This window comes from Coffea arabica, chromosome 11e (genome assembly GCF_036785885.1).
Source record: "Coffea arabica cultivar ET-39 chromosome 11e, Coffea Arabica ET-39 HiFi, whole genome shotgun sequence".
Taxonomy (NCBI): Eukaryota; Viridiplantae; Streptophyta; class Magnoliopsida; order Gentianales; family Rubiaceae; genus Coffea; species Coffea arabica.
In genome coordinates, this window is record NC_092331.1 from 53650315 (window position 1) to 53720893 (window position 70579).

Here is a 70579-nt window from a genome sequence, read left to right on the forward strand (position 1 = left end):
AGAGAAAATGGGGGTCGTCGAGCGCCTGCCCAATGGTTTCCACCAATTTACCCCTCCAGGCCCAGTTCGAGCTCCGGGTGCACGGCCTTCAACGCAGGCGGGGCACTCTTCATTCCCTGGGTCGGCCGAGGACACCGCTGGGCCGTCATCTTCTGCGCCACCTCCACCGTATGGGTCAACTGAATGGCAACAACTCCGGGAGCGGGTTCAGAATTTGGAGGCTCGAATGCTCAACGTCGACCTTAATGTAGCGGGCATAGCACAGAATTTGGCGCAATTTCTGCATCATACGGGCTTTCCTCCTCCAGCTCCACCTCGCCCACCTCTTTGACCGGATTTCAGGGAAGTGTTGCTGTCCTCTCACCCACTTTTGTTGGTTATTTGTCACATTGAGGACAATGTGTCCTATAGGTGTGGGAGGGGTCTATGGGGTGCTAGTGTTTTTAGTTTTCTTTAGTTTTTAGTTTTATTTCTAGTTGCTCATTTTCTTTCTTTCTTCTTGGTGCTTATCTCTCCTGAAAAAAAAAAAAAACAGAAAAAGAAAAGAGGAAAAAATTGATTGGATGTTGGCTCATTGACTCTAATTCTACTTTTGCCAAGTTTTTAAAATAAGTATGTATCGGGTTGATGTGGTTGGGTCCTGAATATCTCCTTGGTGAATATTGAACTGCTTGACTCTTTCGATTTCTTCGTTAACTTTTCTAGGCATAGGGAATGACTATGGCCTTTTAATGTGAACTGGTCCAATATTGACTCCAGTTCTCCATGTTTGGCAATAATGAGGCGAGCTGCTCCTATGTTTGATTGTTAGTGCTGTTATTTTGCGCTTGTGCATTGTTTGGCTGTGAATAAGCTTGACTGTACTCCGCTATGAAGTTACTACTGAGTAACCGGGGATCGGCACCTAAAAGTGTCGATTCTCGCGTCAAAAGGTGGTATTTTATATGAGTACGTGGTCGGATAGCGGTAGGAGCTGAGTAACCGGGCTCCTCCATCTAAAAATGTTGGAGTTCGCGTCAAAAAGCCCCGACGGCTAACGACTAAGTCTTTTTGTGTTAATTATTACTGCTTTTAAAAAGAAAAAAAAGAAGGAAAAAAAAAAACGAAAAAAAAAGAGAGACTAAATAATAGGGAAGCTTGCCGGTTTATGCACTAGATATGGAGACTTGTGTGAATATTCGGACCATTAGCTGATAAATGTTGTGTGCCATTCCTCTTTCTTAGAGTAGTTAATTTGGAAATTGAAGGAATCTGTGGTTTAGAGGCTAACTGGGGGAATGTTTCTTGGGTTTTAATCACCAATGCTCGATATATGTCTTCCTCTTGAATATCTTGGCAATTTGGTAGATAGAGCAATGGCCATTATCACATTTTGGTATCTGTTTTACTATTCTTATGCTTGAGGACAAGCATGGTTTAGGTGTGGGGGGGATTGATAGGCTGCAATTTATTCATTTATTTTATTATTAATTCCTCCTATTACCTGACTTGATGTGGATTAATTGCAGGATTCTACTCATTTTTAGTATTTTGCATTTATTTCAGGGAGTAGAACGAAAATACGATAACAAGTGCCAAGTTTGACAGAAAAGATGTCCAAGCCACAGAGCTTATTCCAGGGATATTTTTGGCAAAGAGGAGATGATGCCCATTTTGGTAATTTCCGCAAGAAACGACGGACGGAGGGCTTCTCCCTCCTGGTGAGCCGCCGCAATAAGAAGGGAGAAAAAGGGATCACAAAGTGAGCTGGCTTTTGCTGGGGTCTTGATCTGTAGCTTAGCCGTTTTTGTTGACTTCTCTTTTGGATTGATTTTCTTTGGGGAAGAAACTTACGAATGTCTTGTAGCTTAGCCATCCTTGGCTTTGACTTTTTCTTCTTCTTTAGTTACTCTTAGTAGTTCTCTTCTTTTCCTTCGTGCGTGGAACGGAATGGAAGCCATGAATGGCCTTCTGTAGCTTTTCTATTTATTCAGTATTCGGACGAATTGGATTGTCAAAATTTAGACGGACGATGACCGCGATTTTCTTTGCAATTTTGTCTGAGGTTTACGCATCAAATATGAGCTAAATTCCTCCTTTCTAGCCAAGGAGCAACGAAGGCTCTGGTTCGCCTAAAAAATTTGTGAGATCGATTTAATTTAATCTTTTCCTTTTATCTATTGGTATTCGCATCTTCCCTGATTTCTATGCTTATGGTTATTTAATTAATTGGTTGTCTTGGATCCGAATAATTAATTGATTGGGTAGTCTATTGTCAATTGGGGTATTAAATCTGTAATTGTCTAATTACCTCAAAATAGTGACAACTGGCACGATTAGATTCGTGTCAGGGGGGTACGCGGGCTAATCTAAAATAACCCTGGTAGTGCGTTATTTGGTTAGAATAGGGCTCCTCTAATACGTAAGGCAGTTGGGGAATTAAATTCTACGGGCGTACCTAGGATTATTTCTCAATTAGAGCAGTGATTAACGGGCGTACCTTGATCACCGACACAGTAAGGAGGGGTTGACTGCCATCGCTTGTTTGGTAGTTATAACCTATTTATTGGTAAATAATTGGGATTGCCTTTGCATCAGTGATCAATTAGGTGAACCATTGCTGAAGTTACTTCTTGGCTAGATCTTTAATTAACATTATCTTGGTTTTAGTGAAGTGCCATTTGACTTTTACTTGCCTACTTTATTTTATTTTTGAATGTTTCCTTGTTTTAATTGATTTAGCCCTTTAATTATTGTTATCCTGAGTTCAGTAAATTGTGGTTTAGTTTCTAGTTAGTTGTTTATTTTTATTTTCTCATTTGAATTTATTTAATCATCGTCGTTCCTACAAAATCACCCCCTGTGTTACTTTGGATTTCTTAAGAAACAAATATACCCAGTCTCTGTGGATACGACCCTACTTGCCCTGTCTACAAATTCCTAATCATTTGTGAAAAGGATTAGCTATTCCATTCGGGTATATCGGATCAAGCAAACTCTTCGGGAACAGGGTGAATCAAGTAACCCATTGCACACCTAGAGTCCCTGCTCCAGTACTTGGAATTGGATTTTGGTCATTTTAACTGGCAAATAGGTTTAACTTTATTATTGCACAGGTTCGGCCCCTGTCAGGAAAGTAGAACAAGAAGAAAACAAAATGAGAATAACTAACCTGCTTGTATAAAGAGGTCCAGTATCGCAGAAATGAATAACAGCAGAAGCTATCAAAGAAACCACGAGCAAGCAAGAGGCAATAAGAAAAGGTGGAAAAAAACACGAGCGACAAAAAAAAAGAAGCTGATTTGGTGATAAAAATATAGCAGGGACAGGGGAAAAGTAAAAATGGTCGAACCAGTGCACAAGAAAGTAGAGAATCAATGAAGAAATAGAAAACAAAGCAGCGTAACAGCAATTCAAAAATATTCGAACAATTAGAGAAAAAACTAAAGAAACCAAACTATAAAATCAAGATGCTCACCAGGAAGCAGTGACAACAACACCAGTGCAAATTAAAACCAAGGCAAAAAAATCGGGAAAAGAAAGGTCCAAAATAGCTAAAGAAAATGAAGGACAACGCTTATGAGGTAGCTCTTTCTCTCTAGCAAAGAAACAGAGCAATAGAATATGGAAAAGAAAGCAGTAGATGCACAATTACCACTGTTCATGATGTCGAGCAGTAAAAATTCTGCCATGGAAAATCGGAGGAACTCTATAACCACCGTGCAAATGCAAATTAGAAGCCAGCGTCAATCAACGGGAGCAAAAGAGCTGATGGGCGACAACGGGAAGAGGTGACGGTAGCTTGCAGATTTACAGACATGACCCTAAGCAAAGGACAAAAAGAATACAAGAACTCTTATGAGGAAGCGTAAATGGAGCGACAAAGGATGGGCAATATAATAAAATAAGACAGGTAGTGTTCAGCTGAGGTACAATCAGCTGTCAAGAAAAGGAGGCTGGAGGCTTATGACAAGTAATGTGACTATGTGAGCGGTGGATGAAGAAATCGAGAAACAAATAAAATCCGTCTATAATTAATGGCAAAGAATTGGTAATTAAGTATGTTAATTTATAAAATTTGTTAATTACGAAGCAATTAATTATTAGGACCGCCAAAGGCAAAGAAGAAAAGAGTAACGAGAAGCGCTTTTCTCAAGTCAGAGCAACGTAGACATATTAATTACTAACAATTAATAGCAACAATCAGGTAATTAGTTAAAACCGTGGGAAGCACTTTTCTCAAGGAAGAGCAACGTAGACATATTAATTAACTAACAATTAATAGCAACAATCTGGTACTTAATTGCAAATCGTCGGGCAACAAAAAGGTAACAATATTAATTAATTAGTTAGCAATCAATTGTTAAAAAGGGCAACCAAATATGATTCAATCCGCAACCAAAAAAAGAGGCTAAATTTTGGCTAATAGCTACCTAGAACGGGTAATTAAATGCGATTTGTTGGGTAACAAATTTTAATAATTATAAAATCCGGTAATTAAATGCGACTTGTCTGGCAATAAAACAGCAAAATTAGAACTTAATTAACAAAAAACAATTGGAAAAAAGTTGATAATTAAACTTGATTTGTTGGGTAACCCAAGATAAAGGAAGGCATTTCCTTAATAAAATCTGGAAAACAAAGGTAACCAAACGCGATTTTGCGAACGGTCAAGGGTTTTTTTTGTTTTTTGGTTAAGAATTGCAAAAAAGTCATGAACTAAATATGATTTGTTGGGTAACCAAAAAAATGACATCATTAATTAGTTATTAACAATTAAGAATAAAAAATTGGTAATTAAAAGTGATTTATTGGGTAAAAAAATGGAATCCAAATAAAAAAGATAAATAAATAGTTATAACAATTAATAGTGGAGAATCGATAATCAAACGCGGTGCGTGGCGTGCATAAATGATAAATGACACCAGCGGAAGCGCATCACATTGTTGATTGTTTACGTAGAATCGATACCAAATAAAATTGTAATGAAAATTTGATAATAATAGTCGAATGCCTTCCCCTCTCATTCCAAAAAAAAAAACACGTGTTAATAATTAATATAAGTCAATTACAAGAAATTGATAAGTAATGGTGATTTATTTGGAAACTACAAATATGTTAATAATTGTAAGAAGTTGACAGTTAAATGTGATTTGTTAGGTAATAAAAATTGAAATTATTAATCAGCTAACGAACAATTAATTGGAAAAAATTTGATAATTAAATGTGATTTTTTGAACAACCACAAAAAAGCGGTTTTTTTGCTAATAATTGGAAAAAATGCTAATTAAACATGCTCGGTTGAATGATTAAAAACACGGCATTATTAATCGATTATTAACAACAAATTGCAAATAATTTGTAATTAGAGGTAATTCCAATCCAATAAGGGAATCAGAGGGGCTGTAGCATCCAAAAAAAGGTTATTAACAAGCACTTCCAATCCAATTAAAAAAAAAAGGACGTGGGACCACAATTTAGCGGCAGGCTTCCAATGTAGACGTCCAAGCAAACAAAGAAAAGAAACAATCGGCTGGACGACCAATTCACGCGAGCGAATTCACACGAAACAGACGACCACCAATCGGCCAATAGAAGCCCGCCACATCAGCAATCAGAACTCAATTGAAAAGCTCCCCATTCCCGCATAGACTAGATATGTTAATAAGTTAACTAATAACTTTCCCTGTCTCCTTTCTGTTTTTTAAATTTTATACATTTTCGTTGTTTCAAGGAGGGAAAACTAACGAGGTCGTCTCCAATTAGCGATGCTTCATGTTCTCGTTGTTCATGGTGGTATACAAGTTAACTAATATACTTTCCCTTCTCCTCTCCGTTTTTAAATTTTACACTTCTTCCTTGTTCCCTCAGGTCATCCCCAATTGTTGATACTTCATGGCCTTTGGGCACAAAGACAAATTTGAAGTTGCGAAATTTTGGGCTACTCCACATTTGGAGCCCCCATGAGGCCCTGCTCTTAAAAAATTTCCATTCAGAGTTTTTATGGACTAAAAATCTTAATTGGGCCTGAGTCCTAATTGTGTCTGCCCGACAATGGCCCCATTGTCCTTCCTGATGTGAATACCTCATATGTTATTTTTTATTTTTTTGGTACGAAATGCCTTACCTCTTGCAGCTGCAACAACATTTCCTGTTACCCAATTTGTGAGTTGAGAATTCCGAAGACATCTATTGTGGTAGTCGTGGTTCCAGGACAATGGATTTGAGGCCTTACAAGTTCTCATTCAAATTGGTTGAGTGAATCTAACCACATTGAGTGTAAATTAATATAATTTGGGTGTAATCGAGGTTTTTGTACAAATTTTGTTGTCTAAATTACATATTCAAGTCTTACATCAAATTTATACTAATTTACACCGGATGTGAGAATTTCACAATTAGTTTGAATTTGATAACAAATCAACTTGAGAGATCTCGAATCCTTGAATACTTTCCTTCATTGTTGCATTGTAGTGCTCATCAACTAATTTATTGAGTTTTTGAAAAACAAACTCCTCCGATGCCTTTGTGCTTTTCTTTTCCCTTGCAATACAAATAAAAACCCCCTGCAAACGCAATTTTTTTGTAAGGTTCCGCTGCAAAAATACAAAAGTTCATCCACCTCTATATTCTTCAATTTTTTTTTTTTTTTGTTAATCTGGATATAATCTAAATTATGTAGCAATTCTTCTAGCCATTCTTTTAGACACCAAGTCGGAAGGATTAAATTGACTGCCATTCCGATGCAAATTTGCAAAAAGCTCCTCAAGTTTTCAAACATCTCCTTGGGGGCGCAATTTGTTCGATGAAAGTGGGAGAGAGCTGCAATTTCTTATAGTAAGAAAAGAATCAAGTTTTTTATTTTATTTTATTAAGTTACCATTTGCTTATAAAACAACTAGTCCGCGGCTTTGGTCAAATCCTGATGCCATTGTATAAATGGTCCTACAAATGTGCCATAGTCAGCTTCGCTATGCTTAAATCTAGTTGTATAGGTGTATTTCCTGTACTGGCGTTTTGGCCAAAAAGTTACGAATATGTCAATGCCAAGCCAAGCAGCGAGGGCACACAGCACGATCATGACGGCCAAATTTTGTAGCACCGCGTACAAGCCAGTGAGAAATGCTATCATCATGAATGTCACAGCCTGAGAAATTCGGTCCCCAATTGTCAGGACAGCAGCCAACTTAAGCCCGTACTTTTTGGACTGCAAGAGCCTGACATGTCCAACCACTGCATATATGGAGGCAATCATTGCCAAGAAATCTGAAATAACAAATATAATAAAAGCTGCTTTCTTGCCTAGAACTGCCATGCCTTTGCGTGGACCGTCACTGTTGTATCCACCTGGAACTGTAAAACCAGCTGCAAAAGTGACTGTTATGATCAGTGTAGCCACAATCAAATGATTCCCAGCCAATTTTTCGACTCTTTTTATTTCATCAGGACTAGCTGCTCGTAATTTCTTCTTTACGGTTGCAACATTTCGATAACCTCGAGTGCCAGCTGCTTGCTTCAACTCATCCTTGATTAAAATCTGTCAAAAATGATATGAGAAACAAAATTGTAACAGCTAAAATATGAAGCGAGCCTTGGTGTACTCTTCCAACGCTATTTGCACATGTGATAGAAAAGGATATTAGATAGCATGCAAAACTATTATTGATCCTTCCAATTAGAAGTGTCATTTTTTTTTGTTTTTAGACAGACTAATTAATGTTCACCTTGAACAAGATTGGTTAGATAATACTGGTTATAAATCAAAGTAGAAAGCTTATATTTAAAGCAGATATAATGTGAGGAAAGGAAAAAAACAGTTCAGGAAGAAAACGGGAAACATGAGTTTAAGAAAACTGGTTTTGAAAAAAATATAAAACGAAAACAGGACCATCTTTTTCTTCTTCTTCTTCTTTTTGCGTTTTTCATAAACCACACCGTGTTCTTCTTGATTTATAAAGAGCCGTGCGGCAATTGTGTTTACACTTTGGTGAGGTTGTGTTTGGTTATTGTATTTCTTACAAAATTGTTTGGTACACTTACATAAAGTAAAATTAACGAACAAAATATCTACTGTATTTACGAACAAAATTAACACTATTTAAAAATAAACTAAAATTAAGACTTCTATGATATGATTAAGTGTACTTCAAATATATGACAAGCACAACACAATATTTTCTACATAAATGAAAAGAATTCTAGTAGCATTACAGACACAATGCCTGAGATTTTAAATACCTAAAATTGTCTTAAAACACAATGCCTGAGTGTCTTAAAAAATAGGGGTAGACTTGGGAGGATTAGTAGTTAAGAATATTCTATAACATACAATCTAACTTTCCTATTTTCTAAAAATAAAATTTTATAATAATTTAAAATTTTCAAGTTCATATAAGAAAATTTGAAAAAATTTTTAATAATCACTATGATCGTGCAAAGGGGAGGGGAAGAAAAAACATCTTATACCTGTCTTTCTGAAAAGTGATCATCCCCTACTATTCTGTCTAGAGGCGTGGAGTTGGAATTGTCGAAAGAATTGACATCCACAAAAGGATAATTCACAAGGCAATTCCCATCTAAGTTTTTGGTAGCAACATACAGGTGGAGAGGAGTGTTTCCTTTATTATCCTTTTGGTTAATGAGATCAGAAGCCCAGGAATTCTGTAAAACAAACTCCAAGACTTCTCCTTTTTCATGCTTTACAGCTAGGTGAAGCATATTCTGACTTTTACCCATAATCTGAACCCAACAATCTGGGCAGTGGAATAAAATCTCTTGCACCAAAACTACATGTCCATGAATTACCGCAATATGTAGAGCAGTCTTGGAGTCATCATTCTTGGCAGCAACATAGGCAGTAGACCTATCAGCAGACAGTAATAGTCTTGCAATTTCCTGATGATCGAATTTGGCAGCATAATGAAGGGCAGTCCACCCAAATTTATCGACATTCTTTATAAGATTAGGCAGCTTTTCCAAAATCAGCTTCATGGATTCTGTAAGTAGCTAATATTTTAGCACAACATATGAAGATATTGTTATTCACTGGACCATTAAGATCAATTACACTACAGCAACTTACATATACTGTGTAAATTAAACAAGAGTTTTGGTTAATGGATAAATATGTACAAACAATACAGAATACATTATTGAAGGGCAAATTATATATAACCTCCCTGTGATTTCATCTATTGCCACATAACTCCCTAACGTTTCAAAATGTCCACTTCACCCCCTATGGTTTTTATGTAATGTGAAAACTTGACAAAAAATAGCCTACATATCATTAGTTGAAATATCAATAGTATCTTTATTTAAATGTTAAATCAATTGATAGTTTAACCATTTTGAATAAAGTATAAGGAGATTACGTGGATAAATGCAAAAATCATATGAGGTAAAGTGGATATTTATAGAAACCATAAGGTGGTTACAGGGGTATTAAAATTTTATTAGACACGCTTTGAAAGCGTGTTTGGTATAAACGCTATAACTAATTATGCATTTTATTCATTTTTCACTTTACATAAAATCACAAGGGGATTATGTGACTATTTTAAAACCTTAGGAGATCATCTACATTATATAAAATTATAGAGAGGTGTAATAAGTAATTTACCCATTATTAAATGGTATTTTATCAGATTAATTATTTTTTCATAAATCCCTTTTGATGCATTAATCGCTTGTGCCATCAAAGCCCAAATTTAACACAAGGTAAAAAATTAATTCCCCTGTATCAAAATATGAAAATATATATAAAAAAAAAAGAAGGAACAGGAGCTCATGTTAATATAAAAAATGCTTATCCATGAAGTGACCTGGCGAATTCCAAATTGCGGCAGCATGCAAGGCAGTTTTGTGTCCGGGGCCAAGATAAGATGGTGTCTTGCAAGACTCCAAAATTAGAACCATAATATTATGGCGTCCCTTCTCAACTGCCAGATACAGAGGTGTCTCCACAGCATAATTGTGGGGATAACGAAACTCAGGATCTTCTTGAACTAACAATTTGGCGATGTCATAGAAGTTGTTCCTAACTGCCTCGTGTAAAGCTGTATTTCCAGCCACACTAGCCATCCTCAGCATCCTCTTGCGCCTGTCAAAACATGGGGGGAACCAGCGTCCTGCTTCCGATTTTGCATAGTCAATTAGTGCTCGAACGATGCCCAAATGCCCCTTTCTTGCTGCCAAATGAAGTGCAGTCTCGCCCTGTTTGTTCAATTTCATAAGCAAACGGCCATGTCCAGCAAGGATAAGTTGGACTAAATTTGCAGAGTCACATGACTGGGCTAATACGTGAAGGACTGTGTCTTTTACTGGAGTATGTTGAGAGTAGAAGTAGTCTGAAAATATTCTCATTACAACCCAATTACCTGACTGTGCAGCTGCATACAATTCGGCGTGCATCTTCTTGCAGCCGCTACGCACTAAAGTCTTGAGTGTTCAGGAGAAATAAAAAATGCCAACTTGATGATTAACGCTTTGAAAATGGATATTCTGCAATTTATATAGCCCATTGAGATGATGGAGCCATTGAGCATGCAGCCATAATCGAAGCAGTAATCAGGACTGAACTGATCAGCTGATGCTGAACTTAGATGTACAGTAAAGTATCAAATTTATGCAGAATGATGCTGAAGTAATCTGTAGAGAAACGTATCAAAGTGGGAATAATGCTCTGAAAATGTATATTCTGCTAATCGTGTGTCACATGACTATCTCATTGTGGATGAAGTCACGTCGAAGCAGGATTCAGGACTGAAATGAGATGATGCTGAACTAAGATGCAGAGGAAAGTATCAAATTTTTGCAGATTGATGCTGAACTAATATGTAGAGAAAGGTATCCAAATTGGAATGCCGACACCAAATTGATCTTGTAATACATCTCCCATGCGAATTTTGTCTGCCCCATTCCTTGTTATTTCCTTGTCCATCAATTGTTCTAATCCTCTTTCCTTTCCTTGTGCAAGCTTGCTTTTCTTTCAGTCATTTAACAAGGTTAACCTTTGAATCCGAGAACCAAATTAAAGAAGAATCAAATATGAATTTTCAAATGACTCCATGACCATTTTTATGAATTGTGCCCGTGGATCCTGTTGGATCTGTCCACGGATCCGTACAAACTAGGCCTGATCCATGACCAGATTATGCATCCGGCCCGCAGATCTAACATGATCCGCTGGCTGATCTTTAAAGGAGAAAACTCCTCTGTTGCAAAAATCCAACCTGTGGAGCGGATTTAAAGCGGATCAATTATATAACAGCAATTGAAAATCCAACATGGATTCACATAATTGAACATTCAAGATATCTTCCATAATTGAAAATGAAAACACCAACAACTTTGTTACCTGTAAACTTCCTTTCATGGATCTATCACCAATTTGACCCCTTAAAATTCTTTCACACAAGTAACACACATGTAAAACGACAAGACATACCTTTAAAGATGTCATGAACAAACCATTATACGTTTTCTTTAGGTGATTGTCATGCACTTGTCCGTTTACTCCGAGCTCAAGTATAGCATCGTTTCTGGACATGATACGGTTTTGAAAAGGGCTAATTCTTTCTATAGAGGACAAATACGACTTATCTACTATCTAGGTCTGCTGCTTGTTACCATCTATTGCATATTATAAGAATTTTATTAGTTAATTTACCTGAAAAAATTAATAGTAAATTCTTCCTATTAGTTTTTGAATCTAATTCTCCAAATAAAGTGGCTACGTAGCTATTGCTATATATATATTTGCCTTTATTTATAAAGCACACGTATTATTACAATATATTAATCTTCTAGTGAATCCGAAATAACAAACCTAATAAATACTACTTTCTTCTCTAGAACTGCCATGCCCCTCCATTGATGCAACCAGTGTAGCCAGTCTTTTATTCCTTTTTTTTTATGTTTCTTCAGTTTTCTCTTCTGTACGGTGGCAACATTCTGATATCCTGCAGTGGCACCCTCTTGCTCCAACTCTTTAGTTAGAGTTTGACACAATTGCTTTAGTTAGTTTGACACAGAATGGTAACAAGGAACTCTCAAATTTGTTGCAATTTGTTGATTAGATTAGTTTCTTAAGTTAAAATAATGTCCAGATCCAATGTAACCTACATTACTGGAAGGGTATAACTATAGTTGTTGCGTCATTGTAAATCCTTGAGAAATACAAAAATAGTTTTCCAAATCTTCCCCCCCCCCCCCCTCTCTTACATGGTACCAGAGTAGGGATGCTCAAAATACTATTCTGATTTAGACCTACACTTGAAACTATGACAGAATCATCTGAGGCGGAAGAACGTAGTAGAACTCATTTTATCCTAGAAAATTTGACCGCACAAATGATAGAATCTCATAAGCTACGTTTTATACTCGTAAAAATAATCAAACAAAATTGAATATTATGATGTTCAACTTCTTTAAATTTATGTACACCCCTAATTCTTTTGTAATAGTGTACGGCATACAATTCAAGATCCATTTTCTTGCAGCTGCAACGTACTGAAGTCTTGACTGTTCAGGAGCAATAAAATATGCCAACTTGATGATTAATGCTTTGAAAATGGATATTCTGGAATTGATATCACACTGACTAGCTAATTGAGGATGAAGTCATAATCGAAGAGTAATCAGGACTGCACTTATCATATGATACTGAACTGAGATGTGAAGAAAAGTATTAAATTTATGAAGATTGATGCGGAAGTAATCTGTAGACAAATGTATCAAATTTGGAATAAATTTTTTGAAAATGTATATTCTTTACGTATCACAGTGACTATCTAATTAGAGTGAAACCATGTCGAAGTAGTAATCAGGACTGAACTGAGACGACGCCGAAGTAAGGTATAAAGAAAAGTATCAAACTCTTGCACGTTGATGCTCAACTAATATGTAGAGAAAGGTATCAGAATTGGAATCTGGACTCCAAATTGAAGATCTTTCCAGTCCTCCTTGCATGCGATTCTTGTCTGCCCTTTTCTTTGTCATTTCTTAGTGTCAGCAATTGTTGTAACCTTTTTTCTTTCATTTGATGTGCTTTCCTTAGCTGATTGTCATCTACTTATGCTGTGTACTTTGATCTCAAGTTGACTATCGTTATTTGGCATGACATGGTTTTGAAAAAGGCAAATTGTTTATAAAGGATGATTACGATTATGCACAATCTCAGTTGCATGCTGCTACTCTGTGAACATCTCTTGCACATTAAGAAAATTTTATTGCCTCATTTACATGAAAAAAATAAATTAAAAAAAATACTTCATAGTAGTCTCTAAACCTAATTCTCCAAATAAAGTGGCTATTTATCTATTACTGTTCATGGCAACAATACTGTATAATGCATCACAATCAAGTAAAATATAATTGTTTCTCTTCTTATTTTTCTTGGTCTGTGTTAATGAAAGAGGTTCTTCTGTGGGCATTACTAATGTTTTTGTCGGCTTAGGTGTGTTGGCCCATAAGGTCGGCGTTGCCCATGCACTTCTAAGCCTATAAGCTAGCCCATTGACGATTAATAGTTACTTCCTATCATTGCCTTCTAGTACTGCTACCAATTAATGGAAAGGAAAATTTTCAATTGGGCATTATTGTTCCTTTTTTTTTGTTTTTTTGGTGGAAAATTTTTTCAAAACCTTGTACTTATAATTTTTTCTACCTTATTATTCAATCCAATCCTCCCCCTATTATTGTTCTTTTATTGTTTCACACATAAAATGATGCATTTAGTCCTCAACAAAATTTAACATGCAGTAATTTAATCCTAATCCCATTTCCTACCACTTTTATAATCTAAAAAAGTCCATGACCAATGCTGTATGGTGCATAAAACAATCAAGTAAAATATATTTCTGTTTCTCTTATTATTTTTCTTGGTCTTTGTTAATAAATTACATGTACTATTTCTATCTATTAATCTTTTTTTTACTGTCAAAAAATTTATAGCTCTATGCCCATGTATTTACATCTTATATTTCTTTAGTCAAACTTCAGTTACCATTTTTTGTTCAAGGCATTTTTTTTTTGTTTTCTATTCAATAGAGAACAAATGGAATTTAAAAAGTGACAAGCAAGATTTGAACCAAAATCTCAAAATCCTCGGTACTGACTTCAATCATTAGACAAAAGGTCTCTTCAATCAAAGTTCAACTACCATATTGTGTTTTTTTTTTGTTTGGGGGGGGGGGGGGGGGGGGGGGGGCGCTAGCTACCATACAAACCATTAAGGTTTAATAGCATTAACCTTATAGGAGAGATGAGTCATAGGCAAAAAAAAAAAAAAAAGAGAGATAGAGGAAGAAGTTTTGCACTACCTTTTATGTCATTTTTCAGTTGTTAGCACGCGATTGTTTTCATTTAATTTGGGTTTAAGTGTTTCTTGGATAACATGAAGAGATTTTCTTGTTAGTAGTTGGCTTTCAAAAGGCTAGATTGGATGTTGGTTAAACTACAGGGTCTTTTTTATAATTTGGACATCTCTAAGGAAGATAAAAGTACTTCAGTACAAATAGAAGGTCCATTTGCTTATCTAATCAAATCTGGGCAGAGGTCAATGCAATTAACCCTATCTTTAAACACTCTGGCAGCACTGAATTTTTAGTGTAGCATTTGGGTTCATTACTTGCTTAAATTAGCATCTATAGTACAACAAAAAGAAAGCCCAGCTATTTATTTTGTATCTATAGGTTTGCACTGATACAAATTTTGCTCTCTCAAGATGCGTGAGAAGCATCTGAAAATTCTATCATTCTTGAACTATAGCTAAATACCAAATCAATCAATTGACACCAAATCTCCCCAAACAAAAAAACTAAGAAAGATATTTGACAGAGGTAATAGAAAAGATATTGAAAATAGTAAAAGAATGCCATAATGGTTTACATAGCTCATAGCCTCCATTGTATGCGGAAAAGGAAAGATATTATTGCAGTTTTTTGGTGACAAAATGCTACCAAAACTCATCCTCTTCAGTCAAATCTTGAACCCAAACTCTGAATGGACCTATATACCAAGAATAATCAGCCTCGGTATGTCTAAACATAGTTACATATCTACTACTCCTAGTGTTCCTTAAAAACTGAACGAGGTCCAAAGGTATATGATAGCAATATATAGCAGCAAGGACGCACAACAGAATCTTGATATGCAGCATTGGTAACACAGAAGACAAGCCCGTCAGAAATGCTATCATCATCAGGATAATGGCCATGAAAATTGAAGCCCTACCTCCGTGGAGCATAGCTAACTTGAACTTGTGGTTGTTGCTTTGCAAGAGCAAAATTAGATGGAGGACTGCATGAACGGAGATCATTATTGCTAAGGAATCTGAAATAACAAATGTTATAAAAATTGCTTTGTTTCCTAGAACCGCCAGCCCTTTGTTTGGACTGTCACTATCATTGAATCCACCTGGGATGGTAAAACCTGCCGTGAAAGTGACTGTTGCAATCAGCGTAGCCACAATCAAATAAGTCCCAGCCAAACTTTCCAGTTTTTCTGGTTCTTCGGTTTTTGGTGCTCCTAAATTCTTCTTCACAGTAGCAACATTTCGATAACCTGGACTAGCACCTGCTCGCTCCAACTCTTCCTTGATCAAAACCTAGGCAAGCGAATCTATTAGACATAGAACCGTAGCGATGAACTTTCAAATTTGTCACATTTTCTTTCTTATTGTATACGGGAGATGAAAAGGTAATAGAAGGAAGTATTGTGACTTTTCCAAAAATGAACTTTCTTAAAAGGCAATTCAAAGGGATCATTCTTTTATTTTTGCTCTTGATTCCTTGGCTAAGCTTTAGTGTCCTACTTTAATTAATAAGCTCAACAGTGTGACCATGCAAAGGGGAAGGGAGTAAAACGGGTACCTGTCTTCCAGTAAGCTCATCAATGTGAAGTATGTTGTCAAGAACAGTGGAATTGGAATTGTCGAAAGCACTGATATCAACACAAGGGTGATTTACAAGGCTATTACCATCTAAGTTTTTGGTGGCAACATACAGGTGGAGAGGAGTGTTTCCTTTAGAATCCTTTTGGTTGATGAGTTCAGAAGCCCAAGAATACTGTAAGAAAAATTCCAACACTTCTCTTTGTTCATATTTTACAGCAAGATGAAGGATGTTCTGGCGTTTATATGTGATCCTCTTCCAACAATCTGGGCAATGCAATAAAAGCTCTTGTATGACAGCTACATGTCCTTGAGTCACCGCAATATGTAAAGCAGTCATTGAGTCGTCATTATTGGCAGTAACATAGGCCATGAACTTGTATTTAGACAATAATTGTCTTACTACTCCTTGATGATTAAATTTAGCAGCATAGTGAAGTGCATTCCATCCAAATTTGTCGACTTTCGTTGTAAGATTTGGCAGCTTCTGTAAAATCAGTTCCACTTCTGCACAGCAGCCAATGTTTTTTTTAAGATATTATAGTTCATTAAAAATAAACCGCAAGAACTCACAACTTAGATATTATCCCAGCTAAATTGCACTTTTTGCAAATTGGTTTAAAGGAATAAATTGATATCATAAACCAAATTGATTTGTTTATCAATAAAAAGCGATGATGTGCAAGTTGAATTTCGACGCTTCATAGATCAAATGCTCTATAAAGCATAAACGACGCTTAAGCAGACTAAGATGGAGTCAGAAATATTTAAAACTCAAGATATGTAATTGTTCAATGGATAATTTCAGGCCATGATCCTTAATCCAGGAGTAAAAATGGTTACCCTGCTTTCCCCCGCGTCTTCTGTTAATGTATCAGAATGGATAAACATCCAAAATTTGCTGCTTTTTCAGAGATGGTGAATGACATTTAAGGTTACCTGGCGAATTCCGTATAGCTGCAGCGTGCAGGGCAGTTCTGTTACCGGGGCCGAGATAAGATGAAGACTTGCAAGTCACCAAAATCAGATCAACGATATCATGATATCCCTTCTCTACTGCTAGATACAGAGGAGTCTCCATAGCATAATTGGGGCGATAATGAAACTCAGGATCTTCTTGAACCAACAATTTGGCAACCTCATAGAAGTTGTTCCTAACTGCCTCATGTAAAGCTGTGTTGCCATCCACATTAGCCATCCTCAGCATCCTCTTGCATCCGTCAAAACCCGGAAATCGAAATCTTGAATGAGGATATTGATGTCTTGCAGATGCAATAAGTGCTCGAACAATGCCCAGGTGCCCCTTTCTAGCTGCCAAATGAAGTGCTGTTTCGCCATGAACATTCTTTTTCATTAGCAGACAGAAATGTCCTGCAAGGATATGTCGCGCTACCTCTGCAGAGTCACAAAACTGGGCTAATACGTGGAGGACTGTGTTTCCAGTCGAAGTCTTCTGAGAATAGAAGTTCCCAGAAAACCTTTTCATTAGAACCCAATCACCTAAATGCGCTGCTGTATACAATTCAGGATCCATTTGTTTCTGTAACTCATTGTCTAAATACTACTGTGGGACATGCCAGACACATACTATAGTTAGAATTTTTCATCGAAGTTTCTGGTTTATGACTTGTAAATACTTAATTGACACCATGGTTTCTTTTCTGGTGTATATCCTGGAAAACCTTGTTCTAGGAATGGTTGAATAATTTGACTGGCAGCCCATAAAAAATATGAACATAACCATGAATTGACTTGTGACTACGCGGGTTCAGAAGAAAATGATTGTCCTTTACATTTGTTGTTTCTGTAGTTTTCAGTTTCTTGGAAAAATTTTGAGTTTACTTCCACTTTCGTGGGAAGACTTGACTCCACTTTCGTTTTCTTGCCGAGGAAGTGGGTGGAAGGTTGATCGTTTAGCTGTGTGGTTAGTGACCTGAGGCATGACGTGAGGAGAATGGCACCTAAAAAGTGTAAAATTTGTGTGACTACTAATGGATACTTCCATACTTTGCATGCCACAATCTATTTTATACAACTGCATTTATAGAAACTGGACTATCAATTTTATACTAAATTAAGTTCAGTACAAGGAGATTAAACCCTATCCATTCTACCACTTGGTTAATTTCTTTCACCAGGAGGACTTAACAAACCTGCATGTTGACCCCAAGAGAGCCATCGGAGCCATGCTTTTGCCAAATTTAGCAAATCCAAGGTCTTTAAGTACAACTTTTAATCTTTCTCTTGGTAGAGATATCAGAGGTTCAAGGGGTGATATTAGATGAAGAAACTAGAGCTGAAATTGCCTTAACAGATAATTTCTTTGGTTATTAAGGTCATCATTAACGATAGTAAAGATCAGTGTTCAAATAATCTATATTTCTTTCCTCTTAGTCGTGCACAGGAGTATAAATTAAATAAATGTCTAGATTTGGTCATTTGAGGGAACATTTCATCGGTATCATAATCTGAACTGAGATCGAGTTGCACAAATATAGCATGAAAAAAAAAAGGCGGCCACAAGGTTGAAAGGGAAGAAGAGAGCACATTCCATCGTTTTGTTCTTGTGCCATATATCAACATTGCCCGCCCAATCTGAACGGCCTATGGAGGAACTTTTGTGACGAGGCTAGGCAAAGATCAGTCAACAAGGGACACAATTAAACAGGTGAGAGAGAGAGAGAAACTATAGTAGTACAAAAATATACAACATGTTTAAGAAGCTCTATATGCATTTACAAAATCTACAGCATCATCTCGACAAACTGTAGCATTATCAACTCTAATCTTCCTTGGAAAATTGCATGAACATCTACTGCTTAAGTTGCACAACTAAGCTTTTACTCCAAACAAGATGAGAAGGGAAGCACTGTCAATAAGAAGCCGAAGCTTAACATACCAGATTTGGGCGTTCAAGCCCCCCTTGCTTTCCAGGCAAACATCAGAGCCGTGATGAGTTACTCTTGAAATGCTTGGGCATGTCTGATTTTTTCACAAGGCATAGATTCTCTCATCAGAATTATAGTCATCCAGATCAGAAATGTTTGCCGAATAGGACCAAGAAAATGATTTGCTTCCACTTGCCCTTCTGATCCGTCTCTGAGAATCATTACCAAAAACTCCAAAATGCTGTCGAAAAACAAAGTAGCTCATGCTAACCAGCGTCCCGCCCAGAATGGGTAAACCCACCACTGTGATTGTTATAGCCATCCAAGAGCTCTTCCTTCCCACTACCACAAAAGCTATAGCTAAATATGCTCCACAGGTGCTCATACAGGCAGCCCACATCAGCTTATTTACAATCGAGACGATTAGTTTCTGAGATCTAGTATCCCAGGCAACCAAAGTGATCTGAACAACAACTACTGCCAGAGAAATGAAGAGAGAGGTGGCATTCAGGAGGCAAAACACCCGGAAGCCAACAGTACCAGAGATCAATGCCTTTCCTGCTTCTGGTCCATCTGTCATATATTGGCCAGGCAAGTTGAATATAGCCAAGAAAGCAATGGAGGCGAAAAGAACAGCAGCCACAGTTACAGAATTGATGGTATTTTGAACAGCCTCTCTATGAATTTTCTTGAGTTCTTTGGCGATGCCTGAAACTCTCCTCTGAGTCTTCTCATTCTGTAGTAACTGAGAGTGCACCTCATGCTTAATATCACTCACAGCCCTTTTGAGTTCTATTGTTACATCAACTTGACCAACATGCCTTGCATGTTTGGCACCAGCCTCTAACAGAGCTTCTTTGATCTCCAATGCTGATTCTCCATATTGGAGTTTGTCAGCAATGTCCATCGCAGTTTCTTGTTGATTGTTGATCACATTGACTTCAATGGATGTGTATGTCAGCAAGAAGCCTACTACCTAAAATGAAGAAGCAGGGTAGGCAGAATCAGGAAACACACTTCATGAAGCGAACAATGGCCATAGCTTATGAAATTACAAAACCAGAACAAAGAACACTAAGAATTAGCTTTTGCCAAAAAGGTATACAATTTGGTCTAACATTGACTGGTTTCATGATTGACACTAAAGAAACCCTGACCACCCCAACGAGCAAATGTTGGCTTATTTTCTTCTCTATGCAAACCCCTCTACTTCCCACCCTCCTCCACATCCCAACCCCCCCCCCCCCCTCCCCAAAACAAACATTTAAACCAAGGATTCTTCTCACCTTTTTGCTCTCTTTTAAGCAAGTGAAACTCCTGTAATGACTATGGTTTAGAAAAAAAAAAAAAAGAGAGAGAGGTTTCAATGGCTGAAATTCCAGATAGCTAAATAGAAACGGTATGGAACCACAATTAATTCACCGTTTTAAATTAGACTAGTTCCTTGCACATTTTAACAATTAGCAAGAAAGAAGCAAGTAGAGGGCATGACCCAAATGCAAGTAAAAAGGCTGTCTACTCGGGAAATTATGCAAGACTACCCAGGAACTTGACAGGAGATATATAGAGTAAACTTTAGTTTTCATGTATTGACAGGTATAATGTATCCCAGAGTTCAGTCTCAAGTAGCTGAAACATCCTTCCTTACCCTAAAAGGCTCTTAGAATCTTCCCTCCACAAAAATCCATTGTGTTTAGCCTCCATTTCTATAACTTCTATAGGATCAATCAGCATCACCTTCTAATTACCCATAGCATATTCACACCAATAGAAGCCATAAAATCTTCCATCCATCACTCAGAGGCACCTCTTCAGACGCTAATGTCTATATTAAATTCCCAAGGATTATTATGTTACAACAGATGGTGTTGTGCAAAGTCACCTTTGAGGTTCTGATCACTTCCTCAACTAGTATATTGGGTAAAGTGGGATACCATCACTCATCCCTTTCCTTCCTGCCATAATAGCTAATTGCAAGTAGCAAAAATCCTCTCCTCACTGCATATATTCAGAACACCTTCAATGGGGCAAATGCATCCTAAACAAAAAGCTGAAACCTGCTCACTGCTTTAAACTTGATACCAACTATTTTTGGTTTCTTAAATTGGAAATGACCTCACTATAAGCCACTGTCAACACTTCAATTCTGATTTTCAGAACAAAGAAGAAAGACAATAACAAACATGCCAAGATCCAACTAGAAAATATTCCAACCAGAAAATGCTTTAAATCATTTTTGCATCCTTTAGAGGTTCAAATAAAAAAAAGAGAATTAACTGATCAAGAAACATGGAAGGAGACACAGGAATTTCAACAAGAAGAAACATTAACCAATTCCACACACACACACACACCCCCAACCCCCCCCCCCACCCAAAAAAAAAAAATCAAACAACCAAGAGTACCAGCTGAGGATACCTGAGAACGGACTTTCCGAGTAGCTATATGCACAGCTGTATTGCCCTTTTTATCACGTTCATTCAGTATAGAATGATCAGCATCCAATAGATCCTCCAAAACTGAAGTATCCTGACCTTTTGCAGCCATATGCAGTGCAGTTTGGCCCTTCTTGTCCTTTATGGACACAATCCCTGGATCTCTTTCTATTAGAACTTTCACAATAGGGAGAAGGCCATATCGTGCAACGGTGTGTAATGCTGTTTTGCCATTCTTCCGCACAATAAGCATGGAGCTCACATCTGCATCTAATATAGCATTAACTACATCTAGATGGCCATGGGTAGCAGCTGAGTAAAGAGGGCTTGTGTTTGAAGAATTACAAGCTCTACAAAGCTCAGGCCACAAGCTCAAAAATTTCTGGACAATTCCTGCATAAGAAACATACAACACCACATCAACTGCATATAATAGAAATATGAAAAAAAATATATGAAATCATGCAGCTCCAGATAGAATACTCCAGGAGACTTTTGATTTTATTTAAGTCAACTAGGTTCATAATCTATAAGGAGAACTTCTGCAAGAAATATTGAAGTAGAAAGGAAAACAGCAATCTCAATGGCAAAGCATACAAAATTAAAACCAAAGGCCTGTAAAATTGCTGAGACCCTAAGATTGCTAATGGGCAACATTGTAAATATTATTTTATTAAGTTTTGCATGCAGAACCTTATACTGCACAGTAACGTAACATGCTGAAGCGATCACAAGTATTCGACACAAAATGTGGTAAGAAATGATTTAACATCTAGATATCTTTCTCATCCTGTATACTAGCCACCACATTCATCCATCTTATGCTATTGTCACAACAGTAGCAATATTTTAAAATTTTCAGTCAAATTACTGGAAATTGAATAAAAGAGTGTGCATAACTTGTAATTTGGCAATCATCAGAACATAAAGAAATCACATGGGCTCTGGCAAGCTCCAATTTCTAATTATCAGATTGTGATCTTATACTTCCAATTTCATTTTTCTTTCTTTTATTCCCACTTCTCAACAAATAAATAAAATACAAAGCCACAAAAACTTGTTCTTGATTTAAAAAAAAAAAAACTACAAATATGATAATCCATTCAGTTTCTCTTATTTTGGAGGACCAATTCATGACAATTCTCTTGATAAGCAACAATTTTCAATTTTGGAATGCTTCGATTTATTATCTCATCTTCCAGTGTCAATAACAACAGCAGAAAACCAGAAGATTCAGAAGCACAAGAAATAATCGTATTGTAGGCCCTTATAACCGTTCTTACTAAATCCTTTACCTATCTCCCCTTCCTCACTATGATGAATCATTCGTAAAAACTTCACAAATCAAATCAAATTCTTCCAAGTACACACATAATAACACAAAATACAAACATATCTTGAACCATCAAACAAAATTACACAAAACAAAGGAAAGATTATGAATTTTGAACTAATCCCACTAAAATAGGCAACCAAGTTTAGATAAGTACCTGAGTGTCCACGAGCAGCAGCAACATGGAAAGCATTCATATCAGCTTTAGACTTGATCAGAACAGTCTGCAGATCACAAAAGCTGATCAAATAGTTAAAAACCTCCACAAAATTATTCTCCGCAGCTATGTATACAGCAGTCTCCCCTGCATCATTTTGCAAGGCAATTAAGGAAGATGGATCCGGCCCATCATCTGATATGATGTTCTTGAGGGCCTCAAGGTCCTCTTCCCTCACGGCAGTGAAAAATGATTGGTGGGTTATGAACCTAAAGGACTTCGAGTCCATCAAACTGAAAAAGTTTCAATCTTTTTTTCCCCTTGTTTCTGGTTGTACTCTGTTTCTTGTGTGTTTTTTCAGTTTCTTTAGAGTGAAGAAGAGAGCTAGAAAGTTTTCTCTTTCCGCAGTAGTATCTTTTTTCTCTATAGGATTGTGTGTGTGAGTGAAATTCAATGGATGGAAGACCTGATGGAAAAGATACCTCAGACATGGTTGCGAGTGCTATAGTTTTTACTGTATCAAAATTTTTCCTGTAAAAGTATTTTTCCATAAAACATACAATTTACGAATAAGTGAAATTTTAATTTTTCTACAATAATGAATATATCCCTTGACTTGAGTGCCCAAAGAGTAAAAAAATCCTTACTTCTTATGTTCCTCTTACTGTAGATAGTGGTGGTGGGCCATGAAAAATTGAATTTGGGATTGATTGGTGACATGTACACACAAATGCACCAGCTGTACACCTTGGTGAAAGGGGTGAAAGGGATTCATTTTTTTTTTCGGAGATAATAATAATTATATAATTATTTTATTCTAAATTACAAGAAAAGAGAACTCTAAAAAGACTTAAGTTAGTTAGGAGTTAGCATGAACATAAATCTTACTAAACTAAAAAAATCACACAGATTTTATTAAATTTAAAAAATATTTTAACACCATTGTTAAATTTTTTTCGCTATAAATAAAATTTAAAACTCCACCTACTCCCGTCCCTTGTTGGATTCCCTTCTTGATGGCCACTTAGCGACTTTATCTCTTGTGAAAAATTACAGATTATTTGGAGCTTGGAAAAGTTATAGATCGGGTTGACTTTTGAGTCTTCAAACCGTGCTGTATCCACTCTCTGTATTGACCATTTTATAAATGGTCTTTCACTCTCTTTGTTTTTTTCCCCTCAAAAAACTAGTTGCGTGAAGTTCATTTCTTGTTCTTGGTTCTGAATTTTTATTCCTAGAGAAATTAATTCACTACGTACGAAATCTTGATAAGACATTTGGGGTAACAAAGGAGACAGATTTTCTGCACTAAAATATAGAAGTACCTAGGAAGTAGAACAATACGTTGGACCAATTAGTTTTCCAGAACATTGGGTCCACACGGACCACAGTCAGGCCACACACAGTTATATGCAAGATGAAAAGGGAGTAGAACCAGGATGGACCCAAAATTAACCATAAGGACAAAAAATACAGCAAAAATAATTATAGAAGATTTTATAAGCCGGGAACCGACAGAAGACTGATTATTGATTATTAATATTCAGGTAACTTAGATAAAGCATTCTCCTGTTGATTAATAACAACGACTCTTCTTAAGAGAATAAAAGTGATTTGTAAAAATCAGGTCGGCCTTGAGCTTGGCTAGTTGACTTTCATTTGGAAACTACTAATACAAATCTTTCTACGCACTTGATTTAGGAAGACTAGTCTTTTTTTTTTTTTTTTTTTTTTTGCCAAAACTACTAGAATTTATTTTCCCTTTATTGATTTCCACATTCATGAGAAGTTAATCTTCAAGTTGCTCTAACGTAAGCGTTTAATTTATACAGCTTCAACTGGTAATCTATCTCCATTAATACATTGAACTGAAGCACGAATGACATAAACATAACCATTACAGATTAACATTCGGTCATCCACATCTTTTTGGTCTTCTTAACCCCCTCTGCTTATAATTACAAAAAGGTAAATCTTTGGTGAGATTTTATGGCACTAGAATAACCGAGAGAATATACATTCAGCGTAGATTTAACAAAACAGGAACTTGATCACGACTCAAAGCTCATCCTCAGATTCCGTAGAGAAGAACCGCGATAGGTAATCAGACGCCTCATTCAAGATTGGATCAGATTCACAAGGTGGAACAATGCGCTTCCTCATCAATGTTTCTATAACTGGATACTGCCTTTTTCTGCCACCCCTTGGTCTCGATCTAAATTGTTCATCAGACTCTTCAAAATCCCCCTGAAAACCAAAGGAACAATACAAAGATGATCAATAATCTCCTTAGCAGGTATGCTTTAATATTAACTTGATGGGATCTGATACAGGAACGCCCAGTTTCATCCAAAGAAACTTACTCGAGTGAAAACATGGCGCCCGGATTTCTCATGGTTATCTCTCACATGCTTAAATGAAAATGTCATGCCGCATGATGGAAATCTGCAGGAAAATGGCTGCAGCCCCAAGTGCACAGCTTTAACATGCTGATTAAGGTTCGACTTCTGCAGATTTATTGAATTTGATAATAGGTGCATCAGGAAAATGGGACAAGTATAGTAGCAAAACCAGAAAGCAAGACATGGTATCAGACTGCTATAAGTAAGAGGCAAAAGTTCAACCACGGGATCATAAATATGAGTTCATTCTGGAAATTCTCTGTTTATCAGAGACTTTGTTATGCAGTCAAGAGCAGAAATAACACTTCGAAAAGGTAGCAGCCACCTACATTTGAGAATGAGAGAAGACACCCCTCAAAGCTGCATTTTACTTTAGATTGAGAACATCCTGCTTCATGTGAGCAGAGGTGCCGCTTGAAGTTCTTCTTCAGCTGCCTTGTCCCGCATGTCTCACAGATAACATACTGATGACATGAGCGAACATGTTCCTTGAGGCATTCACCATTTGTAAAATACTTCATACATCCTGGTTCAGCACAAAATGCCTCCACTGTGTCCAACTTAACTGCATTTAGGAAAGAGTTTTAGGAGAAGTTAAAAAACAAGAACTATTCACTCCAATGCATGTATTGCTAATATTACCATTGATTTTTGTCCGAGTGAATTAAAAAAAAAAAGCAACATCATTTGCAACTGAATGCTTTATGCCTGACTAAACTTTTCCTCTAAAATGAAACAGCTTACCATGAGACTCCTCATGCCTTCGCAATTTGGAGGCAAATTTGAACACCTTTCCACACCCAACTTCAGTACACACATACTGCTTTGGACTCGTAACATCATTTGAGGAAGAATCATAGTGAAATTCTTTCACATGCCGCTTCATGTTTCCTTGGTAAGCAAACCCACATTTGCAACTATCAAGAGGACACTCAAAGAGTTTCCCTTGATGCTGAAGTAGGTGTCTGGTCAAGTGATCTTTTCTTCGATAACTTGCATGACAGTCAGCCACTAGACATTTAAAAGGTCTCTGTATTGAAGAAAATAATTAAGTAAATTCCAAGTATAAGAATCACTACAAACCAATTGAATCAAATGAGAAATAAAAAATGAAATAACATCCTCAAACCTCATAGCTGAATACAGCGTGAAAGAGGCTTGCTTGAAGGATCTTCTCAGGTGGTCCCCCAACCTGGTACTAATCCATACAAGTCAACGAAGTGCCTCTTGCATTTTGGAGTTCTTTATGTGGGATCCAATGCTTGTCACGCCTAATAACAAATCCAGATCATAATACAATATATTAGTCCAACTAAATACTTCCATATGCAAGCATGGCAAAAAAAGTTGACATAACCAGGTCAAAATATAACTTAAACCCAATGGCCTGATTGATCATGATGACTGCACAAACATGTATAAAGATCCAACAATCCAGGTCAGGATTCTAACAACAATGACTGTGCTATTTCTCTTGAACTCAATTTTGTTATGAAACTAAATTAGACTATTCTAGTTAAGAATTGATTGTCATCAAAATTGAGCCTACACCAGATTTAAGAAACAATATAACGAAAAGACAGACAAGCAAGGATAATTACCTCAAATGAATGGCTTTGCATATGCTGTCTTAAGTATGCAGGCTTTCTGAAACTAACACCGCAATGTTCACATGTATTCATTTTTGGCTCATCTTTTGCTTGCCCATTTTCCTCTTCTTTCTGCTTCAATTCCTCCTATTCCACATTAAAAATGAAACTCTAAACACCTTTTTGAAATCAATGTTTTAGAAACCAAAAAAAAAAGTAAAGAAATCATGTCTATCTCCTTTGTGTAATCATAAAATCCATAGCATACAGGAGTGGAAGGATAAAAAACCTGATGATGCGAGAGGATGTGAGAGGAGATGAGGGACTTCTTGGAACGGCATATTCCACAATATTCACAATAGTATCTTCTTATGTCCCTAAATATCACTGGTCTTTTGTTCTCTTTTTCTTCAACCATTTCTTCTTCTTCTGAGCAAGAAAAATCTGTTAACTAACATGTCATCTAGCTAATCAAGCACTATAGCCATGCAAAGCGTGATCATATTCAAGTATAAATATGATAAGCTGTTTGTTTAAAATTAGAAAGTAACCCAGTCACAGCTACATAACAGTTTGGACTAGTATTCAATATAACCAAATAGTAGTAGTTTCACACTCCAAAGTCCAAGGGAACTTGGTATAACATTTACCACAAAGCAGAATATACAGGCAGACACACATGTAACAGTTTACATATCAGTAAGATTTAAATATGAGTCATTTCTTCTCCAGGATCTCATTCAAGTTATAATTTTCCATCATACAAGGACGTAATATAGAAAAAAATTGTCAGTACAACAATTTAAAATTCTCCATTTCAATCAACATCCCAGTTTTCAATGTTTCACGCATAATCATATCCTAGCGAAGGTCCAATGTCGTGGCAGAATTATTGCACTCATTTATATATAGCCACCAATTCTGAATCCCAGATATCGAATTGTATCGTCTCAACCCCGTATATCCCTTAAGCCTAATTAACCACTCAAAACTGAAGAAATTCACTAATTTTTAAAATTGGCATCTTTATAACAAAACACAAAAGGAAAAACTAACAAAAACTTTGTTCATGAAGCATCGTAATCAAGCTCGGGTCTTTACAACAAATTTTCTTCACTCATACATTTCCACAAACAGCAGCTAGCATGCAAGTTATCTTCTACCCGTTTCTACACCCAAAAAGATGAATATCACAAGACCCATCTCCCCAATCCTGGCCATGAGCTTAACACAATCTAAATTAAGCGACAATTTCGGTCTTTCCAGTGAAGTAAAAAAAAAAAAAGAAAAAGAAAAAGCTGCAACACGAAAATTATCTGAAATATACAACATCAACTCTCTCACCAGAAGTTAAAGCTAAACAAAGATCTAAAAGCATAAAAACCCAAAACGTAGCGTTATATACCTCTTTCGTCTTCAATCTACGGCGACAATTGACGGAAGGGAGGGCCGTGGGGCGGCGGCGAGTGGAAAGAGAAATTAGAGTTTTGATCTGACGGTACTTTACACGAAGCGTGTTTAAGTACTCCTATGCCCTAGCAAACGAGTTTATACATCGACCCCACACATTCGGAGGAAATATCAAAAATTTGGGAAGAAAAAACCGAAAAAGTCCCCGGTTTAATTACCGGTTTTTTTGTTTTGGTGGATTTTTAGGAGTATCGACTTAACCAAGCAATTTTGGGGATACAACCGGTTGGATTGCCACATAATTCCGGGTCAAACAAGAGAGGGGAAATTTTTTTTTTTTTCTCGCTCCTTTGGAATTTTAAGTTGAAATTGAAAGACAAAAGGATGCAGATTAAGTTGAATTTTAGACTTGTATCAGTAGATAGGGAGATAAATAGTATAATAAATATAAGTGAGAATAATAAATTTAGTATAAATTAATTGTTGTAACGTTTTGCATTTCCTCTTTTACTCTCAAGGGCAAAATGATACAATCTTATTAACAATCCCGAAAAAACACATTCCCAGGCCTAATAAACTACCAATAACTTATTTTTTCTTAAGAATTTCTTTTTATAATTTGCACTAGTAACTTTTATAGTTCTAGTGTTGACCAGGTGAAAATAAATTACGAAATATATGAAATTAATATACAGGAAATATAGAAGTAAAAATATAATTTTTCGAGTGTTCTAGTGAGTAATGTTGACACTTTAGAAATAAGGAGTTTTGGATTCGAATCCTCTTTTCCCTCTTTTCATATCTTTCCCCTTTAAAGAAAAAAAAAGTAAAAATATAACTTAAAAATAGCTCAACATTGACCTTAATTATCAATTGTCAATGCACAATAGTAAATTTCCAGTTTTAATAAGAGACTTCTTGGAGAAACACTAGTCTTTCTATGATTTCTAAGAACATGCCAATAATTTTGAAGGATCATTTGATGTATCCAAATCTCTTAACACTCATCAGCAATCATTCTTCCTATACAGAAGTTCCCCTTTTTATTGTGTCCAAAGTGTATTCTTCAAGTAGATTAATTCGATCTCTTGACTTCAATTACAGTTATGTACAAGTAATCATGTATAACCTAATGATCCTTTTTTGTTATGGTACGAAATGATCCTTTGTTGTTTTCGGACCAACCATGAAAGCATACCACTGTTTGGAGCTAGAAGTCCACAGGTAGCCAATTCTTTTGGTATATAGGGAGGGTATCATGTATCGAAGCACAAAATTTATTTCCCTTTTGTACAATTGAAAGCAATTTCTTTCTGTAATTGTACAGTCGCATTCAATTGCTTGATTAATAAAATCTGTTTGTGTTCATCTATCTGGTGCCTTGAAGGGGAAAAAAAAGGGTTTAGTGCTACTTTTATTTTTTATTTTTTTGGGTAAAAGTGTTAGTCTATTTGAAGTCTCAAGTCAAAAACAGGTCCAATGCTCTTTTTCCTTTTTTTTTTTAGTAAAATGATAAATTTCTTCTTCGAAAGTATTGGAATTCAGAATTGGTAGTAATTTCAAAGCATTAACAATGGATCTATCTTCAGTTTTTAGTTTATTTATCGTGTGTCCTTAATGCACCAAATAAAAAATAACATATAATTTATAAGAGACGTCACAATCATGGTCAATTATTCTATGATAGCACGTATGATACTAGTTTTCTGTCTTATCTCTGATAAGAAATTCTAAACTCTACAAACTCGTTTGTTTTTTTTTTTTTTTATAATTTTTACATAATTGGGAAAAACTTTTATTTCAGAAGTCCACATAGAAATAAAAAAAAAATTTTGAAGGACATAGGAATAATTACTAGAGGCTTCAATCTCATATACAAAGGCAAGTATTAGATTACTTCTATTAAGATTTGCAATGGAAATTTAAATCAAATTTGGACAGCTCAAGAACGACAGCTCCTTAGCATGAGTACTCACAATTAGATGAATGGGAACTATCACTTGCTTATGAATGCATCCTTGGCTAGTTTGAATGACGACCAAATTCATATCACTAAGCTTTTATATATACAACATTTACATAAAAATACTAGCATGGCTGAATTCATATCACTAAACTTGAATTGGAACTATCACTTTTTAAGTGATATGATCTGTGTTCGACAATGAATCTGTGTTCGACAAACTATGCAGCCTGTAACATGACAAGTTCCGAATCTAGAATTGAATGGTATCAAAATTTGCAACGAAAATCTAAATCAAATTTGGACAGCTCAAGACCGACAGCTGCTTAGCATGAGTACTCACAATTAGACGAATTGGAGCTATCACTTGCTCACGAATGCATCCTTGATTAGTTTGGATGGCCACCAGATTCATCTAAGTAAGCTTTTATATGTACAGCATTTACATAAAAATACCAGCATGACTATGGACCCACTATAAAGCTAAATTCCAGACTTCGACCTACTGTACATGGTGGACTGCTGGAAAGAGCATGATGCAATTATAAGCAATGCATGAGTCAAATATACTGATCATTTTAGAATTGCTTTTACACTTTATTGCCTGTCCTGCTATCCTTTTCAAAAGCTGGGTTTCACACCGTAGCCATGAATACAGAATTCTAGTATGTTGTACAAAATAAATTCCCCTTTCAAATACACAAGTCCATGTTTTTTTATATATTGTTTATTTGTTATCTCTTTTCTGGGTATAAAAATTCTTTATCTTGCTTCTTGAGCTTTCCAATCTAAATTAAAAAGTTGAAAAGATGGAAAAGAAGTTTAAGAAAGTGCAATAATCATTTTTATTGACCATACTGGAAGATATATTATTCATTTTTTTTTAAGTGCACAATTTTATGTCCTTGGTTGGATTATGGAACTGTGACAAACTTGTGGCTTCTCCCATTTGAAGGACCTTGTCATTCTGCAAATTGAAGGCTATAAGTTGTGTCCCTTTTTTATTCGAAAAGGGGAAAGGTTGCCTACATCCTTTTAGAAAAGAAAAAGTACTTGAACTACTACTATATTACCAAATCTGTGTGAACATTCAAATTGATTGATTTTGAAAGTTGCCCACAAGAAGTGCTAACACTTTGTAAGCCTATTAGGACCTCAATAATTTTATTCACTAATAGACCAATATCTCATTACTGCCCCCCGAACAGGTTAATATTATTTGGAATGTTTTTGTGACACATACTCAAAATAATTAAAATTTACACTTTGTAATAATATTCATACCTTTAACCCTAATACATAATAAATCTTTAAGTAAATAAAACTAATCTCAACCACATAAAAAAATTATTCTAAGTTAAATGCACAACAATGTGATCATTTTAAATTATTCAAGCCCAATCAGCATATAAACACCCTTTATCCAAAAGGCAGTGGAGGCTTTCAATGTTCACACGTAAAGAAAAAATAATTAAAAATTAAAATTTTTTTCTGAAGAAGATCCACCGAATGTGTCTATCTGATCAGTACGTATTAAATAATTTATATGGAAAAAGGCATACAGCCAAATTATATGTCATATCAATTAGAACTAATTTATACGGAAAAAGGTAAACAGGCAAACCAACAGCGGGCAGTGAGTAGTGATGACTCACTGCATTATCGTTTTGATCACCTTTTTTCTCGATCGTTCGTTCAAAATAAAGTAGCAGATTTTGCAGCAAAATGCTCACAATCCTTATAAATAGGCATAGGGCTGCCTAACAAATGTACCCCTTGCAAATTGCAGTCCACCACTTTCTCTGTTGTGTGTAGTGTTGGATAATTCACAAGATGAGGAGTTTCATGCGCTTGTCTGCAACAGTTCTTCTCCTCTTGGCGCTTTTCATGGCCTCTGGTAATCATCATCCTCCTTCCTTCATGTTCTTGAATTTCTTTTCCCTACAATATATTGTTTTAAATCAACATTGATAGAATAACACCATGCAATTTATCTGACCGTTATCACAGGTAGATAGATTTTTCTTGATAACCCTTTGAACTATGAGTAAATATTGCTTCAACAATATTTGCTAACTTTGTTCGAGTATAACGAGTAGAAATCCATTTTTCACAAGACAAAGTAAATAAAATCCCTACAACCTTTAGCTTTCGGATTTTCTGGTGCGATAGTTAATTAGACATGTGATGAACACGGAACTTGTCATACTCTGGACAAGGTGAAGATTCCATTACTTATTTTTTTTCATAAAACATTATAAGTTACTTCATCAAGCATATAATGATATCAAAAGAAGATCTGAAGTATGGATACTGATAATATAGCTAAAATATTAGTAATGTCCAAAGTCGAAGTTAATTAGCTAAATATGCAGGTTAAAGGTAACTATTTTCTGCTGGTTGTAAATTCAGATAATTTTATACTAGACATGGTTGCTTGATAAAAATCCATGAAAAGTTTTTGTCATCGATCTCTTATATCTTGATCTATTGTTGCAGATATGGGACCAATCGGGGTGGCCGAGGCTAGGATTTGCGAGTCACAGAGCCATCGATTCAAGGGACCGTGTATCAGGAAGGACAACTGTGCTGCTGTTTGCCAGACTGAAGGGTTCCATGGTGGCCGTTGCAGGGGCTTCCGTCGCAGATGTTTCTGCACTAAACATTGCTAAAACGATCATTTGAAACCAGAAAGCTGTGTTTCTCCTCGTTGGAGCTTTTTGTTTAGCCTGGTTTTTCCTTCCACATGTGCGTGCGTGTGCGCTGTCGCGCCGCCACTGGTGCTTCAATAAAAATATGAATAAAAGAAACAAAAAAAAAAAAAAAAGAGATGAGAGCACTTTGTTTTCTGGCAGTTGGATGCTGGTGATTTGAGTTGTAAGCACTTGTTTATTCAGTGTGTTTAATTTAATATGTGACTACTATATATCAGCCTAGTTAGTGGCATTTGCTTTCTGCTGCTTGTGGTTTTAACTGGGATATGCTAGTTGATAACCTGCAAAATCTGATTTCTTTGGATCAATGAAGATTGACAAGAACGATTATCGTCGTTCTATTCCAAAGAATTGGTTACATGGACTGCTAACACACCTTACAAAGCCCAAAGGATCCTTTTGCTCTCATAATTCTCAGTGGAAAGTTCAGACTTGTGCATTGATTAATTAGGGTGGGAACAAACCTTATAAAGGAACCTTACAGTTACAGGTCTAGGAGTTGATGTTTTCACCCATCTCTTCCTTCTGGATCAATTTTTTTTTTACCAAAGATGAAGATCTGTGCGCATCTATCAGCATGATCACTTGGGCTTTTCACCTGGATGGTAACCCTTGTATACGCCAAGTTCTTGACAGCAATATATCAGATACCCTTACCAGCCCAACTTTGAAGATTATAAGGTTTTTTTTTTATCCCCTTTTAACACATCACACATAATTTGACTGTACAGGTATCAAAAGACTTGGCTATTATCATAGATCAAGAAAATTCATTCATATCATTTACTCTTAGGGATTTCATCTTAGTAATTTTTTACTAACACTAGACCAAGATCAATGGGGCATACTGTAACTCATGCACAAAGTTCTTGTTTTATTTAATTAGCACATTGTGATTTATTTACTTACTCATGCACAAGATCAACGGGGCATAGTGTACCATTTTGTTCCAACTGCAATCCCTTAACTTTTTTGACCATTTTTAATGGGCACATTATCATTTATTTATATAGTCTTAATTATTAATATTATTAGCAAAATCAATGAGAGAAAAAATGATGCAAATTAATGATAATGTATTGTTTTACTTTTTTTATCGATCTCTTATATCTTGATCTATTGTTGCAGATATGGGACCAATCGGGGTGGTCGAGGCTAGGATTTGCGAGTCACAGAGCCATCGATTCAAGGGACCGTGTATCAGGAAGGACAACTGTGCTGCTGTTTGCCAGACTGAAGGGTTCCATGGTGGCCGTTGCAGGGGCTTCCGTCGCAGATGTTTCTGCACTAAACATTGCTAAAACGATCATTTGAAACCAGAGAGCTGTGTTTCTCCTCATTGGAGCTTTTTGTTTAGCCAAGTTTTTCCTTCCACATGTGCGTGTGCGCTGTCGCGCCGCCACTGGTGCTTTAATAAAAATATAAATAAAAAAACTCGAAATAAAAAAATGATGAGAGCACTTTGTTTTCTGGCAGTTGGATGCTGGTGATTTGAGTTGTAAGCACTCGTTTATTCAGTGTGTTTATTTTAATATGTGACTCCTATATATCAGCCTAGTTAGTGGCATTTCCTTTCTGCTGCTTGTGGTTTTAACTGGGATATGCTAGTTGATAACCTGCAAAATCTGATTTCTTTGGATCAATGAAGATTGACAAGAACGATTATTGTCCTTCTATTCCAAAGAATTGGTTACAGGGACTGCTAACACACCTTACACAGCCCAAAGGATCCTTTTGCTCTCATAATTCTCAGTGGAAAGTTTAGACTTGTGCATTGATTAATTAGGGTGGGAACAAACCTTATAAAGGAACCTTACAGTGACGGGTCTTAGGAGTTGATGTCTTCACCCATCTCTTCCTTCTGGATCAATTTTTTTTTTTTTTTACCAAAGATGAAGATCTGTGCGCATCTATCAGCATGATCACTTGGGCTTTTCACCTGGATGGTAACCCTTGTATACGCCAAGTTCTTGACAGCAATATATCAGATACCCTTACCAGCCCAACTTTGAAGATTATAAGGTTTTTTTTTAATCCCCTTTTAACACATCACACATAATTTGACTGTACAAGTATCAAAAGACTTGGCTATTATCATAGATCAAGAAAATTCATTCATATCATTTACTCTTAGGGATTTCATCTTAGTAATTTTTTACTAACACTAGACCAAGATCAATGGGGCATACTGTAACTCATGCACAAAGTTCTTGTTTTATTTAATTAGCACATTATCATTTATTTACTAACTCATGCACAAGATCAACGGGGCATAGTGTACCATTTTGTTCCAACTGCAATCCCTTAACTTTTTTGACCATTTTTAATGGGCACATTATCATTTATTTATATAGTCTTAATTATTAATATTATTAGCAAAATCAATGAGAGAAAAAATGATGCAAATTAATGATAATGTATTGTTTTACTTTTTTTATGATACATTGGTACCTTTTGATTACCTTTGGCACATTATCATTAATTCTTTGGGTCCTCTTAGTTTTACAAAAGTTGTCATTAATTGGATTTGAATAGGACCAACTTGGAAGTTTGGGGCGTAAAATATCTAAAATTGAGAGTTTAGTATGCAAAGTATCCAAAATTGAAATTTAGGATATAAAGTGAAAAAGTGATACAAGTTTGGAAGTGCGAACTGGAGTTTATCCAAATTGATTATGGGAAAATCAAAAAATTGGCCATCGCTTGCTATTCAACCATCTATGCGTTGTAGTTTTAGGGAAAATTGAAGTTTCTAAAATCAATACTAGTCTCCAACTTGTTACCTGCATGCTAATTAATACATCTTGCCATAATTTCGTCCCCTAGGATCTATCTCTCCCAAGTACTTTTAAATTTTGAGCTATCCTAATAAGTCCATATGCATTCAATAATCCCATTATCAGAGTTCAAGCGCATTATGATAAAAACCGGCAAACTCTGAACCCACTTGATATCGTTTTCTCTCAAGGATTTCATCTTAATTTCTTATTATACTTGACGAAGATCAGTTATGCCCAAAATTATTGCTTTTTTAAATTAGTCTACTACAATCACGTTTACACTCGATATCATTTTCTCGATGAAGTATAGTTTTAAATGAAAAATCTTAAAACTATTCATGGATCAAAAGGGATTTTCAAAACTTGGGGGGCAGCCCCTTCCTTGTGACGCCGAAAGCTTAAAGAAAAGGAAAGGAGGTAGGGGATTTGAATCTAAAATTTCTAATTCATGAGACTTTAATTTTAACCCCTAGGTCAAGATGAAAAGGAGTAGCATCTAAACGCAGAAATAATACAGAAATACACTTGGACTAGTGAATATCATTGATGTTTCGAGCAATTTCTTGAGTGGAGAAATTCCAGCAGCAATTACAAGCTTAATAGGCCTGCTTGGGTTGAACCTTTCAAGACATTAGCAATTTGAATGGGTCCCTTCCTTCAAATCTTGGACAATTGAGCTCGCTGAACTTTCTTGATTTATGCTATAAGATGCTTTGTGTGAGCATTCCAAGCGGCATTTCTGAGTTGACCAATGCTAATTTTTTTTGGTCAAAAGTAGTTTATATTTTATTACTAACTTGATAACACAAGGTCAGTTACAAAAGATTTACTATCCAACAGATCATTTTGTGCGAGCCACATGGGAAAATTTCCTTCCCAATCTGCGTCTCTAACAAGTTTGAAAGCAAACTTTGCTAGATTGTGTGCACAACTATTTTCTAGTCTATTAACAAAAGAAAAAAGTACATTGATTGAACAAGCCTTTCATTTTTTGAAAGACTGAAACTCTGGATTCCTTTGCGTTCTCATCTCTAATCAAGTCTACTATGTCTTTGCAGTCAGATTGAAATTCTACTGCTTTCCATTGAGCTTTTTGTGCCATCACCATTCCCATTTTGATGGCTGCAGCTTCTTCCACCAATAATGGTTCACTGGATTTCTCTGCAGATTTTGCCCATGCTTTCTGTATCCTTCCCTTCCAGTTCCTTGCTATCCCTTCTAGTCCACACTTCTTCATTCCTTTGGAGAATGCAACACCTGTGGTGATCAGAACCACTCCTTTGCTTGGTGGTTTCCGGTTTATTGAAGGATTTGAGTGATTTGTTTGCTCAATGTACTCCCCTTCTCTACTACTTTGGGCATCCATGATTATCCCCTTAGCCTGACATTGAAGGGTATTAGACTCTCTTCCTACATAACAAATCTAATGTGATCTTGGGGAAATTAAAAAGTTTCTCAATGCCCTTCTTTTTGATGATTGATACACAATAATTTAGTGGAAAATTGAAGTTTCTCAATCGCATACTCATCTCAATATTTTCACCGGTATAGTAAATCTTTTTAATTGATCCTATTTGAGTCCTATATGATTTAGTTTCCCCTCATGGTAAGACACAATATTAAGAATAAATGTTACAGCAAACATGCCTTTGACCAATCTCATTGAGATGACTAAACATTAGCATTACAAGTTAGATAAATGCAAAGGATCAAGTTTATCAATTTTCCTCACAAGAACAAATAACTTACAATACAAATATTTCGAAACATGTCCAAGTTAATGATGATTGCAAGAACTTGAACTAATCCCAAAAAATAGAAGACCGAATTGTCATTTCCGATAATTTTTTTTGAAGCTGTTTCCAAATGAAAAGGGTACAAAACTTTTCTAATTCCTTAATTTCCCTTTCAGATATGGGTCCCACGTTGGCAGAGGCAGATACCAGCCAGAAGTTAAAGAGTTATTGCTGGTCGGAGGGAGACTCTGCTGAAGCTTGCAGAATAAAACGATTTATTCTTGTCAAATATTTAGGTGCAATTCATAGCTATTCATGTTTTCAATTTCTTGTATAGAAAGCACGATTGTTGCTGCTGATTGAACTGGCTTCTTTGAACTCCAATATTGATTGGCAGTAGGGCTCCAAAACAAAATAACAAAATGAAAGAGTTTGAAATCATTGCAATCAACAGAATAATACATCTCAATACCCTTGCCAGAGCTGCCACTCCCAAGTTTCAAGTCAGCATAGGCAATTGGTCATTAGTAAAAGGGACAACTTAGATGGTAATTTTTCTTCACAAGATTGAATAAATTGGTCATTACCTAGATCTACTGGGGACTGGAAATGTAAGCGTATATAATTTGTACTAAGCAAAACAACCCATGGAGATTACCATCTCAAGTCAATTATCTGAATTCACTGGCAAAAGAAAAAGAAAATTTGAGCTTAATTATATGTTCGTACTAAGCAATACATGCTGAACAATGAACACCCATTGGATAGCATCTTTTTTTTTTCTTCTAAACGGCAAAATTAATATTTATTTTCTTTTCCTAATTAATCTTACATTTCTAAAAATATGACACCTGAAATATATTTATATACTTTTTCTAATTACAATCATTGCTCTTTCTTGTACTTATATACTTTTCTTAATTAATTTTAATTTTTAAAAATTCATGAGTCCCTGATAGACGCCTCGTTAACCATGCCCATTTTTGGTTAACCCATTTTTCAAATATTGTGTGGACTTTTGCTAGCTTTCCATTTGATTTATCAGGGCATCAAAAGATCTTGACTCTTAAGTGCACATCTGTAGCACAGCCTCAACCACACTTCAAATTCTAGGTCCAAATTGGACAAGCCTTGTCGAATAACGGGTACTCGCAATGCCATCACAGAGAGCGATACTACTCCTTTAGCATTTCAAAATATTCACGTGAAAAAATTGCAGGGGAGTTATGGTGTAATTTATTCGAAAATTAACACTTGGGCATTCATTAAATCCTCAATCTCAATCGTTATTCTTCTTTTTTCTTGTGTTGGGCATTTTTTATGTTTTCTTTTGGGAGGGGGGGCGGGGGGGCGGGGGGGAAGACGGGAGTTTGACAGGCATATGGCCGTATAAGTTGAGACAGTACAAAAAGAAAACTAGCTAGAAAAGGGAGGCCAAGTTGGACAAACCTCTTGTTTCAGTAACCAACACTGCTCGCTGTCAAAAGGTCCATGGAAAATTTTCAGCACTTTAAAGGGCCAAAATCGATTTAAACATCAAACGTATGTGTCTCTTGCATAAGCTATGTCAAAGGCTATTCAACACTTTCCACTATCTCCATTGTATGAGCAGAAGTAAGTGCGTGAATTGTGCAGATTTGGTTTAGCAAAAAAATTTTATCCGCCGTTCATAGCTATTCACATTTGCCTTTTCGTATGTCAAATCAGGACAACACTTTTTCAGCCTCTTTATCACAATACAAAACAACCTAGAATCTAAAGTAATGTATAACAAACATTTTTGTAAAAGACTTCTTTAATTTCCGTTTTGGTGGTTTTTTGGCTTATATTCAGCAACCCATTTGTTTTGAGAGTGCTACTAATCAATCTGCCTATAATATAGACACTCAAACAAACCGCAATCTCTTTTAATTCCCACGAGCTAGTTTTCAACGATGAAATGTAAGAAAAACACTGAAGACATTGTTATAGCATAAATGGAAATTGGATTACCCCATCAGTGTTTTTAGTTGTACATGTTCTTGTCTATTGGTGGTTAAGGTGTGGTTTTGATATGCATTTTGGAGTTTCTCTATTCTCTTGTATATGCTTCAAGCTTGATCTATAAAATCTAAGATTTTCTCAAAAAAAAAAACCAAAAAGAAACATAATTTCGCATGAATGGTCAACAAAGCAAAAAATTAAGGAGTACTAAAATGAAGAGACCTACTTAAGTGGGTGTATCGTTTCCACGAGCCCGAAAACAATGTCGTCATAGGAATCGAGAAAGTCATCTAGTTCTGTGATTTTCCTCATATATTTGCTCTCCATATTGTAGCTGAAGATTGTCGCCCCAAAATCCCTACGAGTCTTTAGACAAATCTCAGAAACTCGAAATAAAATCTCACCGTCTTGGTATGATCCCATACCCATAGGATAGACATTGAATCCTCGTTCATATTCATGAGGATCACACCAACGTTTTGGCAACGATAAATCCACACTAGTCCACCTTCCACCTTCAAAAACTTCCTCTAGTATCCAAATCTTTTGGTCCAAAACTTCCATCAGAGCAAAGCGTCCCCCAAGCTCACCTGGATAAGCCACAGTCTCAACATAAACGTTTTCTTCGGGGAAAGGCAAAAGTCGAAGTTTCTCACGACTTATATCAAAGGCTAGTATACACCCACCCATGTACGTGGACATTATAGACAATTTGCAAGGGACAGTGATGATGCTATATATCACGCCATTGATGCTGCACGACGACTTCACCTCGAAGCTCTCGCAAAGGTCTTGTTCGAGAGAAATATCTATACTAATCTTTTTCCAACAATTTGTTCCCAATGTCAAAACTTCTGCATAGACATGGGCATCGTAATCACCCTTTTTGCAGGCAATGGGTGGTTTTACGAGCCTCACATGACAAATGCTCAACACCTTGTGTTTCTTGGTTGAAACATCGAACCCCAAAAAGTATTCACTCCAGATATTCCAACCGTAATACCCTCTTGTAGTTCGAGAAATTTCTAATTTTGTGATGAATTTTAAAAAAATTCTACAAAAGGGGTGATTTTGATTGGGTATTCCGTAGGGGGGGTCTTCGCATTTTGCGAATGCGAGCTCTGCTGAGCTCGCATTCGCAAAATGCGAGCTCTGCTTATTGAGCTCGCATTCCACGAATGCGAGCTCAATAGAGCTCACCCTGATATTTTTTTTTTTTTTTGGGCTCTCATTAAATTTTTTCCAGAAAATAGTAAGAGCTAAATAAAATTTTTCAAATAGCTCGCATTTGATAAATTTGACCTCCAAAAATTGTATTTAATTTTTTTGTTAGATTTCGGATTTATAAGTATGACTTTCAGAAAATTAAATTCAAACTTGCTAGAAAAAAAATTTAAAATGAAATTTACGAGCTCCCACCAAAATGTATCTTTTTCAGAAAATGTTGTTTGTTTTGTAGAATTTGCCTTTACTAAAATGCTGTCGGTAGTAAAATCTTATTTTAAAAGCTCTACCAAAATCTTATATTTCGGAGAAATGTTAAAGAAATGTTATTTAAAATCTGTAATTAGCAGAGGAATAAATTTTTTTATTTTAAAACTTGCACGTGCCTAAAGTCATCAAATATGTGTTCTAAAAAAAATCATATTTCTTTTATATTAAAAAAAATTGGTAATTGTACGGTTGAAAATACGTTATTTTATTATAATACATTTAAATGGTGGAAAAAGTACACATGCATAGTTCTTTCTATTTCATATATCAATGAAAAAATAGAATGAAATTGTTAACATGTAAGGTATTGACTATATTTTATGAATAAAATACTAACTTTTTTTCCTTTTTTATCAAATAAATTTTTTTTATCAAATTCTAATTTTCCTTTGTTATTAATGAATCGTATTTATTTGTTGACACCGACGAATTTTAGTTATAAGAATCTAATAGTTAATAGTCATTAATATCTGTTACAATTTCAACTGTAATTTTAGAAATTTCATAACGCAATGTTATTTAAAAAAATTATATAAGTTATTTTTATGAAGTGCATGTTATTTGTTTTCTTTGTTTTGCTGTTCGACAATTCCGAAATCTTTGTTTTGATGTTCGGCAGCTATGTTTCGATATTGCGTTCTGCTTCTCCCACTCACTTTTGTCTTTTTTTTTTTTCGAAATGGGTCTTGGCGGTATGTAGTGCGAGAATGCGAGCTCAATGTGAGCTCGCATTCCGGGAATGCGAGCTCAGTGAGCTCGCATTTTCAGAATGCGAAGACCCTCTTTTGTGGAAACAAACCCAAGAACCGCCCTCGTTGTAGAATTCTTTTTTTTTCCATCATAAACTGAGAATTCACCCAGGGAAGAAAAGGGAGAAAAGAAGTGGGAAGAAACGAAACCTCTAATGGACGGCGACCATCTAAGCGAAGACCTTCGGGGTTCGAGAAATTTCTAAGTTTGTGATGAATTTTAAAAAAATTCTACAAAAGGGGTGATTGTAGCGAGGAATTCTGTCAGGGGGGTCTTCGCATTCGTGAAATGCGAGCTCTCAACAGAGCTCGCATTCCTGAAATGCGAGCTCTGTTGAGCTCGCATTCTAAAAGACTGGTAAGCTATTCTCAGCTGTCACCAGGTCTTGAATTACTTTATTAGTTGCAGGTATTAGTGAGTGTCCCCAGTTTTAATATTTGAGGTGCCAGCGCTTTTCCTTCATCTTATGTGTTAACATCCATCATCAGATATTATGTGTTAGGTAAACTTTCAATGCATTCTTTAGTAGTCTGAATTTACTTTCTCGCATTACAGAGATGCAAATTTTTTTGCTTTTTTTTTTGGAGGCAGAGATTTATATTTTTGTATTAAAACAAAATGTTTTAAGATGTCGCATGCGCGTTCGCATTCCTTAAAAAAAATTTATGAAATACGTTATTTTATTATAATACATTTAAATGGTGGAAATAAATTAGATCAATGTAAAAATAGAATGAAATTATTAACATGTAAGGTGTTGACTATATTTTATGAATAAAATACTAACTTTTGATCCTTTTTTGTGAAATAAATTTATTTATCAAATTCTAATTTTCCTTTGTTATTAATGAATCGTATTTATTTGTTGACACCGATGAATATTAGTTATAAGAATCTAATAATTAATAGTCATTAATATCTGTTACAATTTTTTTATTGTAATTTTAGAAATTCCATAACGCAATGCTAATTAAAAATTATATAAGTTATTTTTATGAGGTGCATGTTATTTGTTTGGTAGTTGAAAAGGAAAAGAAAAAAATTAAATCAAATATCTAGCGATTAAATCTTGCGTGTTTTACCTTTTACAATTGATGCGAATGTAGATATTTTTAGATGAAAATCACCGGTTACTCAACATTTGACATACTGAAGTTGAAATAGGGTCTTGGCAACCGACTTGTTTACCATCTCTCAGACTCTCTCACCAATTACCATCCATCCATCCAAAATTCAAACTTAGGTTGGAAAACATAAGTTAAAAGACTGAGAACAAGGAAACTGCATTCGTCCGTCTTCAACCAAATTGTAATTTATCCGAAGGCAAAGTCATGTCAATCTAGGCAGTGAAATAGGCACCTAAGAAAAAATAGATACTCGGAACTGATTATTTTTTTCTTCAATTTTTTTTTTTTTTTTTGGGATTGCTTTCTTCCAGCAACTTCTGTTCACCAGGAAACATTTAACTCGCTCCCCTCATCCTCTCTTAGTCTGTACAATAACCCATCTAAGATTATTTTTGTATAGAAGAACCCAAACGGAAATGCTAATCGCCCCCCCAAATTTAAGAGCCCAACAAGAAAAACAAAATTACTACTTCCCTTCTGTTGCCCACTTCTCCCTTCACACCACCAATCAATTGATACCAAAAGCTCACTGAGCTCGCATTCTGAAAATGCGAGCTCACTGAGCTCGCATTTCCGGAATGCGAGCTCGAATTGAGCTCGCATTTTCAGAATGCGAGCTCAGTGAGCTCGCATTTTGGAAATGCGAAGACCTCCATTTACAGAAACTCCTCCAGGAAACGCCCTCGTTGTAGAATTCTTTTTTTTTTCCATCATAAACTAAGAATTCACCCCTTGTAGTTCCCATCTTCTCGCTGATCTTCCAAGCATCGGGCATCTGATTACGAGGGGGAAGATCAATGAACTTTCTTGTTGTAGGGTTCCATATGATGTTGTTGCAACATAGTAATCCTTCAACAGGTTGATGTAAGCGAAAGGATGTTTCCCGAAGAATATCTGGAAAGGCAAGAGGAACAGATTTGCCTTCTGAATCTACTAGGAAGAAAGTATATACTTGTGAATGATTTACCCCTGTATTATTTTCTTCATCGGTATTCTTTTGGAAACGGGACTTGCGAACAAGGAGGTTGGTTCCACGATTATGGGCACGAACGCGAAAACCATCAACAAATTCTTGATCTTCAATCATGTTGTACCAAACCTTTGAAACACACTTGAATCTCAATAGAGATTCTACCGGAAGTTTTTCGAATATTTGTATAAGGATGTCTTTAGGTATCATCTTGTCAAGAAGTTAGTCTAGGGTTTGATAATTGATACTGTTGATGAAAATGAAGGGAATGATAGGTGAGGGACGGCCGCCTTGTGTTGTTTTCTTCCCTCGTTTGTTTTACCCTTTTTTGCTTCTTAAAACTAGGGTTATAAGCGTTGGAACTTAGCGTTGATTTAGGAATTAGAAGCTGATTGATTCCAAAAAAAAGGGAGAAACAGATAATAAATAAAATAAAAAATTACTAGAAGAAAAGGAGAATTCTAGTTTGATATAAAAATTTACTATCAATACTACTACATAAGTTCTTGCATAATTCGTTTACATAGGCATCGAAAATTGTAGTTTGGGATTGTAATTATGAAAATACTAGTTTTTTTTTATCATCTTTCTAACCTATAAAAATTAGACATTTCAATCCTAAATTTCAAAAGTATTTATTTTAATATTCGCATACCCTTGTTAGTTATTGTATAATATAAGAATTTTACAAGACATTAGTTTTATTTCAAACTCAGCTGATAGCCTATTGAAATGCAAAAAAAAAAAAAAAAAAAAGATCAGGGAAGTTTCTTTATAGTATATATTCTTTATATTTTAAAGAAATATTTAATAAAGTTGTTTAATTATCAACAAAAGTAAAAAAAAAAATGATAGAACCCATTACCAGTTAATTATTACTGGCGAAAAGTAATACATACACATATTATATCAAATTTGATATCAATTATGCAAAACTGAAGAAGTACATTAGAAATTAGTGGAATGCATAAATGAAATAAACATAAAAAAAAAGAAAGAAAGTTAAATTAGAACTTTTTCTTTGTCTCCAATTTTATTAATAGGCAAAAGAGACACAACGGATCTTCTGTCTCACACCTTATGCCACTCTCTGTGCCACTTTTTACTATATTGCTATTTCTCCTTCATAAATATCATGTTTTAGTTCTTTTTTGTTTCCTTAAGATCCAATAACTATTAATTCAATAATACACAAAATTTAACAAACTCAAAAAATCAAAATGCATAAAAAATGAGATTTTTTCTAAATTTTCTGCTGTATTTTTTAATTTTCTATTATATATTACTTTTTTGAAACTGTTGTATTTATTTTTTACTGAATTAATAGTTATTGAATCTTAAGAAAACAAAAAAGAATTAAAACATGATATTTATAGAGGAGAAATAGCAATATAGTAAAAAGTGGTACAGAGAATGGCACAGGGAGAAAAACAGAAGATCCGTTGCGCAAAAGAGAGTGTACAAGGGATAAAACCCCCAAACGTGTATAGTGAACTATGAGCAACAAAAGCTATAATAGATACAATCAAAAGAAAATAGTCTAGTTATACAATTGTTCACAGAAAAATTGACAGATCAAAAGCCAAACTCATACTCAGTTCCCAATTTCTTCTCTCCTTTGCTAAACTTCTCAGCCATGAACAACATGGCACAATCTTGGATGATCCATTGGATAATGGAGTGAGTAGGCCTATGCTTATGTTTTACTAACACCAAGTTACAAGCTCACCAATCTGATGAGGAAAAGAGTTAGAATTGGCATGATGGCTCCACCAAGCTAGTTCAGTAGACCACCCACAACTCCTCTGTACGTGAAATTCAAGCTTTGAATTCGCTTCCAAGTATCATCAGCATAGGAACAGAGAAAGGACAGGTGCTCAACAGATTCATCCTCGCTTCCGCACAACAAACAAGTAGCACTTTGCGCTCAGCCCCACCTATTTAGTCTATCCAAAGTGCTGAGCCTACGTTTACACAATAGCCACATTATGAAAGGAAAACGAGGCCCGTAATTGTTGAAGCACATCACATTTGACTAGGTAACAGCAGGGAAAGGCTGAGCCAGAATCTGGTAACAGTAAATTTACCCAATTTATGAGGTAGCCATAACCGATAATCTGAATTGTGACCACTAGCTAGGCTTAACCGTTGTAATCAAGAAAGAGGCTTAAACGTTGCAGGGGTTCCTTGAACTCATTGTAACTCCTACACCTCTTCTTTTACCACAGGGTCACCGCCAATTATCATTCTAACTCACATTTCATTCCTTATTGAAAACAATTGCTTTCTAATTCACATCTTATTTCATCCTAAAAGGCTAAAACCCTCAATAGCGTTATTCAAAAATTTGGAGGCTATAATGATTCAAATTCTAAAAAATATGGACCAGAAGTGCAATATTAAAACTGTTGACTAACGACAACTTGATTCTAACCGTGAGTCATTATTGAATTTCATCAATTATCCTAATTGTGTCTAATATCAATTACTTTAAGGACTAGATTTGTTTTGGTCAAAATATTAGGAACTAGTTTGGCACACAGACTAAATATTGAGGATTAAAGCTGCATTTCTTCCTAATGAAATATATATGGCTTCATAGTAAAGAAAAAATTTCTAAGAGTTTTACATAGATGATGATAAATTATACAATCTATTGGAATCAATTGCCTTTAGGAATTTAATAGTTAAAATGACAAAAGAAAAATAATTGTTATCTAGATTTGGGGTAGTATAAGGTGCTCTAATAAAGGGTGAGATATGGTTGAGCTTAAATAGAGGATTCAAAGCACTCTAATGTATGCTCAATTCGTAATGTTTATTGTTTAGAGGGCAAAATTAAGTTTGGAAATGCTGAAGTTGGATGAAGAAAAGTCACTGGTATAAGAGTATTGGGTTGGGGTTTATTCCACCAACTCTTGGGTTTGAATTTTATCCCACCAACCATTTATTTGTTGGGGTTGGGTTCACAATCCAAACCCAACAAAATGAGCGGTCTGTGCGATAAAATCCAAACCTAACAAAGAGGTAGTACCTTTGAATGTCTGTGTCTATATTATTTATTAGTGCAAAATCATTGCCTTTTAGTTAACAATTAGAAAATTTTTTAAATTTCAAACTAAACTAAGTTGGGTGTTGAAGGTTTAGTTCTTTGTTGCTTATTTTGATATCTTAATAGGACCCAAATTCATAGATATTCACAATTTCCTTTTCGTATATCAATTCATGATCAAGTCATGACTAGAGTTATTGAGCAAACTCTACGCTTTATTTATTTATTTATTTTACTGAGCATAATAATTGAGATATTTATTTCAATATCATTGCCCTTTCTTGTACTTATACACTTTCTTAATTAATTTTAATTTTAAAAAATTTATGAGTATTCAATAGAATTCCGTTAACCATGCCCATTTTTGGTTAACCAATTTTCCAAAATATTGTATGGAATTTTGCTAGCTTTCCATTTGATTTAGTGGGGCATCAAAAGATCTTGACCCATAAGTGCACAACGGTAGCACAGCCTCAACCACACCCAAACTCAAAGCCTTGTCTGGAGAACCAACTTGGAAGCCTTTCTCTATCAGAAGCTCCATGAAAATTTTCACAACTTTGAAGGACCAAAATTCTCTGTCCGTGCCAAGGAGATGCCAACTATATATATATCTCCTGTATATAAGGTGATGTGTGAAATTTGCAAATTTAATTTGGCAAAAGTTTCATCCACAACTCATATCATAGGTATTTGTATTTAGCTTCGCGTATCAAATCGCAAGAACACTTGTCAATTCTGTGGATTAGAATATAAATCAACACACAATCTGAAGTAATGAAGACAAAACGTTTAGCAAAAGACTTCTGTAATTTCTGTCTTCGCCTATTTGGTGTTGACATTCAAAAAAAAAAAAAACTTATAAACCCCACCAGACAGTTTTGAGCCAAAAACAGTTACAGAATAATGTGAAGACATTATTGTACTAATTAAGTGGATGAATCGTTTCGACAAGCCCGGAGACAATGTTATCCCTGTCATCCACAAAGTCATCTAGTTTCGTGACCATCCTTACATCTTTGCTCTCCATGTTGTAGCCGAAAATGGTTGATCCTAATTCTTGGCCACTCGATGAAACAATCTCAGAAACTCGAAACAAAATCTCACCATTTTGGCATGAACCAATAGGGTAGACCGCAATCAATCGGCCCTCAGATAATTTCATTCGTGCCCAACTTTTTGCCAAAAATAAATCCACAGCAGTCCACTTTCCACCCTCGAAAGCTTCTTCTAGCATCCAAATCCTTTCGCCATAAACATCAATTATAGCAAGCCGTCCTCCAATCTCACCTGCAAAATCTACATAAACTCGCCTGGGAAGAAGCAGAAGTTGAAATTTCTCATGACTTAGATCAAAGGCCAGTATGCATTCACTCTCGGACGAGGACATCACAGACAATTTACTATGGGGAGTGATGATGCTATATATTGCCCCGTTGATGCTGCATGATGTCTTGACAGTGAAGCCCTTGCTAAGGTCTTGTTGCACAGAATAATCAATACTTAAAATTTTCCAAGAATTGGTTCCCAGAGTCAAAACTTCTGCATGGACATGGACTTGGTTTTCATTAATATCAAACTCCTTGTAAAAAATATCATCGTTATTGGCCCGAATGGGTTTTCTTTCAAGCCACGTAAGACAAATACTTAATACCTTGTATTTCTTGGATGAAACATCGAATCCCAGAAAGTATTTACTCCAGGCACCCGAGTGGTAACATCCTCTCATGTTTCCCATTTTCTCACTGATCTCCTTCGCATAAGGATTCGGATTACGTGGGGGAAGATCAATGAATTTTCCTGTAGTAGGGTTCCATATGAGGTTGTTACAGAGCACTAAGCCTTCAACAGGTTGATCTAGGTGAAAGAAGGTATTTTTGAGAATATTTGGAACAGCGACAGGAACCGATTGGCCTTCTGAATCTATTACGGAGAAATCATATACCCTTGTATTTTGCCCTTCAACAGTTCTCTTTCCGAAACGGATCTTGCGTACGAGGAGGTTGGTGCCACGATTATGGGATCGAAGGCGAAAACCATCGGCAAATTCTTGATCTTCAATTATGCTGTACCAACTTTTTGAAACACTCTTGAATCTCAATAGTGGTTTTGCTGGAAGTTTTTCGAGTATTTGAACAAGGATGTCATCAGGAATTGCGGGGACAAGAGTTCTCTTAATTTGTATCATCTTTGTCAAGATTTCCGCCGAGCTAGTTTTGTAGGCCTACAAAATAATCAATATAAGCCACAAGGTGAAATCACAAGAAAACAAAATAAGTCCCAAGGCCAACTCGAAGCTGTTTTTGCTCTCTTATATCGATAGACCAAGACCTATAATTCTTATATAGACTATCAAATACCAAAATCCAATTGGGATTCAAACTACCAAGTCATACTTAGAATAGGAAATCACAACTAAATAATAAATTAAATCCTAAAAAGACTTGGTTTAATAATTCTACAAGTTTAGGGTTTTGACAATTGGCTGATTTGATGGCGATAAAATCGAAGGGTAGGATATATGAATAGGGAAATCTAGTCACGGCGGTGAGAGTTGGCCGCCCTGCTTCCTTTTCTTTCCATGTTTTGCTTCTTAAAGTCTCAGGTCAGGATCCTTATGCATTACGACTTAGCATTGATTTTAGATATTAGAAGCCTATTCACTCTCAAAAAAAAAAAAAAAAGAGAGAAAAAACCTTTAGGGTTTCATAGTAAAGAAAGAATTGCTAAATTTTTTTATAGGCGACATTAAATTATACAATCCATTGGAATCAATATTTTTGGATCAAGAAAGTGTTATAGATGCAAGCGGCAGTAACCTTGCAAGTCTGCATTTGGCATTTGTGTGTTATTCGTCTGTACTAAGTCAGTTCCGCTTGGACATGTATTGAGAAATCTTGTTCTGTTATTCGTCTCTGCTAAGTCAGTTCAGTAACCATGACAATAGCAAGGTTCTTTACGTATTTATTTACTAAGCAGGGCGCCTGTGTTCTTACCTGTCATTGAAATCCTTTATTTCTTGTTTGATCGGGGGCCCAAATATTACCTCTTAGAAAAATCCGAGATTGTAAAAAGAAACTTGGCATTAATTTAGGAAACAGAAGTCCACTCGTTTAAAAAGAAAAGAAAAAGTTTAAAACCATAAATATCATCTCTTTCAATCAACTAAAAATCAATTAAAACCAAAATATATCCTTTTAATTAGATCCCTATTGCTGGTGGTTCTGGAGTATTGCAGATGGCACCAGGGGCTGCTATTATGAAGAGAAATATAATAGAATAGTGTTGCTGCCCTGAAATTACTAATGGTATTTCTGGATATGTATTTTTTTTTTCCAAGCAAAATCCGTTTGTGGAGGGTTTTGACAAAAAGATATACCTTTGAATTTGAAATTTAATTGTATAACATGATTTCAAATCTTTAAACAATGAAAATGAAAAAGGAAACTTCACCCAAATAAGCTTGAATTCATTGCCGCCTCCCTCTCCGTATCACCTCAGATCAAAGCCAAAACACCAATCTAAAACACAAGAGAATGTTTAAAAGCAAACAATCTCACAGACAGACAGCGGTAGAAAACATGAAAATGCAGCCATTGCTTTAAAAAGTGAAGGTATTGGGTGGGACATTTGGTCTCTACCCAGGTGGCGCGAAAGCCTGAGGCACTGGGCGTAAATTCAGCAAATTTTGATTTTTTTTTGTAAATATTTAATAGTATATAAAATATAAAAATGTTATAAAAATAAAATTAAATATAAAAAAATTTGGGAATAATAGCATTGAGAAACATAGAAAAGTTAGATTTTTAAACTATTGTGGCACATATAATAGTATAAAATTAATAAAATTGGGTAATGTTTGGTGTTAAATCAGAACTTGACCAAAATTATAAAAGAATGGAATTAAAAAAAAAAAAAAACTGCTACTTCGTAAGAGCTGTTGATGTTGGAATCTATTGGCAATTTATGTGTAATCTTGTAGATAAAGTTGGATTTTGTGTTTGACTTATTTGGGTGTCCAATGACAAACTCAACCCGCCTAAAATTTATTTCGGTTTCTGACACTCAACCCAAAACTTACCCATAACCGAAGAACTGACCTTTCAGATTAGAAGATGAGTTGAGTAGGTTGTTGGATTTGGATTTAATTTTTCAACTCTAAGAATTATCCTTACATCTTCGTTCTATATATTGTAGCTGAAAACATTTGACCCTAATCTCTAGGAATAGGCCAAAATTGAAATTTCTCATGACATATATATCAAAGGCTAATATGCACTTCAACTTGTGCGAGGACATTATAGACAATTTATTATATGGAAAAATGATACCATATATTACGCCATTGATGCTACAGGATGTCTTCGTTAGTGATGGATGACTAATAGATAATCATACAAGAATTTCTGTTAAGGGGTAATATCTCTTTATCTTCCCAAAAGGAATCTAAGCTAACCAGCTAATTCGGAAACAAAATTTTTTTTTTAAAAAAAAACCATGGAAAAAAAACCAAGGAAAAAAAAAAACCAATCAATTTCCGGAAGGAGTTCTCATGTCCTCCCCAGAAGTCCTGTTTAACACAAAAAATAAAGAAAAAGGATCACAAACTTCACATGAATGATGCCAAAGCAAAAACACACAGTTATGAATTAATCAACCTACAGACTTTGCACGACTGATTCCAAAAGCAAAATAGCATAATGCAAGAATTAGAAAACCCTAAATAAAACAGAAACAAAGAAATCTGTATTCCACTGCTAAATAACAATCTCTAGGCTTCCTAGTACATTATTCAATCGTAAATAGAGCAACTAACCAATATCCGTTGGACAACCATTAAAAAGGACTATCTGTTGCAGATATATATATTTTTTCTTTTGAATGGCAAACTGCACCTGCCTACTTAAGTGGTTGTATAGTTGCCACAAGATTGGGGAAGATGCTGCCGAAGAAATTCTTCATCCTTGTCAGAAACCGGACTTTCCTTGTATCTTTGCTCTCCATATTATAGACATAAATAGTTGACAGCGAGGATTCCTTGATATTAAGAGAAAATTCCTTAACTTCAAAGAAAATCTCTCCACTCGGGTTTAAACCGATGGGCTTGACTATCTTTTCTCGCAATGAAATTTCCCTTGTGTACCAAAGTTCCGGCAACAATAAATCCACAACAGTCCACCTTGGACCTCCGTAATCTTCTTCTAGTATCCAAATCTGCTTGTGTTTTTGTTGCATCAGAGTCAAGCGTCCCCTCAGGTCGCCTACAAAATGTACAATACCACCAATCCCGCGGGGAAGAGGCAATAGTTGAAACTTCTCATGAGTTATATCGTAGGCCAGTATGGTGTCATTCTGATCTGAACGCCGCCGTGGAAGTTGAAATCTTTTGCAAGGGGGACAAATGATCATATATATTACGCCGTTGATGCTACAGTATGTCTTGACATGGAAGTCCTCGAAAAGTTCTTTTGGAAGAGGATAATCGCTTGTCGTTTTCTTCCAACAATTGGCTCCCAAAGTCAATACTTCTATAGATACTTGGCTTTTCTGAATATCGGAATTTTCAATGTAGCCATCCGATATGGTATTCATACGGAAATCCATCCGACAAATGCATAAGACCTTGTGTTTCTTGATCGAAACATCGAACCCCAAAAAGTATTTACTGGAGACACTCCAATTGTCACATCCTGCAACGATTCCCATATTCTCAATCACCTTGCTTGCGTCCCAAAAGGGATTACGAGGAGGAAGGTGAACAACTTTTCTGGTTGTAGGGTTCCAAATAATGTTTTTACGATGTACTAAGCCTTCAACGTGTTGCCATTCGCCATCGTCGTTGGAAAAGAATTTTTCTTGGAGAATAACGGGGACTTCAAGAGGAACACATTTACCTTCTGAATCTAGTAGAAAAAAATCATTGAACTTCCTTCTGCCTTCAATAGTTTCCTCTTCCTGTGTACACTTCCTCCTAACGAGGAGGTTGGTGCCACGATTACAGGGGCGATTGCGAAAAGCATCAACAAGTTCAGAACCTTCAATAATCGAACACCAATGCTTTGATACACACTTGAATCTCAATAGTCGTTTTGCTGGAAGTTTTACGAATATTTCTAAAAGGATGTCTTTCGGAATAGGAACAATATTTTTTCTCTTAGTCGGTTTCATGTTGTCTAAGGACTTGTTTAGGTTTTCGAAAATTGATGTTGATGACCAAAGGAAACTCTCTCTCTCTCTCTCTCTCTCTATATATATATATGTGTGTGTAGACATATATGGGAGAGTCCAAGTTATGCGTGTTACCCTTTTTCCCTTTGGCCTGTCTAACAAAAAACAAGTAAAGTTAATTAGTTAATTAGGAACGAAGTTGTGGAGACAAGGAGTCATCATAAGTTCATAACTCACAAATGAATATCTGACATGATACCATGTGTAGGTTTTAACCGACTATATATTACTATTTTCACCAGAAACAGAATTGTGATAGTAAATTTAATAGAACTTTTCACAATTTATTTAACTTACTCTTTGAATGACAAATCTTACTAAATTATTAGCTAATATACCAATATTTGTACAAAAGTTACAATTTTTTTTATATAAAACTTACTACTTTTGAAACCTAAACTTGTGATTTCATACTAAGAAATCTTACTTTTTTAAAATAAAATTTACTACACCATTGGCAAATCTTACTAAGTTTCGAGCAAAATTTATCATTGTTCACGGAAAAATTACTAATTTTTCAATAAAAAAATTCTGACTTCATTAATAAATCGTGCCACTGCTCATCACTTCAAACTTTTCCTTAGGAAAAGTGTAATTGTCAGTGCATGTATGTAGTAGGTTAGGTGCGATTTGGATACTAGTTAAAAAATTCCCTTTTTTTATTTCTTTTCTCTCCTTTTCTAGCCCCTTAGAGAGCTGGACTATAATTTGCAATAATTTAGAAATCAGTATGGATTCATTGAATAAAGGAAAAAAAAAGTTTCACGCTTTTTAGGTGAATAAAGTTTAGGAGTGCTCAATTATACTTTTTTTTTTTTTTGTAATATTCCAAACCTTAGGATTGTTTGGTGAAATTGTCATCAATCTCAATAGAGGTTTAAAATTACTCTCAGTTAATAAGTACATTTGTACTACAATTTATGCGTGTTAAACAAATGCCTCTTAGGCATCATGTAGAAATCCTACATTTTAAATGGTACTAAGTTGAAATCTTAGCTGTATGTTGCTTATTTAATGTCTTAAAGGATCTATTGAATCAGTGTCTATATACTCATTAATACACTCAACTTATATCAACTAAATGTCTATGTGAGTAATAATGCTCCCATCGTTGCACTTTGTTACTTTTTATTGATCTTCCTCTTTTCTTTCAAAGAAAACAAAAAATTAACACTCGGGGCTCAATCAAATTTCCAATCGTAGCTGTAAATAAATTTGCCTGGTGAACTTTGTGGTGGTGGTGATCAACAAGGCACATTTATGTGAAAGCCAAAGACGTATATATTTGACTATTAAATGTAAATGCATGGGGTTGAAAAAAAATGCTCCATCAACGCGTACGTGTTCATGATAATTGGGAGATGTGGGATCCATTGGTGATAGTATTGAGGTATGAGATCTATTAAATATCTTCAACCTATTCTTTTAGAAGTATTATCTAATGTAATTCCTCAGTTGATAAAACTTGGACGTTTCACCCAAAAAGACACTTGGATTCAAATTCACTAGCTCAGATTTCGGCCTAATTTCCACTACACCTCCGAAATGGATAAATGAAGCAGTCCATTAAGTGCAAGACTCAAACGACTTTCGTGGTCCTCATGGATGCTGACTTTATTAAATATCCTTTTTTTTTTTTCAAATGTCAACAATCTACATTTTTACCTACTTCTACTTCTATATTATGAGAAAAGGGACAGATCCAACTAGATTATTAAAAATTGGAGGGGACTGAACCATCTTTATATCAGACGGGTGTCCTATGGAACCCATTGAATTTGAAGAAGTCGTATAGAATGGCAATTGATGGTAGGACGAATGTAGAGTTTTCAATTGAACGAAATTTGTGTGGTCTTTGCTAAAATGAAGGTACCAATAATTTCTAAGTTGGGGCTAGGATCATTCAATTTTTCATTGGTTACGTTACAAAAATAAAATAAAAATTGAAGTTTCAACAAGAGGACGGTTGTCCACAAAAACAGGATACATTTTAGATACTTTGGTGGTAATCTTTGGCTAATTGGTATTCCTTTGATAAACTCGGTCTGGCCGAAAGTCGTATTTGCAAGCCACTGCAACGTTAGCCGTCCAAATTATCAAGAATTCTTAATTCAGCCCTTCAAGCTCAAAAGCTGTGTAATTTAGGGCCATAATCAAATTTCATCAATCAACTAATTGCTGACTAGTCTGTAAGAGTCATTATTCTTGAATGCATGTTTGAAAGGACTACAAGGATATTATAGAGACACCAAAACCATATCCAAAACTAATTAGATTACCCCAGACGGGATTAGTAGCCCCTGCCAATTAATCCTATAACGAAACAATTCATGGTCCGCATAAACAAACTAACTAAACTATAAAAATGTTTATAATCTTGGATTAACATTATTTTTTTTTTTTTTTTTGTGGGAGAGAGTTACTGCCGATTGCGCCAGAGAACTTGAAGGACTAGTTGAGCAATGGTCGTCAGAGATGTGCGCATTTTGGCTAGTGTCGATGGCTTTTCTTACAGGCTGAGAGAGCGGGTTGAACTACTGTCACCGAAATCATCATCTATAGGCAACCAACCAACCCAAAAAAAAAAAAAACGATGAATATATGCGAAATTTAAAGAAAGAATTGCACTTTTTTTTGGGTTGCTAGGGTAGATTGTCTCCGTGAAACTCATACAAGATCTGATCTTCTACTCCCCACCCCAGTGCTTGAAACACAAATAACTCAAATTAGTTGGCAGACTTGGTTGCCATAGTTAATGCTGTCAATTTCAGTTATTGACTTGACTGAAGTAAACGAACGTCTTTTGTGGCTGTATTTATTGGAACCAAACTGAACGCCAGCTCCAGTGAAAAGGAACTTATCAGCATCTTTGATTCATCACCACTGTTTAGGTGTAGCTATGACTGACCAAACTGCAACAAATCTTGTCAAAACGCACGAGGCTGTTGTTTCAAGTGTGTTCATTTTATTTAGTTAGAGAAGATGGAAGTGTTACTAGCAAAGGAATTTGCTCTTATGCGTTCAACGTATGTCAAGATGAGAAATGGATAAATCCTCAGCGTCATTGAACACTCTTTGTATAATTATAATTTTGATTAAAGCTTTACTCGTTACTATAAAGTTTTTCATAATCAATATGTATCATCTAACGTTTCAAGGAAAAAAAAAGGATAGATAATTGTGAAGGCCAAAAATTATCATCAACGATAATTTAGTAAAATAATTAGTCTACGGTTTCTGCATTATACGAATTTACTGAATTATGATCGATAGATGCACAACCTCCTCATATGTTTAATTTTCTATACACACTTGTACGCAATTACATTTTATTCCATTACATGGGCTCGGTTTTATCTGGGCTTAGCTTCGATTGGATCGCTCTCGGTTCAACTTTAATTTCTACGGGAACATGTCAAGTCCGGTTTTCTTAGCCCCGTTCAGACGTGACAATGCCACAATTGCGTCATCATCTCTCTTTTTTTTTCCCTTCCTCTTCATCATCTCTTTGACTAATAATCGTCAGATAATTTATATTACCTAAAAAGTTTAAACAGAGAATGAAGAAAAAAAGTAAAACTTTGGCCTTCATAAGGTTGTCCAAAATGTAGACGGTGGACTTCGAAGCATATTCATCTCATGGAGGCAAAAAAAAATCAATGTGCATTCACTTGATTGACACTGAGTAATTTATAACAAGAGGCAAGAGTGCATGGAGCCATGGAGGTCAAATGGTTTTGGGATATTAAATTGGAAATTTTTCTTTACTTAAGAAAATTATAAATAGATGTCCAAATTCTGATTCTCTCAGATATATCTTACTCAATAGAAAAAGAATTTCCATTTGCATATGCCCTGGTTAAGCAAAAAAATCTACAGTGATTGAAATTAGTGTACTACAAACCCAAGTGCTTATCAAACAATCGAAACAACTACAGCGATTTGGATGAATTTCAATTCCTATACCAGGCACCTCCCGGGCTCCACGCCCTTGGAGCGGCCTCTCTCTCATATCCAAAAAAAAAAAAAAAAAAACCCACGTGAAAAACTTGTGCCAAAAGGGGAAAATTATTTTTGAAAAAAAAAAAAATTAAACAGCCACTCCTCCTAACAAAAAATTGAAAACCTCGTTTTTCTGATGCCCAATTACTAGTTAGGGATGTGCCGAGCGCAACGGGTTGCATAACTACAGGGTCGGGCGGCTCGGGCCGGGATGCAATTCGCGTAGCGCGCACTTTCGCAGGTTGGCCTAGGCGAACTTCCGCCAATTGCTCTGGGGGCAGAGGGCGAAGGTCTTGGATATGCTCCAATCATACTACCCCCACCTGCCAAATACAAAAAATCAGTAGTATTACAATAAAATTAGATATTAATATCGAAAGGGCTAAATCCACGCACTTCAATTTCCTGCTATCCTTGAAAGTCTATAGGAAGTGTGTCAAATTTAGATTAAAATATACTCGATCGCGGTTAAGCAATAAACAGAAAATGTAAACAAAAAGATGTATACTATACTTACTAGTGCAGAGAGAGGGTTGGACTAAAATCATGGAAATCATCAAAAGCCAATAAAAGATGAAAATAGGAGAAGCAAAAGTCTTCTTGCTCATCATTAGTGTTTATTTCTGTGTGGCTGTCTGAAAACTTGTTCTACAAGCTCCAGCAGTGCATAGTAGTATTGGTTTGTGATTCTACTCGGAGAAAGATTTAAAAAGAAAAGCTACCTGGACCGACCGTGGGAAAAACTTTTAAAGACTTCACGGTCTTTTCTGGCTACTGTTATCTTGAACGCCCCCTCCCCCCAAACAAATACGTTAGTCGTTGAACCCCGCCCGAGTCTTGAGTGACAAGTGAGTTTCCCTTTGTAACTCAAACTGGACGCTAAAACATTTTATTGGCTCTGGAGACATGACCCGCTATAAGTTCCATTTAGATTCGTCTGTTTTTCAAAAACTCATTTTTTAAATATTGTAAAAGTTTTTAAAAAGTACTCTAAAAAGTAGTTTAATTTTTTTTAATTTTAAAAGATATCCTAAAATATATTCCAAAAATCTCTTCAAAAACACGATAAATGTCTAATGCTATCTATAGTGGTCCCCACACCAAATTCAAAGTCTTGTACGTTTCTTTTCCTAGAGTCCAAATGACTCATGCTTCTTATCCGTGGTCCCCGCACATGTGGACAAAGCCTCCAAAGTACTTGTTGTTCCAAGTCTCTCTACGTTGCTTTCTTTGAAAAGCCCAAATGACTAAATGTCTTGCACTAACTTGTGGTCCCCACCAATTCAAGGACCCAAAGGTTGAAGCCCTTAGAAGTCTGCATTTTTCCATACAAGTCCCTCCTTTTTGGTAATTTTCTGTTTCACTTCCTGAAATTGAGTCCAATACCAAATATAAGTAAATATTAATAATTAAAACAATATTTGGCAAGGATAAAAGGGAAAATTAACAATAAAATAACCAACAATTAACACCCTATCAATTCCCCCCACACCTAAATCATGCTTGCCCTCAAGCATAAGAACAGCAATTAAACACCAAAATTTGACAATGGCTATTGCTCTAACTATCATATTGCCAAGATACCCAGAGAAACATATATCAAGCATCACAGTTAAGATCCAAGAAAAAACCACTCCGGTTAGCTTCCCAACCACCAATTTTTCCAATTTAAAGCAAACTAATCTAAGAAAAAGGAATGGTTGCTCACATTTATCAGCAAATGGTCCAACTATTAACCAAAATCTCGACATTAAGATCACAAACCGGCAAGCTGACTTTTACCACTTATTAACACAACCTTCACTTTTCTTTCTTTCTTTTCTTTTCACACTTTTCTATTTTCTCTTTTTCCTTTTTTTTTTTTCAGAATAGCAAAAGACTTAATCTCTAGCCATTAGAGTCTTTTGACGCGAACTCCAACATTTGATAGATGGAGGAGCCCGGTTACTCAGCTCCAATCGCTACGGGATCACGCACTCATAGCAATTACTACCTTTTGACGCGAGAATCGACATTTTAGGTGAAGATCCCCGGTTACTCAGTAGTAATAACTAGCGGAGTACAGTCATCTCTTATTTACAATCATATAGCACAATAACTAAAAATGACACAAAAGAACAGCAGCCAGCCTCAAATTTTCAAATATGGAGAACTAAAATTAATAAATGGACCAATTCACATGAAAAATGCCAACTATCATTCCCTATGCCTAGAAAAGTTAACCAAAAATTGGAAAAGTTAAGCAAGTATTGATATTCACCAAAGAGATGTTCCTGAACTCAACCACATCAACTTGATATCCTTTTATTACTAAAATTTGGCAATAGCATAATTAGAGACAACAATCCAGTATCAAACTTGGTATTCATATGAAGACTGACCACTAGAAAAAGAAAAGAAAAGAAAACAAACGAAAAAGGAGATAAATATCAAACTAAAACAAAGGAAAAACCTCTAGAAACTAAAAACAAAAATACTAGCACCCCAACTGATCCCCCCACACCTAATTCACACATTGCCCTCAATGTGATAAATAAACAATAATAGTAAGCAAAAGAGCAACGGTACTTCCCTGAAATCACGGGGACCATGGCGGGGCCACAGCAGTGAGTGAGGCGGGGAATGGTTGAGTTGGGTTGGAGTTGGGTTGGGTTGGGTTGGCGGGGCCTAGAAGAGAACCTTGATCTCACTATTGCCGCTAACAAGTAACCCAATCAATAGAAACAAAATTGCCAACATATAGAGGAACAAGTAAATGCAGATCAGTAGAAATCCATATCCTCTAATGAAGTCAACAATCAACCCAATAAGCACAGGTATCTCCCAATTCAAAAGGGTAGTGCATAATAAATGACTCACCAAATTAGCAATTTAAAGCCCTGAGCAATTTAAGCCCAACAAGTCAATCAGTACCAGAAAACCACTCCAAACAATGTAATAGTTAAACTCCACAGGCAAAGGACGTCCAACCAATTCCACTCAAGCAAACTAGGAGCAATGCGACTGATTAAACAAAGCAACAAATTTCAGCAAGTGGACACAAATTCAGCCAAGATCTCAACAACTGGTTTCAAATTGACAGCCAATTACCCAATTTAAATTCCAGCAGCAACCGAATATTATTCGATCAAATTTCAAGAATTTCAAGCAATCACCGCGACCAGTACCACTGGTGCATATACAAGAAGGGATGAAATCCAACAGCCAGCAATATAGCAGCAATAACGATAGGCAAAAGATCTCAACCAGTACCACTGGTGAGTCACAGGGAAAAATTAAATTCAATAACAAACCCCAACCAACAAAATGCACACTATAGGCACCCAAGGTCGAGACAAACGTCTCAACAAAGCATCAATTATAGGCACTAAGCAATTAAGGTCCCAACGTAGTCAAGCACAACAACAAGTCAGCCCATCAATTCAATTAATAGCAGAAAACACCCCCACAGATAGCAACAATCAAACTCAATTCCGTCCAAACTGATTCCGCAGAAATTACCCAATGAATTTAACTGCTCGAAACGCCCTCACAGAAAACCAACCCCAAACTGTGCAGGAGAAACCCCAAATAAATCTGCAGATGATAAATCAAGAAAATTATCCCAATTGCAAATCAATTCCAGCAATTAGTTTCTAGAAATTGCGAAGGGGGAAGGGCAAGCAATACCTCCACCTGTCAATTTTTGACAGGTGGCGAAGGTGCGGCGAAGAGGAAAATGTGAGAGGGGGGGTCGCCTGCGCGGTGGAACTGGAGGGGTCGGCTGCGGCGTCGAGCGGCGATGGTGGCGTGCTGCTCTTGTGCCTGGGGGTGCGCGCAAGGAGCTCCGCTGCTGCTAGCGGCGGACGAGATGAAGCTTCAGACGGCGGTGGAGAAGAAGAAGAAAAGGAAAGGAAAGAAAGAAAGAAAGAAGGGAAAAAAATAGTTTTTTTTTTTTTTTTGCACACTCAAATTTCAGAACTCGAATTGTGAGAACCAAAACTGAAGGTGTAAAACGGAAAATGATTTTCTTTTTTTTTGATTTTTTGATTTTTTTTTTCAAGGAACCTCTGGCTTAGGCGTGGGCACGTCTAACTGCTATAGAGTCCGCAGATCCTGAACGAAAATTTCTTTTCCCTCAGGTGTGACCACCTGGCGTGGGCACGTCTAACTGCTATAGAGTCCGCAGATCCTGAACGAAAATTTCTTTTCCTCAGGCGTGACCACCTGGCGTGGGCACGTCTAACTACTAATTTCCTGCCACCAAAGCAACAAATCACTAAATGCAACTAACACTTAACAAAAATTCCAAAAAGCATAAGAAAACTAAAATAAAGAGTCTTGGGTTGCCTCCCAAGCAGCGCCTTTCTTTAATGTCTTTGGCTAGACATTTTCATGTGTATTCATGGAGGATAAAATCTTGTGGCTCGTTTCAGTGCTTCATCCTCTATATAATCCTGATAGCCCTCGTAAATAGAGTAATTCTTGAGCACACGAGCTACGGGCTTCCATGGACTAGTAAATGGCGCCAAACAAGTCAACGATAATTTGCATTCTCCACTCTCTCCTCCATCACACGCCTTTATCGGTTCAAGATATTTGACCATCGTAGCTCTTAACTTATTCCTGTCATGAAACTCAAAATCGTCTGGTATGATAAAATCAATCTCACTAACAGGAATTAAAGAATATGAGTCAGGAAAATATTGATCAAGAAATGGAGGAGATGTCACCGCATTTGGAGATTGTTCACTGGATTCATTCACTTGAACCATTTGATGTTGGGGTCTCAATTTTTGCGCTTCAACTTTCTTTTCAACTGCATCTTTGGATTCTTCTTCTTGAGACCCTTGCAATACCATGTCCTTTGTCAGAATAATTGCACTCTCATCTTCCTCATGGTCGATAATAGTCGGTGAGGACAATTCTTCATAAACTGGAGAAATCAATTCGCTCGTTTTAAATGCCCATTCAAGCCTTGCTTCTTTCATCTCTTCACTCATTTTTTGTACCTCCTGTTGAATTTGATATATGTTAGTAGCTATTAATTCAACCATTTCTTCAAGAGACATACCTGACATGGATGACGGTTCTTGAGACTCTAGCTGTTGAAAATCTAGTGGCCCTGTTGTATAATTATAACTGGAGTTATCCCACCATCCTTGATCATACCCGTTTGGATTAGGGTTATACCACGTTTGAGACCATGGTGAAAAATCTCCATAATTATTGAGTGGGACACTCAGATTATCTTGATATTCGGGGCACATACCGGTCGAATGATCCCTGGCATAACAAATTTTACAAGTTGCAGCAGCCATTCTTTCTCTAATAGAGTTTACTGCCTCTGCATGTGCAAACTTAGAAAAAAAACTAGTCTCATCGCCTTCCCCGGAAACAAAATCCAGTCTATCACCAAAATACGGAGTGTTAGAAGCCATAAACTATAATAAAAAAAAAATAAGAGAAAAATAAATAAAAAAATAAGAAATAAAAACAAGATGAACTCAAAAAGAAACAAATTAATCTGGCACCAGTCCCCGGCAACGGCGCCAAAAATTGATTGGCGTCAAACCTGTGCAATAATAAATACCTGCTTAAATAAAATACAAATTCTGTATATAGCGGTAAGCAGGGTCGAATCCACAGGGACTGGGGATAATTTAATTTCTTCTCAAGTTCCAGATATGGGGGGTTTTGAAAATGATAGTAACTAAATTACTTGGAATAAATTAATTAAAATAAAATAACTACAACTCAAATAACTAATTATCACAATAAAAATAATAATGGACGAACTCTAGCCAAGAGACAACTTCGGAGATGGTTCACTTAATTCGATCACAGATGCAAGGATTATTCCAGTTACTATCTGATAAATTAGTTATAGTTGTCATACACGCGATAAACAACCAACTCTTCCTCAATTTGTCGATAGCCAAGGTACGACCGTTGACTATTTCTCTAATCAGGAAATAACCCTAGGTACGACCATAGAAGTTCAATTCCCTAATTGCATGAATAATTAGAAGAGCCTAATTCTAACCAATCAACACGCTACGAGGGTCTCTTTAAGTTAGCCTGCCTATCTCCCTGACACAAACCCAATCATGCCAGTTGCCACCAGTTTAGAATAATTAAACAATTACGGATTTAACTATCCTAATTGGCTTCAGGTTATTGAATTAATCTAGAATCCGGGCCCTGGATAATCGAATAATAAAACAACCATATGAACATAAAGCAGAAGATAGACAAATACCAGTGAATAATGAAAATAAATAAAAACTAATTCGATCTCACAAATTTAGTAGAACCAAGTCCTTCGTTGTTCTTGGCCAGACAAACTTAGCCACGCCTCATGAGAAAATCTTCAAGTAATTTCATTGAGGTCCAGGCCATCAAAAGAGCCAAGAAAGAAACGAAACTAAAACTATGCTAAAAACTGTCTAAACTAAAACTATTGATTGATTGATAAGAGTTCTCTGCACGTTTTTCTCCCTTTTTAAAGCCAAAAGGAAGTCTAATGCTATCTCTAGTGGTCCCCACACCAAATTCAAAGTCTTGTACGTTTCTTTTCCTAGAGTCCAAATGACTCATGCTTCTTATCCGTGGTCCCCGCACATGTGGACAAAGCCTCCAAAGTACTTGTTGTTCCAAGTCTCTCTACGTTGCTTTCTTTGAAAAGCCCAAATGACTAAATGTCTTGCACTAGCTTGTGGTCCCCACCAATTCAAGGACCCAAAGGTTGAAGCCCTTAGAAGTCTGCATTTTTCCATACAAGTCCCTCCTTTTTGGTAATTTTCTGTTTCACTTCCTGAAATTGAGTCCAATACCAAATATAAGTAAATATTAATAATTAAAACAATATTTGGCAAGGATAAAAGGGAAAATTAACAATAAAATAACCCGCTAAAACTCTGGAGACATGACCCGCTATAAGTTCCATTTAGATTCGTCTGTTTTTCAAAAACTCATTTTTTAAATATTGTAAAAGTTTTTAAAAAGTACTCTAAAAAGTAGTTTAATTTTTTTTAATTTTAAAAGATATCCTAAAATATATTCCAAAAATCTCTTCGAAAACACGATAAAAAAATCTACAGTAAAATTTTTTGAAAAACTTTGTTGCTGTAAAATTTTTCAAAAACGCTCCTAAAAATAACTAGCGTATTAGAGTGTGTGTAATTGAATTTTGAAGTTTTTGAAATTAACGTATTGGTACCAGACAAATGTGAAATTTCCACTGAATTTGACAATTCCATTCAAATGAGGAAAATATTAGTACTTGAATGCAGGGACGGAGCCAGAAATTTATTTTTGGGGGGGCCGAAGTGTATTAAAATTTTTTTTTTTGTGACGAAATAAATATATTTAATAAGTAAAATTTAGAATCAATAATTATAAAAATAATAAAAACATATAATTATATGGAGAATGATTAAAAATGGTAGCTCTGCAGGGAGGATCTGGGTATGTTCGAGGAGTACGATATCAGAATGTGAGAGTAGATGACGTTTCAAATTCCATTATCATTTACCAATTCTACTGTGATTCGCCGACGCCTTGCCAGAACCAGGTATGATTCACCCTCTAGCTTCATGGTTTTCCAGAATAGCTGGTTAATTGGGAACCAGACGGACTTTGTATTTTCTGCTCTCTTTGGTGAATAAACTCTGAATGATACTAAAATTCGACCAAAAAAAAAAAAAAGTGCAGGCAATTGTTTATCTACTCATCCTTAAAATATCCTGACAACGACTTTTTATATCCAGAGTTCTGCAGTTGAAATAAGTGAAATCATGTACAAGAACATTAGCGGGACTTCCAAAAGCAAAAACGCCATGAAATTTGCATGCAGCGACACGGTTCCTTGCAGCCACATTGTGCTGAACAACATCAACCTAGAATCTAGGGATGGTACCGTAGAGACTTATTGCAACTCTGCCATAGGGTTTGGGTATGGATACGTGCAACCCTCTGCGGAATGTTTGACCTCATCAGACAAAGAAAAAATCATCAAGCAGGAGCCTGAGCTTGCCCTCTGCGGAATGGCTGGGCTGGCCGCCGGAATCCCCTATATATAGGGGGTTTTCCGGCGGCTTGGGGGGGGGGGGCTTAAGCCCCCACCAGCCCCCCCTTAAATCCGTGGCTGCTTGAATGAAACTGTGGGTTCCAACTTAATCGTTCGACTACATCCCTCTCTTTCATTCAAACAGAACAGGTCAATGATGGAAAATTTTCGTAATGTACGGGATAGAAATTATGTTGAGATTAACGCATGCACGTTAAAGAAACAAGAGACTTCATTGACTGAGAAAATTTTCCCCCAGGGATTTCACACGTGCAATATGGTTCATGTTAATAGTGAAGAACTTGTGCTAAAAGGGGAAAAATTATTTTGATTACTTGTTCATATTATTTTTTTTTAATTACCACAAGTTATACCGAGACACAAAGATATGATGGAAGTGATCCAGAGCCATTAGCTTGCCACTATTTTTGTCCATTCCCAGCAGATCCGATCAGCTATTGATATTACAAATAGATCCTCTGACTATCATGCTTGCTAATTGGAGACTGCTGACTTTTCTATGTCAGAATTTTAGCATGAACTTACCCTCCAGAAAGACCGAAATAGGCATTAATTTGAGAGATACTCCAGGAAGTGCTTTCTCCTTCACTAGCCTCCTTGATTGCCTGCTCTAGAAGTGCACAAGCAGCAATATGAGCTCCTGCAGACTGTCCAATCAAGTAGATTCTGCCAATAAAAATGATGATTATGAAAACCAGAACTACTATGTCATCTGGATATAGGCCATAATGTTAGATTCATGTGTAAAAGATTATGTACCACATTGATTCGAGAGACAAAGAATGAGTGGTTAATATATAAGTAAGCATTCGAAACCTAACAGTTTAACCTTTTGAGTCAGAATTGAATTCCTAACATATATATTGGATTTTTTTTTTTTTTTATGTAAGTAAGGGCTCGAAACCTAACAGTTTAACCTTTTGAGTCAGAATTGGATTCCTGACTTACATATTAGATTTTTTTTTTATGGACTCTCTCGAAGGTGTTTTCTCCCCAACACGTAAGATAACAGCAGATGGTGAATACCTATTAGGATCACCTCCATATTCAACAATTTTTGTTGCATATGAATGAAATACCTCAGGAAGCATCCTGAATCATATCACCCATTGTTCCCTGAGGGAAGTTTCTGCAATTAGCAATCCAGAATCAGATGTAGTTAGAGCCAGTTAGTTAGTGCGATATTCTAGTGCTAAAACTTCAATGTGGATCTTGCAAGCTAAACTTTCTGATTTGAATTAGATCAAATTTCACTTTTTATGAAAAAATAAATATAATTCAGGTCACATCCTATTTTCTTTAAGGGCAAAAATGATTATAGATCAGATCATTTATTTAACTATAAATGAGATTTAACCCTTTTGTTAAAAAAAAAAAATACCATGTATGGGTTACGCGAGGGATTAAGGATAAAAAGTGGTCAAAATTTTAGATTGGAGCTATTTTTTACTGATTTGATTTTGTTAAGGACGTAAAGTTACTATATTAAAAGTGAAAGACGAAAAAATTCATTTGACGAAATATAAGAGATGTTTTGAACGATTTTTCCTTTTAAAAATTGTCATCCAAGATCAATGTCACTACATCAGCAATGCACCGGCAAGGGCTGCCTAGTCAAAGGACTGCTTATAACTTCATCGAGGAGAGAACATACACCTGGATTGTCTACACAGAGTAGAAACTCAAGATAATGAACCAAGGAGCATTATTAGTTATGGCAGTATAACTCATGTTGCATATTAAGGAGTATTTCCTTATACTATATAAGAGTGAATTGTGGTCAAAGGAGGTTTGAATTTCAACCGCATGGATAGAGGTTTTTAGGGAATGTGGTACAACTGAGAGTAATATGTGTTTAGGTATATTTACCGAAATACCCTTATTTTGATACATTTAAAACTTTGATTATGGAGACATCTAAGTATTTCTAGAATATGAAATTATTTTGTAACAGTTTTTGCATCGAATATAACTCTTATAAGCTTATTTGTTTGCATAATTACTGAAATAGTATTATAGACACATTTAATTGAAGTGTGGCTTTTGTTGTGCAATTAACACAAAAACATATTAACATGTTGTGCAATTAACACATTGATATAACTAACCATTGGAGGATATTCCATTATTTGAAACAATCTATGCCTGTTCTTGGGTGATTTTCAACTAAGATTTGTAGGGGTCTTTTGGGAATGGTAAAATTGTAAAAACATTGATAAAACAAAGTGTACAAGTGTGTACTGCAATTAAAATGTACTGTTATTAGCTTTATCATATTTGATAACTATTTTTTTTTAGAATGTATTATTCTTTGTCTAATGAAAAATCTTGTCTAACCATAGACACCAAACACTCGTGTGATGCGCGGGCACTCCCCCACTAGTTGTAAATATATATATCAGCTGCCACCACCAATTATATACTGTTGACATTTTAATCTTAGCAATATTAATTGTTTCCGTGTTGCTAATAAATACCATGGGACAGACTGGCTGATCAGTTTCAATTTTCACGTACGGTTTGCTACACTTTGGTACTAAACTTAATTTAGGAGTTAACTCTTTAATTCCCCTGCTAATAAATTTCGTTACGTTTTAAGTCCTTGTTATGAGCTTATCTTTTGATGTTAATACCAAAAGTACAAGTTTTTCACTATTTGACTTGCAAATACTCCAGTGGGAAATGGACTGGATCAATGGATATGAAGTCGTTTTTTTAACAGTCAAAATGATGGTACATTTGTTTTATAACTAATGGTGGTATAAAGTAACGATAAATGACTATCTAAGAAAATGAAGCTTTAGACACACAAGGATTTGGGACATAAGTACATAACTATATATTATCACAGATTGAATTACGCAGTATCTATGTCTTTTATGCTGTCAATTGTGATTAGATCGCTGATAAGTGGTTTTAGCATTGAATAATGTCCTATACTCCTATTTAAGAGGGACTTTTAATCAGTTCAGGGGTACTCTAATACGAATTACAAACCAAAGAGTTGACAACTAGTTCAATGACAGGAAACACGGAAAAGAAATAAGAGGATGAAAAGGATAGTCGAAATGGGAAAATGAATTGGAATAGTGAAATTGACATTTTTTGTTTCATTTATAAGCTAAATTATGGGTTATATACGCCTTTAGATTAAGAGTTTCTGAGTTTATGCAACGCACTCTCCAGCAACTACGTTTAATAAAAAGAGAGTATAAAATGTTCTCAAGTATCCCTTATTGGAACACATGACAAAGTCAATATGAGCCTTCTCAATTTCATATAATTTAAACCATTGCTTGCCCTTCACAATGACTTTGATGTCTCAATTGCTAGTTAATTTTAGTTACATTATTAGGGTAAATATTTATAATTTTACTTACATTATTAGTGTAAATATTTATAATTATCTTTTATACATGTGATGTGTGACTACGTTCATGTACAGTATCAGCGTAATAAAAATTAATCATTCCGTGTCATAGAGTACAGAACTCCATCTAAGGAGTCAACTCCTTGTGCAGATTGGGTGTGAATGTTTAAAGCGTTGAAAGATAGCTTAAATTCCCTAATAAGTGTTTGAAGTTAGGTCAGCACTACCAAAAATATTTGACTAGAAAAAGTTGCATTTCTGGTGAAGACTTCAGCAGTATTACCGAGTCATGCTATCCGTATTTAATATAAGCACAAAATTGGGAGACGAATTATGGCCCAAAATTATTAAGAATTGATTGTAAACAGCTTTTATACAGGGGAGAAGCACAAGGGATGGGGAGGAAAGCAGCATTAGCTATGGCGTTCAATCTGCTGTGGATTGTCATTATTTTCTATTTATTTGAGATTTCAACTGTTCGAAAATTGTTGTCAAAACCTCCCGGAGGGTGAGTAAATTTCTTTCTTTCTTTTTTTTGCCTTTCTTTTTGAATCTCCGATGTCTGCCTTTTCTTTTGATCAGAAATGAAAAGATTAAAAAAAAAAGTGAACTTTATAACTTGTATTTTCAGTTACGATTATGAAGCAAAGTTTAAGAATGATTTTGAAATCTTTTTTTTTTTTAAAAGCCCAAAAAAACAAAGAATCTTCTCATCGACGAAAACACGAAAACAGATAGTAGTTTGTAGAAATCCGGCAAGAATCCTTCTGGGAACCACAAAAAGAATCCACCACCATCTAACTACTTAGTAGTCACTACTCATTAAAATTACAAATTCACATATCTAAAAACTATCAAATTATTGATACCGCATTATGCTTTTCCTTTCTTTTTTATAAAGAGTTCTTTATTTCTTGTTTTTCTTCTTCTTGTTTTCATTTTTCAAACTACAGAGTACCGATAGGCGGCTCCCCTCGAGGGTCTCATCGATAGGTCCAAATGCTATTTCTGAATTCCGAATTTCCGATGAAGGCAAAACGATCGCGGGAAGGAGAAAGTAGAACAATCAGAATGGGCTACGTCATAGCAAGTTCGGATTGTGAATTTTTTTTTTTTTTTTTTGTGTAATCCATTGTACAAGAGTTGCAAGTTCATCAAGTAGCTTTTTCCTTTTCTTATTGCTAAGTTAGAATTTAAATTTTTTTTTTGGGGTTCTTGATCTTTTCTGTGAAAAACACAATCTCAATCTTCTTGGAATTTTGATTCATTAGTTTCTCGTTTGATTAGAGGGACTTGAAAGGAGAGTGCAACTCGGTGTTGACAACGATTATTAATTGTTAAAATTAAACGTCCGGCACACCAGTATATGCTTAACGAATAGTTTAATTTGGGTGGATTAAATATAATACATGCTAATTAAAGTAATAAGGAATACTTCATTCGAAATGACTTATGCTTAACGCAACCATTAACATATCCAAATCTTTTTGATAATTGGCAATTAAAAATAGAAATTATTGATTAGAACTTGTAGAAAAAAGAAGGGATAATTTCAAATACCTCCTTCTAAAATTAAAAATTACACTCACCTCCCTTTGATGGGCACATTTGATAAATATTGTAGCCCTTGTCATTAAAAGAAAGTTAAAAAGGTGGGAAAAGGTACTGACGCACAAAATTTTGCCAACTTTACCCTCTTTATATTCTGAACGAAACATTTGTCACTTCGTTTATAAAAATTAATTAAAAAAGAGAAAAAATATGAAAACAGTAGGGATCCTCTTAGTACAATAAAGTGTACATCGGCAATTCTGCACTTGTTACCGTTAGAAGTAAGAAGAGTTGGACAGGTTGCAATGGCTTTATCTTGGCACCATATATAAGCTTGATAAACTGTAAAAAATGCATGCTATGCTATTTTCAACTCTTGGCATTCTTCCTCTCTATGGTAGTTGAGGAATAATAAAATCAATTTTGCTTCTCCGGATGGCAAAATCAATTTTACTTTTGCAGATGCTCGAACCAAGAAGCAAATAAAAAAATATTATTGTTGAAGGCAATTTTTTCCTCGCATTTTTGCAAAAATATTAGCCACAACATTTTGAGGGCAAGTTGGTCATTAGGATGCTTATGGTGTTGACATGTCGTCCGTCACAGAAGGGAGGTAAAAGTAATTTTTAATTTAGATGATATTTAAGTGTAATTGTCAGAAACATTGAGGGAGGTATCTGAAATTATCCCAAAAAAGAAA

At 35.7% G+C, this 70579-nt stretch overlaps 9 protein-coding genes and 1 long non-coding RNA gene across 12 annotated transcripts; 2 read left to right on the forward strand and 8 right to left on the reverse strand.

Annotated features, from left to right (window-relative positions):
- Positions 1 to 6807: 6807 nt before the first annotated feature.
- On the reverse strand, positions 6808 to 11256 carry LOC113718515 (protein ACCELERATED CELL DEATH 6). 2 transcript variants are annotated; one of them, XM_072071806.1, is made up of 4 exons: positions 10359 to 11255; positions 9804 to 10194; positions 8446 to 8975; positions 6808 to 7516 (listed from the first exon to the last, which is right to left on the reverse strand). In XM_072071806.1, the coding sequence occupies exons 1-4, from the start codon at positions 10374 to 10376 to the stop codon at positions 6878 to 6880; spliced, it is 1578 nt and encodes a 525-aa protein (XP_071927907.1). In that variant the 5' UTR covers positions 10377 to 11255; the 3' UTR covers positions 6808 to 6877. The 2 variants fall into 2 exon arrangements, with proteins under 2 accessions (XP_071927907.1, XP_071927906.1); XM_072071805.1 differs by having other exon boundaries at positions 9804 to 11256.
- A 3563-nt stretch (positions 11257 to 14819) lies between these two features.
- Positions 14820 to 18188, reverse strand: LOC140021521 (protein ACCELERATED CELL DEATH 6-like). The gene is made up of 3 exons (XM_072072547.1): positions 16814 to 18188; positions 15855 to 16381; positions 14820 to 15589 (listed from the first exon to the last, which is right to left on the reverse strand). Exons 1-3 carry the CDS (start codon positions 17406 to 17408, stop codon positions 14939 to 14941), a joined length of 1773 nt encoding a protein of 590 aa, XP_071928648.1. The 5' UTR covers positions 17409 to 18188; the 3' UTR covers positions 14820 to 14938.
- A 211-nt stretch (positions 18189 to 18399) lies between these two features.
- Positions 18400 to 23150, reverse strand: LOC113717603 (ankyrin repeat-containing protein At2g01680). The gene is made up of 3 exons (XM_027242357.2): positions 22688 to 23150; positions 21181 to 21590; positions 18400 to 19738 (listed from the first exon to the last, which is right to left on the reverse strand). The coding sequence occupies exons 1-3, from the start codon at positions 22974 to 22976 to the stop codon at positions 18866 to 18868; spliced, it is 1572 nt and encodes a 523-aa protein (XP_027098158.1). The 5' UTR covers positions 22977 to 23150; the 3' UTR covers positions 18400 to 18865.
- Positions 23151 to 24526: 1376 nt separating this feature from the next.
- On the reverse strand, positions 24527 to 28235 carry LOC140021619 (transcription factor IIIA-like). Of its 2 annotated transcripts, none has more exons than XM_072072880.1 (7): positions 28084 to 28235; positions 26968 to 27107; positions 26691 to 26825; positions 25834 to 26119; positions 25419 to 25654; positions 25051 to 25194; positions 24527 to 24934 (listed from the first exon to the last, which is right to left on the reverse strand). In XM_072072880.1, exons 2-7 carry the CDS (start codon positions 27094 to 27096, stop codon positions 24746 to 24748), a joined length of 1119 nt encoding a protein of 372 aa, XP_071928981.1. In that variant the 5' UTR covers positions 27097 to 27107; positions 28084 to 28235; the 3' UTR covers positions 24527 to 24745. The 2 variants fall into 2 exon arrangements, with proteins under 2 accessions (XP_071928981.1, XP_071928982.1); XM_072072881.1 differs by having other exon boundaries at positions 26968 to 27122; positions 28084 to 28194.
- A 3552-nt stretch (positions 28236 to 31787) lies between these two features.
- LOC113716490 (defensin Ec-AMP-D2-like) lies at positions 31788 to 32725 on the forward strand. Its single transcript, XM_027240839.2, has 2 exons — positions 31788 to 31948; positions 32551 to 32725. Exons 1-2 carry the CDS (start codon positions 31885 to 31887, stop codon positions 32721 to 32723), a joined length of 237 nt encoding a protein of 78 aa, XP_027096640.1. The 5' UTR covers positions 31788 to 31884; the 3' UTR covers positions 32724 to 32725.
- A 1136-nt stretch (positions 32726 to 33861) lies between these two features.
- LOC140021508 (defensin Ec-AMP-D2-like) lies at positions 33862 to 34341 on the forward strand. Its single transcript, XM_072072499.1, has one exon. It carries the CDS (start codon positions 33896 to 33898, stop codon positions 34064 to 34066), a length of 171 nt encoding a protein of 56 aa, XP_071928600.1. The 5' UTR covers positions 33862 to 33895; the 3' UTR covers positions 34067 to 34341.
- Positions 34342 to 43191: 8850 nt separating this feature from the next.
- On the reverse strand, positions 43192 to 43815 carry LOC140021384 (putative F-box protein At1g47730). Its single transcript, XM_072072144.1, has one exon. It carries the CDS (start codon positions 43813 to 43815, stop codon positions 43192 to 43194), a length of 624 nt encoding a protein of 207 aa, XP_071928245.1.
- Positions 43816 to 47582: 3767 nt separating this feature from the next.
- On the reverse strand, positions 47583 to 48845 carry LOC113718516 (putative F-box protein At1g32420). The gene has a single exon (XM_027243417.1). It carries the CDS (start codon positions 48843 to 48845, stop codon positions 47583 to 47585), a length of 1263 nt encoding a protein of 420 aa, XP_027099218.1.
- Positions 48846 to 51556: 2711 nt separating this feature from the next.
- LOC113718517 (F-box only protein 8-like) lies at positions 51557 to 52825 on the reverse strand. The gene has a single exon (XM_027243418.1). The coding sequence runs from the start codon at positions 52823 to 52825 to the stop codon at positions 51557 to 51559; it is 1269 nt and encodes a 422-aa protein (XP_027099219.1).
- Positions 52826 to 56722: 3897 nt separating this feature from the next.
- LOC140020949 (uncharacterized) lies at positions 56723 to 57625 on the reverse strand. Its single transcript, XR_011824907.1, has 2 exons — positions 57405 to 57625; positions 56723 to 57210 (listed from the first exon to the last, which is right to left on the reverse strand). It is a non-coding gene; the product is annotated as an uncharacterized lncRNA (long non-coding RNA).
- Between the last annotated feature and the right edge of the window lie 12954 nt (positions 57626 to 70579).

Coding starts and splice junctions, on each gene's coding strand:
- LOC113718515 (XM_072071805.1), bottom strand. CDS start 10,392: ATGCACGCCGAATTGTATGCAGCTGCACAGTCAGGTAATTGGGTTGTA. Junction 8,976..9,803: donor CGCAATTTGGAATTCGCCAG/GTCACTTCATGG, acceptor AGCTACTTACAG/AATCCATGAAGCTGATTTTG. Junction 7,517..8,445: donor ATCACTTTTCAGAAAGACAG/GTATAAGATGTT, acceptor CATTTTTGACAG/ATTTTAATCAAGGATGAGTT.
- LOC140021521 (XM_072072547.1), bottom strand. CDS start 17,408: ATGGATCCTGAATTGTATACAGCAGCGCATTTAGGTGATTGGGTTCTA. Junction 16,382..16,813: donor AGCTATACGGAATTCGCCAG/GTAACCTTAAAT, acceptor GCTGCTGTGCAG/AAGTGGAACTGATTTTACAG. Junction 15,590..15,854: donor ATGAGCTTACTGGAAGACAG/GTACCCGTTTTA, acceptor TCGCTTGCCTAG/GTTTTGATCAAGGAAGAGTT.
- LOC113717603 (XM_027242357.2), bottom strand. CDS start 22,976: ATGGACTCGAAGTCCTTTAGGTTCATAACCCACCAATCATTTTTCACT. Junction 21,591..22,687: donor TGCTGCTCGTGGACACTCAG/GTACTTATCTAA, acceptor TTTCTTATGCAG/GAATTGTCCAGAAATTTTTG. Junction 19,739..21,180: donor CTCGGAAAGTCCGTTCTCAG/GTATCCTCAGCT, acceptor TCTTCATTTTAG/GTAGTAGGCTTCTTGCTGAC.
- LOC140021619 (XM_072072880.1), bottom strand. CDS start 27,096: ATGGTTGAAGAAAAAGAGAACAAAAGACCAGTGATATTTAGGGACATA. Junction 25,195..25,418: donor GTCTTCTCTCATTCTCAAAT/GTAGGTGGCTGC, acceptor ATAAATCTGCAG/AAGTCGAACCTTAATCAGCA. Junction 24,935..25,050: donor GGCGCCATGTTTTCACTCGA/GTAAGTTTCTTT, acceptor TTTGGTTTTCAG/GGGGATTTTGAAGAGTCTGA.
- LOC113716490 (XM_027240839.2), top strand. CDS start 31,885: ATGAGGAGTTTCATGCGCTTGTCTGCAACAGTTCTTCTCCTCTTGGCG. Junction 31,949..32,550: donor GGCGCTTTTCATGGCCTCTG/GTAATCATCATC, acceptor CTATTGTTGCAG/ATATGGGACCAATCGGGGTG.
- LOC140021508 (XM_072072499.1), top strand. CDS start 33,896: ATGGGACCAATCGGGGTGGTCGAGGCTAGGATTTGCGAGTCACAGAGC.
- LOC140021384 (XM_072072144.1), bottom strand. CDS start 43,815: ATGATACCTAAAGACATCCTTATACAAATATTCGAAAAACTTCCGGTA.
- LOC113718516 (XM_027243417.1), bottom strand. CDS start 48,845: ATGATACAAATTAAGAGAACTCTTGTCCCCGCAATTCCTGATGACATC.
- LOC113718517 (XM_027243418.1), bottom strand. CDS start 52,825: ATGAAACCGACTAAGAGAAAAAATATTGTTCCTATTCCGAAAGACATC.